We start from the raw sequence: 72,089 nt of genomic DNA, 5'->3' as shown, positions 1-72,089 counted from the left end.
TCTCTTTTATGACCTCGCCATTTCTTGTTCCTCTACTCACTTCTGATTCATTGTTAAGACTGCCTATTCCCAATTTCATACAAATGTCCGAATAACTATCACCCAAGTCCTCTCTGATCTCCACTGTTTCTCTGTTTCCTAGTATACAGATTTTGAAAATCATCATCCTCATCTTCAAATCCCTTTGCTCCACCCTACTTGTGCAATATTTTCCAGCCCTACGTCTCCGTGCACACCCTCTGTTTTCAGTCTACTATTCGTCCCCTTCCTTCCAATTCATTATCAGAGGCAGACCCATTGGAATTCTCTTCATCAAATGTTTTCACTTCACTGTCTGTGTCCCCACCTTCAAAAGCCTCCCCAAAACTTACAACTTTGACCCTATTTTTGGCTACCTCCCCTAACTTCTACTTCCTGTTCAATGACAACTGCTCCTCATATAAAGTGCCTTGGAACATTTTGTTAAATGAAAGATGTTATATAAATATAAGCTGCTTATATGAAGTGCGTATTGGTGACATAGGAGCCATGGGAGGAACATCATGTGCACTCAGAGGAAATTAAGTTGAAGTCATACATACCCTTAAATGCAATTAACAAGCATCCACTATTATCTTTTATCCATTAATACTGATTGCCATGGAATGCTCTCAAATAAGATATAATAGTAGTAAATCATAGTTAAAGGCTTTAGATTCTGGAAGGCTCCCTTTGTACTCGTGCTCGCCAATATTATACTGTGATAATGCTATTTTGCAGGTGGGATTATTTTGATGCTTTGTTCTGTAGCTTTCTAATTTGATCTTCGTTTCTGGGGCAGATGCACCAATTAATTTGTGCTGATTTCTGATGGTAGCAAAGTTCAAGGTGCGCATTGGAGAATGATTGTCATATGGCTTGAGGGGAAATAGAACAATCTAGAGGGAGTTAGAATTTTATTCTGCTTTGTCCTAGGAGATTCACACAGACAGAAGAGGCTGAGTAGACTATTCTACATACACTGCCAATTCTGACACTGTAATTTACATATCATTAAGAATTCACTACAGACCTAGAACATAATTTACTTAATGTAATGTATGATAATTAATTCTAATGATATTGAAATGAGCCCCAGTTTCTTGCACCAGTTCAAACTCACAACTGTAGCTAGAGAAGATAAAAATAACTGACAATCCCAGTGCTTATACCATTACACCAATGAAGTAATCACAGTGACTCATCTTTAAACCCATTGCTACTAAATTTTCATAAAGAGGAAAAGGTCACAATTAATCTATTCCAGTATTTGACAAAGAAATGGCTAATTATCATTGTGTCCTTTTATGTCTGATACCACAGAAGATTAAAATACTGAACACACTCAAATTACAATGAAAACACTCCTTGCGCAGTAAGTCATCTTTTGCGTACACTTTAAAGACATGTTTAACAAGACATATCTGTTTCTGTATATAGAAAATATTATTTACATATCATATTAACACTCCAATGGTACATTAAAAAAATTCCAAAGTTTGTCAGAAAAAATAGCCTAAATCACTAAATGAGTAGATAATCCTTCAATTTTCCTATTTGTCATGTCAGCATAAAACAAGTGCTGCAAAGATCTTTTTACACCATTCAAGATTGTACATAAATGTTACTTAATGTAGAAAGCAGCAGTTTTTTAAAAATGTTGTTTTCCAGTTAGCATCAAGGGTACTCAAATATATTTTGAAGACATTTAAATGCATTCTGTCAAAAAAAATCAATCTCTGCAAGAAGTGATTGACAATCACATTGAAGGTGGAACAGCCTTTTTCTGTTGACCTACATAGACTGATTTTAATATTATAAAAAGGTACTATATATAGTATCCTGTGAATCCAACAGACATTCTGCAGCAATTGGAGCACCTCAGACAATTTAAAACCTGCGTGTGACATATCCATAATGAGTTTGAAAACATTGACATATTGCAGTGATAATACTGAACAAAATACTGATAGATAAAATATATTTCTCCCTCAAAATCCAACAAACAAAACCAAGCCTTTGCATAAGTTAAAGCATCTTATTAAACATATGATAGAGATTTCATTATATTATAGTATAGAAATGCAGTTTTAGTAGGCTAGCAGTAATAGATTACTGACTAGGATTATTGGACCAAGCTTCTGTATCTAACGAAAAATATTTTTTCTTTATAAACAGTATTCGCTTTGGATAAGGTAAAAACCCAAATGAACTGAAAGCTACACACTCCAAGATGGAAGATCTGACTGGCAAAGTTGATGAAGAATGCTTAACATGCTCGTACTCCATTAGAAAGAACTTGCATTATTATATAGCACCTTTCATGACCTCAGGACGTCCCAAAGTGCTTTACAGCAAATGAAGTACTTCTGAAGTGTAGTCACTGTTGTAATGTAGGGAAACACAGCAGTCAATGTGCACACATTAAGGTCCCACAAACAGCAATGAGATAAATGATCAGAAATGAGTGGAGAAACAAGACACGGTGAGGTCATAAAAGAGAGGCAGCCAAGCTGATCACGCAACGCTTCTGGAAGGCAAATTAATGAAAGAGCAGCTCCTTCTCAACCAAGCAATCCGTAAGAAAGAACTTGCATTTATATAGCGCCTTTCATGACCTCAAAATGTCCCAAAGTGTTTCATAGCCAATGAAGTACTTTTAAAATGTAGTCACTGTTGTAATGTAGGGAAATGCAGCAGCTAATTTGCGCTCAAACAGCAATGAGATAAATTACCAGATAATCTGTTTTAGTGATGTTAGTTGAGAGATAAATGTTGGCCAAGGCCCCGGGAGAACTCTCCTGCTCTTCTTTGAAAAGTGACATTGGATCTTTTATGTCCACCTGAGAGGCTGGACAGGGCCTCAGTTTAACGTCTCATCCGAAATCTAGTACCTCTGACAGTGGAGCGCTCCCTCAGTACTGCACTAAAGTGTCAGTCTAGATTATGTGCTCAAGTGTTTGAAGTGGGACGAACCCACTACCTTCTAACTCAGAGGCGAGGGTACTACTGCTGAGTCATGCTAGCACCCTTAAGGCAAGTAAAGATGGTTGTCAGTGGGAACGCATTATGAACGTGGCGTGATACCACCCCACCATCTTAACCCCCTGCCTGCACCGTTCCCACAAGGTTGGGGGGGGTTTCAAATCTACCCCATAGTTACACTGTAATTGGTGAAGTTTTCTAGCATTTAAGGCTATGTAAAGTAAATGGAACATGCAAGTAAATTGAAATATATTGGAAGCCTGCATTTAGATCCAAGAGATTTGGCATTCACACATCCCTGGCTGTTGTATGTCAATTATCACATCTTATAAGTGATGCAATCATGCACAAGTGAAACCATGCATCTCTTATGGCTTTCTGGGAAAAAAATATGAGGTTATATTTTCGAGTCACCACAGCCACTGGTGCAGTGATGGAATAGGCACTAGACAATCAGAAAACCTGGCTCAGTGCCCTATCAGATCTATGAGACTTTAGCACTGTGGGTGATCTGATGAAAGATCTCATAATCCAGCCTGAAGTCGTCTTACTAAAGTGAGACATATCTTCATTTAAGTACTATAATGTAATTAAAGTGAAAACAACAACTACTTGCATTCATATAGCATCTTTAAGACAGAAAAATGTCCCACGGCATAATTAAACAAAAATGGACACCAAGCCAAAGAAGGAGCTATCAGAAGGGGTGACCAAAAGTTTGGTCAAAGAATTGGTTTTAAGGAGGGTCTCAAAGGAGGAGAGGGAGGTGAACATAAACCCAATTTACAATTTGCTTAGGTCAGGATTATGCTGGGAACTCCCTTCAGTCCATCTGGAGTGAGCCTAAAAGAAGCTCCATGGGTGATACAGCTCCTATGGGGCAAAGGCTTTTTAGTCATTTTTTTTATTTTTCAGTTAGATAATGAAGATTTATTATTCATTTTTGTCCGCACTTTTGTGAAAAAGTTTTCATTTTATAAATCAAAAGCAAAATACTGCCGATGCTGGAAATAAAGCAGATGCTGGTAATGGTTCTGTTGTTGCCATTTACAGCTCCTCTAGACTGATCTTCTGTTTCTTTACTTGGCCCATTACCATCCTCCTTTTGCCTTACATCATCATCTATTGTGACATTTAATGAGTCCTGGCCTCCACCCTATCAGAAACCCTCGCTTTTGTTCTTTCCTCCCCTCCTCCTCCGCCCCACCACCCCCCTCTTTCCTTGGCTCTGTACTTGCTTATAAACTGTTAAGTCTTTAACTTCTTCCAGTTCTGATGAAAGGTCATCGATCTGAAATGTTATCGCCACCTCCACGGAAGCAGACTGCAGCTCAGGAGGCATTAAGGACACAATGGAGTGCAGCATGCCTTTTGGTTTCTAGACCAAGGTGAATACTGTGTCTCAGGGTTTTCAGGATTTGATAGCTGCCATTAGACCAGCCATGCCCCAATCATTGCAGCCACAGACCCAGGGCCCAGTGGAATGGTGAAAACTGGAGTCTATCTCCCTTATACTGCCGACTTTCAACACAGCAGCACATAGCAAGTCTCCAGCCTTCCCATCGAAGCACCACACCAACAGAATGTGGGAGGTAACAACAAGCTTGCCAGGAGCAACATGGCATGAACTTAAGGCTACTTCAGTCCCATAACTCTTCTGTACAGCATGAGGAGCCAACCTGATCCTCGTCCTCAGGTGGCACGTAAAAGAAACTCTAGAATAAGTGATATAAAGGCACCCAAGGAAAACATGGTGCTTGAAAGAGTAGGGTGATTGTGTGCATTTTGCAATTTTTGGAATAAATAGACTGTGCACTGACATGATGCTTTGTTATTCAAAGAGGTAACAGTTCAGTTAAAAATCATTCTAACTACCTAATATGTCACAAGTAAAGTGCCTTAATTTGGTTCTTTAACTATCATCCCATCGGCATTAATTGCGGGTTGGAGCCGGCTTTCGAACCCGCTCTGCATTTCTACAATTTTCGCAGCCCCCCCCCGCCCCCAAAATTTACGTTTTAAATCGAGCCCATTAATCAAGTAATGATTATTGGCAAGGTCACATCGGGGCAAAGAGGACTGATATGTTGTCATATTGTCAGGAATGTAGAAATTGCAGGAAATGTATCAAAATGTGTCTAAATTTAAAAAGGCCCTCAGAATAAAAGTTATGTAAGGGGTCAACATAAATTCCTGGCATCAAAAGACCTAAAGTTGGCCAAAATAAGTGATTTCTATAGACTCTTCAGGATGAAGGAGCCAAGGCAGCATCAGAGGATTCCAATTCTGGGCAGTATAAACTCAAAATAAGAAATAATATCATATCAGTATTCAAAAAATTAAATTAATGTAAATCCTGAATTCAACGATGCATAATAAAATCTTTCAAATCACATGTGCATAACTGTTTGTTGTGCTTTAAGAAAATAAATTATTTATTGGTTCTCAGGGGGGAAATTTCTGAGTTTGCATTGCCAAAGGGCAGCTTCACTTCCAAGTTGCTCATAAGGGGTAATAACAGGCACACTGTTAAGGATTTTCTATCCGTAATGTCTTTTGCAATTATTACTGTAAAAATCTGCTGTTTATGCATAGCCCAAGTTTAATTAAAAAAGACATTTCTTTCACATCTATACTGATGAATCTTCCACATAAAGTTGCTCAAAGTAACATCTAAAACCTATCACTATCTTACCATCCACAAACATATTGTGGATGACTGCATTGACATCATAGCTTTGACGGAAACTTGGCTCATGGTTGCTGACACCACCTTGCCACTTACTGAAGCCTCTCCACCTGGCTATACTTTCCACCATCTGCCATGTCCAAACTGCCATGGTGGTGATGTGGCCATTATCACCAAATCCCCCTACTCCTCTGGTACCTTCTTCTCCTTCAAGAACCTCACCTTGTTCCACCCCTCACCTTTCCTTTTACATCTTTGTTCTATGCTGCCCTCCCCCACCGACCCCAAGCCCCACTTCAAGTTTCTCATCGAGATAGCCTTCCTCCTTTTCTCCCTCAGCCTCTGCATTGAGCATTTCCTCATACTTGGTGCATTCTTCGGGCAGAAATCGGGTTTTCTGCTTTCTCTGGCCCCATGTATTTTTGGGCCTGAGTGTCTTTCAGCACGGACAAAGGGACGCATCAATTACAGTTGAGAAGTGCTGGCAATTTATGACACACGCCCAGCAACAGTGGAAATGGCACTGACTAGACATATCAGGCCAAACTGAAATGTGCATTACACCATACAATCTAGTTTCATCTAGCCTCGAAGCGATATGACAGTATTCCATTAGAATGTGCAATTTGGCTGGGTGCAGCAAACGAAGCAAGTTGGCTGTGTAAGTAGTTAATCTCTCAAGCACATTGATCAGCACCTGTGTTCCTTGCAGCTGAGCAATGATGCATTTAGAACTTCCTCAAATACTCTGAATGATATTTTGCAAGACTGTGGCTGATGCACCATTACATCCATAGTGAGATTCTACAGAGGATCCTTTGAGTGGTTAGTTCTTCCAAAGTTCCACAGAGTTCACTGCAAACTCTGTAGATAGAGAAAAAAAGCTTGTAGTTTTAGAAAAAGAGCCACAATATGCTACATTATTCAAATATCGGCCCAGATTCTTCTGGGGACTTGCACCATTGTAATGATGCATCTACGTCAAACGGACATTTAAGGGTTGCGAATGAAAGAGGAAATCACGGAGTAAGTGACTTATGCCATTAATTATGCCACTCCATATTTTCCTGGGACTTTTGCACCACTCCGTTGTTACTCTCACCAATAACAGAAGGTAATTATCATAACTCCGCCCCCCCCCATTGAAATCAATAGCGATCGGTATTTTCCAGCATTTAAGAAAGTTTTCATGCCGTTGCCACTTGGACTTAAAAATAATAGCGCTGGTGGCCTAGATATTGGGTTTATAATGCATTCACTGAAATCAGGCTTTCACTTTGAAATGATGGTGAAAATAGTTTTGAGCTCCTAAAGAATTTGTTTCCTTTCAGAGTACAAATAACAATGATCTCTTAGCCAAAGACATAGCAAAGAAAGATGTTTCAGCAAAATACTTGAAGCTCAAGCATTGAGATTAAAATAAACATCCATAAAACACCAGAGGGTCAGCTTCACCAACTGGAGAACATTCATCAACCCTTTTAGAGTTCAAATCAAAACTAGCTTCAGAGAACATCATTTAATGGCCGTTCTGCTATTTTTTTAAAATTGAGATTTTAATGGGCCTTATAGCTCAAATGAATCACAAAATTACTCAGTGAAAATAAAACCAAATAGAATAAATGCAGCACGAGCAAGCATCAACATTCTGTCTTTTATAATTTTTTTATAATTTTCAAAAATGAAGCAGCTTAATGAAAATTACAATCCAAAGTAGCTTTTCTAAAAAAATAATGAACCTGGCGATCAATTTGTTCAACTTCCAATGTAAACCTGTAGGTTCTGGTTCTGCTTCAATATAATTCTGCAAACATGATTTTTTTAAGAGCAATTGAGTCCATATGAAGGAAAGTGAAGATGGCCATTATCGGTTCTCTTCCATAAAACTAAATCCCTTTATTAGCCATTGGCTGCGCCGCTTCTGATTTGCCACTATCCTCACTGTGGCAGATTCAAATCAGTTTTCTAGTAAAAGTTGGCATCAATTTGCCACTGGAGGATCGGGGCACACAACTTATGGCGTTCATCGGCAAAACGCCCATGCAGGAAAAACATTCTTTTATTTAGTTCTTCATTAAATTTGTAAATAAATATATGGTATTGCACAAAATTGCTTGATAATTTTTTATATTTATGCTAAATTTGAAGGTGATGTAACAAACTGCGCTTTATGCATCTTAAACTATATATTTTATTTGCCTATGAGATTTGATATGGTCGCTTAATTAAATGCTTTCATTTTGTCACTTCTTTTTCCAGCGCTTTTTTGTCTCCTCCATACCACGTCACAGGATAAATATAGATGATGAAAGCCATCACAGCATCCAACAATTTCTTAAATGATTTCAGGGTTTTGGCATCCACAACCCTGGAAGTCCAATCCATATGTTGATCATTCTTCGTGTGAAGAAGAACTTCTGGCGTCAATCCTAAACTTACTTTCACTATATTGAACTTGCACCCCTTTGTCTTGTTGTTGAAGTGCTGCAGATTTACATTTTCTATATAATGTTTATTATCATATATATCACTATAAAGCATCTTCTCAAACATCTGCTTTCGAGGCTGAAGAGCAAAAGTTTTACAAGTCTTTCTTCATGATTCCTCTATTTGCAATTCATTTTCAGGTTTAAAGCAAGTTGTCTGTTCACACTCCTTGGCACAACATCTACAATTTCTGCAATTTTCTTTCATACGTAGTCCTCTTTGTACCCTCCAGGTCCTACTTTCATTCGTGTATTCATGTAGAAGGTGGATTGCTTTTGCTAATTGAAACATAATTTTCTCCAAGGAAATGTTAAATTGCAAATTTTTCCCAAATTTCTATTCAGAACATTACAATTTAACACAAATAGATTTGCAATGTTAAAAACATTCATTAGTTTTGCTTCATGGTGCATCATGATAATGCATCAATCAGATTAGTACACTCATTTTACATTAGGAATACAGCTGCATTTAAATGAAAACATATTGTCTTACATCTGTCAGTGGAAAGAAAACCTGGCCCAACTGTGACTTACAGTGTGAGTAGTATATGGGGTTTGAAATATTAGAACATCCAGAGTTACTCAAGGTAATCAAATACAGCTCCTAATATTAGTGTTTGAGTTGAAACAATTATGGTCATGCTAAACTTAAGTTGAAATGCACAGAGTGGCACCATAAATGTTAAGAGTACCTGTATATTTAGAATCTAATTTTCTGCCCATTGGTAATTGGAAATAAAATTTATTGACACTCCCAGTAACAGGATGAGGAAAGGAGAGAGGAATGGGACTAAGTGGATAGCCTTTTCAGAGAGCCGGCACAGGTGCAATCAAATGGCTTCCTTTCATGCTGTAAAATTCTGTGATTCTAATAGCCATCCAAACAGAGCTTGATGTAATTATGTGACAGAGTGTATTTTATTGTACATTACCACTAATGGCAGATGCACGTTCAGATACCCAGGAGAAAAACTAATGGATAATAAATTAATGTTGGTATAATATTATGCAGGGTAAAAAAGAAAATGGATTTTTATGATTAACAGGACAAGAGCTATCTTCAATGGCCAATTTATTTTTTAAACAGTAACCTTTAATTTAAAAACAATGTGTGGCTCTCCAATGCATCTCTCATACTGCTCTGAAAATTGTAGCTTCAGGATATAGAATCATAGAATGATTACAGCACAGAAGGAGGCCATTTGACCCATCGAGCCCATGCCGGCTCATTGCAAGAGAAATCCAGTTAGTCCCATTCCCCTGCTCTTTCCAGTAGCCCTGCAAATTTTTTCCCTTCAAGTGTTTATCCAATTCCTTTTTGAAAGCCATGATTGAATCTGCTTGCACCACCCTTTAAGGCAATGCATTCCAGATCATAACTACTCGCTGTGTAAAAACGTTTTTTCTCATGTCACCTTTGGTTCTTTTGCCAATCGCCTTAAATCTGTGTTCTCTGGTTCTCGACTCTTCGGCCGATGGGAACAGTTTCTCTTTATTTACTTTATCTAAATCCTTCATGGTTTTGAACACTTCTATCAAATTTCCTCTCAACCTTCTCTGCTCTAAGGAGAACAACCCCAGCTTCTCCAGTCTATCCACGTAACTGAAGTCCCTCATCCCTGGAACCATTCTAGTAAATCTTTTCTGCACTCTCTCCAAGGCCTTCACATCCTTCCTAAAATGTGGTGCCCAGAATTAGACACAATGGGCCCGATATTAGGAGGGAGACGGGTTGCCAGTGGGGGGTTGACTGGGCGCGTGGGTAACACGGCCAGTGAAATCGGTGTGCTCCGCACGCGATCGCAGCCAAATTGAAGGTACTTACGCGTTCTTCCGGGTTTCCCGTTCCAGACCTGCGCAGTGGGCGCACTGCACAACCGCATCACAGGCTGTCAGCAGGAGGACCCCTTTTTAAAGGGGCAGTCCTCCAATGCTCCTCCTGCAGCAAAAAAACATATTGTCAGCAAGGAGCAGGCCAGAGGCAAGGTTCTCTGACTCATCACTCCAGGTGCTGCTCAATGGGGTGAGGAGGAGGAGGGAAACGTTTTTCCCATTGGATGGGAGGAAGTGGCCTGCCTCTGCCACCAAGAAGGCCTGGCTCGAGGTGGCAGAGGAGGTCACCAGCAGCAGCAATGTCGACCAAACCTGGGTCCAGTGCAGGAAGTGCTTTAATGACCTAACCAGGTCAGCCAAAGTGAGCATACTTATGCATTCTCCCACACTCCGTCTTCCACATCACCTCCACCACCACACAACTCCTTCTGCACTGCCACCACAACGCTCTCGCATCACTCCTCACATCCATTCAACCATCATCCTCTCCTTGCCTGGACATACTCACCGCCCCAGTTCCCATTCGAACACTACCATGCAACTCAATCCTCATACAATCTCATGGCTATGTCTCACACGCACCTTCCCATGCATCTCCCTCACGCTCACCCCCACCAACACCAATGCATGCAGTGGGTCACTATGCGACCATCACTCAATCACACCTCTCTGTGTTTTGTCTTGATAGAAGAGATGCCAGAATGCCCGGGTGAGGGCAAGGACCGGAGGGGGCCCATCACACCAGGTGATCCGAATGGATGCAGAGCAGCAGGCACTAGAAATAAGCAGCACACGGGCGTGCCTATCCGTGGCGGATGCCGAGACTGGAAGTGCACAAGTGAATGATCTTAACATCACTTGGCATCTGCAACACCTCAACATCGGTCCACATGCTAAATATTGCTTTCTGTTCTCATGCAGGGCTATCAGCGACTGCCATGACTGTGGAGGGCGATTTCTCAGAGGACCTGCCGGCCTCTAAGGGGGCATCGTCACATCTGAGCCAGCCATCCACCAGCGCAGATACACACACCTCGGTGGGTCCCCGTCCTCACTTAGTTGGGGTTGCACATGGTGAATCATTACGCACATGTGAGCACGAGCAGACCCTGGTGGCAGGGGCAGCTGTGGAAAGTCCGCGTTGAGCACTCTTCTCCAGGCTCTGCTCAGCTGGTCCCAGATGCTGAACCTTGGGGGCCAGCCATGAAAAGGAGAGTCATCGAGGGGCAGCAGCACATTGCCGACGTACTGGAACAGTTGCCACGCGCACTCTCCACAATCGTGCAGAGGATGGAGGAGTCCAACTCCTGCACGAGTGGAATGGTGGCACAGGTACAGGAGGGGATCTCCGAGATAGTGTCACAGGGACGTGAAGGCATCTCTGAGATAGTGTCGCGGGTAGGTGCGGGAATGTCTGCGATGGAGGGAAGGATAGCCTCCATCGAACTTCAAGCACGGCTCAACAATGAATCCATTCAGGCCCTGACAACTGCCGTTTGGATTCAGGGTGAGCAACATTCTGTCGCCTTAAACAGGCTGACAGATACCTTACAACTTGCCTTCCATGGCTTCACACAAGTCCTCCAAACTGTCATCCAGCAGGGTGGAAGGAGTGATGTGGGCCTAGCCCAGGAGAGGGATGATGGCGAAAGGGAACATGGAAGTGGGGACGCCACTCAAAGCGCTCCCACGTCTCACCCGTTGCCCCCCTCTCAACCAGTACCCGCAATGCTGCCTCCTCTCCAGATGGCCAATTCTGCCTCTGCACAGGTGCAGGTGGAGCAATCTTTGGAGGGGCCCTCAAGGGCACCGAAACCCAGAGAGCGTCCGCGCAAAGCATCTTGTCGGTCAGGGCATGGACAAGAGCAACCTGCCACTACCTCGGCTGAAGCCACAGGGGTAGCACCACATAGGGGTTCCCGTAAACGTAAGGTTAAGGTTTTGTGAGCATAAAGGGCATGCACAAGAGTGTATGACGGAATGTCATGTTTTTCATTTAGATTTGTTTCTTTTGCCAACCACATTAAATTTTGTTATCACCACTACTGCCACGTCTTTGCGAATCTTGTCTGGTTTGTGCAATAATGCTCTTTCCTGAGGATCACCATGATGACCCACACCCGATGCCACCTATTGGGTCACTGCAGAGTAGGTGTAGGTGTATTTGCAGGACTCTTTTGTGCAGACAACTGAGAGGCGCTGGCGATGTCCCCGGTGGCACCCTGGAAGGATCCAGAGGAGAAGAAGTTGAGGGCAGTGGTGACTTTGACAGCGACAGGTAAGAAGATGGTGCTCGGGCCAGGCGGGAGCAGCTTGGCATCAAGGAGGCTGCAGATATCCACGACTACATGTCGAGTGACTCTGAGCCTCCGTGTGCACTGCTCCTCAGAGAGGTCCAGGAAGCTAAGCCTCGATCTGTAGACCCTGTGGCGAGGGTAGTGTCTTCTGCGACGCATCTCTCTCTGTGGTTGCCCTCCCTCCTGCTGTGCAGGTGGATGTGTCACAGCACTGTGTTGTGGAGCTCCACGTGTCTGAGGCGGACGGCGTGGCCAGCGAGGCTGGTGATGCTCTTCGTCCTCTGATGAGGTCATGACTGCAGCTATGGCGGCCCCCATCCGGAAGATGTACGTTTGAGGGGGTCCGCAAGGTAGGTAAATGTGTCCGCACACGGGGTTGAGGTTGCAAGTTGGTGAATTTTATTGTTAGGAGGAGAGTGGTGCAGGCCAAACTTTGTCCAAAGTGAGAGAGTGGCCTCCTGCAATGAGGGAGGGTCTCCCCTGCCACCTGTCAAATGGACCGTTGCAGCTGCCACAGGCTGGTGGCTGCAACACGTCCATTTCAACTGGGAGTGTTTCCCCCAGCACGGGTAACACGCTCTGTTGAGATGAAAATCCTACCCCTCCTAAAATATCATGTCAATCAGGTCTGCAAACGACCTGAACTATATAAATAATTGCTTTAAGTAGGTCATGCCTGACAAACCTGATTGAATTTTTTGAAGCGGTGACTAAAGTAGTGGACAGGGGAATGTCAATGGATGTTATTTATATGGACTTCCAGAAGGCATTTGACAAAGTCCCACATAAGAGACTGTTAGCTAAGATAGAAGCCCATGGAATCGAGGGAAAAGTAAGGACTTGGTTAGGAAGTTGGCTGAGCGAAAGGCGACAGAGTAGGGATAATGGGTAGGTACTCACATTGACAGGATGTGACTAGTGGAGTCACACAGGGATCTGTCTTGGGGCCTCAATTATTCACAATATTTATTAATGACTTAGATGAAGGCATAGAAAGTCTCATATCTAAGTTTGCCGATGACACAAAGATTGGTGGCATTGTAAGCAGTGTAAATGAAAACATAAAATTATAAAGCGATATTGATAGATTAGGTGAATGAGCAAAACTGTGGCAAATGGAATTCAATGTAGACAAATGTGAGGTCATCCACTTTGGATCAAAAAAGGATAGAACAAGGTACTTTCTAAATGGTAAAAAGTTTAAAACAATGGATATCCAAAGGGACCTAGGGGTTCAGGTTCATGGATCATTGAAGTGTCATGAACAGGTGCAGAAAATAATCAAGAAGGCTAATGGAATGTTGGCCTTTATATCTAGAGGACTGGAGTAGAAGGGGGCAGAAGTTATGCTGCAGCTATACAAAACCCTGATTAGACCGCACCTGCAGTACTGTGAGCAGTTCTGGGCACCGCACCTTCGGAAGGACATATTGGCTTTGGAGGGAGTGCAGCGTATGTTTACTAAAATGATACCCGGACTTCAAGGGTTAAGTTACGAGGAGAGATTACACAAATTGGGGTTGTATTCTCTGGAGTTTCGAAGGTTAAGGGGTGATCTGATCGAAGTTTATAAGATATTCAGGGGAACAGATAGGGTGGATAGAGAGAAACTATTTCCGCTGGTTGGGGATTCTAGGAGTAGGTGGCACAGTTTAAAAATTAGAGCCAGGCCTTTCAGGAGCGAGATTAGAAAACATTTCTACACACAAAGGGTGGTAGAAGTTTGGAAATCTCTTCCGCAAACGACAATTGATACTAGCTCAATTGCTAAATTTAAATGTGAGATAGATAGCTTTTTGGCAGCCAAAGGTATTAAGGGATATGGGCCAAAGGCTGGTATATGGAATTAGATCACAGATCAGCCATGATCTTAACAAATGGCGGAGCAGGAACGAGGGGCTGAATGGCCTACTCCTGTTCCTATGTTCCTATCCCGCTGGCTTTAATTACCGGTGGGAGTCCCGCATGCGGGGGCTGCGCGCGCATCTAAGCGCGTCATTGGGGAACCTGGAAGTGGGCGGGTTGGAGCCAGGCTCCGGACCCGCCCCGGGAATCCCCAATTTTAGGAGCCCCCTGCCACGAATGCACCCGCTCAGCTATCCGAAAATTGACCCCAATCGTCCAGTTGTGGCCGAACAAGCGTTTTATAAAGGTTCAATATAAGTTCCTTGCTTTTATACTCTAGACCTCTATTTATAAAGCCCAGGATCCCGTATGCTTTTTTAACTGCTTTCTCAACCTGTCCTGCCACTTTCAAAGATTTTTGCACATATACCCCCAGGTGTCTCTGTTCCTGCACCCCCTTTAGAATTGTACCATTTAGTTTATATTGCCTCTCCTCGTTCTTCCTGCCAAAATGTATCACTTCGCAATTCTCTGTGTTAAGTTTAATCTGCCATGTGTCCACCCATTTCATCAGTCTGTCTATGTCCTCTTGAAGTCTATTACTATCCTCCTCACTGTTTACTACACTTCCAAGTTTTGTGTTTCCTGCAAATTTTGAAATTATGCCCTGTGCATCCAAGTCCAAGTCATTAATATATATCAAAAAAAGCAATGGTCCTACTGAGTAGAATGGGCCTATACTCTCTGGAGTTTAGAAGAATGAGAAATGATCGCATTGAAACATACAAGATTCTGAGGGGGCTTGACAGGGTAGATATCCCCTGGCTGGAGAGTCTAGAACTAGGGGCATAGTCTCAGGATAAGGGGCTGGCCATTTAAGACTGAGATGAAGAGGAATTTCTTCACTCAGAGGGTTGTGGATGCTGAGCCGTTGAATATGTTCAAGGCTGAGACAGATAGATTTTTGGACTCTAGGGGAATCATGGGATATGGGGATCGGGCAGGAAGGTGAAGTTGAAATCAAAGATCAGCCATGAACTCATTGAATGGCAGAGCAGGCTCGAGGGGCTGTATGGCCTACTCCTGCTCCTATTTCTTATGTTCTTATGTACTTATGCACCAACCCTGGAGAACACCACTGTATACCTTCCTCCAGTCCAAAAAATAACTGTTCACCACTAGTCTCTGTTTCCTGTCACTTAGCCAATTTCGTATCCATGCTGCCACTGCTGCTTTTATTCCATAGGCTTTAATTTTGCTGACAAATGTCTAGGATATGTCTAGAATAATAGCTGTATTACCATCTTACAGTGGTTTATTTTCTTCTATTTGCTAATTTTAGCAAGTCTACTGTGCTTTATGCTACTTTTTCACTAAAATAAGCAAATTGAGGAAACTATAACCCACACTATTTGTCCCATCCTGTACCACTGCTGGACCAAATATTAAATTCAGTATTCTGGGGAAGGTAAAGTAGTATAAAATACTTTCACCTTTCTTTGTTGGGTTCAAATCTAGCCCAGGTTGAATGAAAACATCTAGTGAATGATGGCCTAATTGGAATTATATGCTGAAGTATGAATGTGATTCCAAATACTCCAGTCGGGCAGTTTGCAACTTTCTGGTGGAGGTGTTTCTGTTCAGTCCCATGGTCTGGTGGGAGGTGGGGTGGCAGGCAACGTTATGTTATAATGCATCCATGTTAAATGATTTCTGGTAATGTAAAGGGAGACTGGCAGGTGACCTGGTCGCAGTGAAAGTGGTCCAGTTGTTCAAAATGCAAAGTGCAAATCAAATCTTAGCCAAAAAGAACTATAATCAGGTTCTTCCAAATATATTGGAATTAGTTTGACTTCGTGCTCATTCAGAATAAGTTTAATTTGAGGGTGAGCTTTCTTTTCTTATGATACTTTCTCCTCTATTTTTCCTTTTTCTTGCCACTTTCCATTCAGCTACCATCACTAAGTGAAAAGGTGAGCTTATCTTGATGCTGCTCTAAAATCAGGGGCTAAGAATTGTACAAGAGCATCTTGAATTGATTCTCCCTCTTAAGTGGTGAAGTGCCTGCTTCCACTCTGCCTTCCCATGGTTCCATGACTGAGGTCGGTAATTCAGTATATGGAAGTTCATGGGCGTGAACCCATGCCCTATCACTCTATGACAAACAGCATTTAGGGTGCCACTGCTGTCCCCTAATATTTCTAATTTATTTTTACTATATTAAATATAAGTATATTAAGGGTAAGAGGATGACTAGGGAAAAAATAGGGCCCATTAGGGACAAAAATGGCAATCTGTGTGTGGAGCCGGCAGATGTAGGAGGGGTTCTAAATGAATTTTTTGCATCTGTTTTCACTATGGAGAAGGACGATGTAGACATAGAAATACGGCAGGGGGACTGTGATATACTCGAACATATTAACATCGAGCGGGAGGAGGTATTGGCGGTTTGAGCAGGCCTAAAAATGGATAAATCCCCAGGCCCAGACGAAATGTATCCCAGGCTACTGTGTGAGGCAAAGGAGGAGATTGCGGGGGCTCTGACACATATATTCAGAACCTCTCTGGCCACAGGGGATGTGCCAGAGGACTGGAGAACCGCTAATGTAGTACCATTATTCAAGAAGGGGAGTAGGGAAAAACCGGGGAACTACAGGCCAGTGAGCCTAACATCAGTGGTAGGAAAATTATTGGAAAAAATTCTGAAGGACAAAATTAGTCTCCACTTGGAGAAGCAAGGATTAATCAGGGATAGTCAACATGGCTTTGTCAAGGGAAGATCATGTCTGACTAATTTGATTGAATTTATTGAGGGGGTGACTAGGCGTGTGGATGTGGGTAACGCAGTGGATGTGGTATACATGGATTTCAGTAAGGCCTTCGATAAAGTCCCCCACAGGAGACTGGTCAAGAAGGTACGAGCCCATGGAATCCAGGGTGCCTTGGCACTTTGGATACAAAACTGGCTTAGTGGCAGAAGGCAGAGGGTGATGGTCGAAGGTTGTTTTTGTGACTGGAAGCCTGTGGCCAGTGGGGTACCACAGGGATCGGTGCTGGGTCCCTTGCTGTTTGTGGTCTACATTAATGACTTGGATATGAATGTAAAAGGTATGATCAGTAAGTTCGCTGATGATACAAAGATTGGTAGGGTGGTAAATAGCGAGGAGGATAGCCTCAGTCTGCAGGACGATATAGATGGGTTGGTCAGATGGGCGGAACAGTGGCAAATGGAATTTAACCCGGAAAAGTGCGAGGTGATGCACTTTGGAGGGACTAACAAGGCAAGGGAATACACAATGAATGGGAGGACCCTAGGCAAGACAGAGGGTCAGAGGGATCTTGGTGTGCAAGTTCACAGATCCCTGAAGGCGGCAGAACAGGTAGGTAAGGTGGTAAAGAAGGCATATGGGATACTTGCCTTTATTAGCCGAGGCATAGAATATAAGAGCAAGGAGGTTATGATGGAGCTGTATAAAACACTGGTTAGGCCACAGCTGGAGTACTGTGTGCAGTTCTGGTCGCCACACTACAGGAAGGATGTGATCGCTTTGGAGAGGGTGCAGAGGAGATTCACCAGGATGTTACCAGGGCTGGAGCGCTTCAGCTATGAAGAGAGACTGGGAAGATTGGGTTTGTTTTCCTTGGAGCAGAGGAGGCTGAGGGGGGACATGATTGAGGTGTACAAAATTATGAGGGGCACAGATAGGATGGATACTAAGGAGCTTTTTCCCTTCGTTCAGGGTTCTATAACAAGGGGACATAGATTCAAGGTAAAAGGCGGGAGGTTTAGAGGGGATTTGAGAAAGAACTTTTTCACCCAGAGGGTGGTTGGAGTCTGGAACTCACTGTCTGAAAGGGTTGTGGAGGCAGGAACCCTCACAACATTCAAGAAGCATTTGGGTGAGCACTTGAAATGCCATAGCATACAAGGCTACGGACCAAATGCTGGAATATGGGATTAGAGTAGACAGGGCTGATGGTCGGCGCGGACACGATGGGCCGAAGGGCCTCTATCCGTGCTGTATAACTCTATGACTCTATGACTCTAAATATAGGGCCATAAATTGGGCATTGTTCCAATACATAGAACAATAAACTGGGTATCTTTCCAATCTTAATAACTGTATCCAGTAAAGTATAATGGACTCTGGGCTTATATGCTGGAAGGAATGTTGGACATGACATTTAAATTTAAGAACCCAATGAGAGAAAAAAAACTCCCAAACCAATCCAAGAACATGACCTTCATTTTACCAGAGGTAAGCTCCAGTATGACTATTTGATTTCCTGAAAAATAAAGTTGGATCAGAAAAGTTCTTATCAATTTAAAACCCATTTAAAACTTAATATACTCTATGGAATAAAAGCTTGCAGCACTAGAACATATTGCATTGATGGAAAATTAGTTTTAATCATGGCGCTGCAAGGGTAACGTGGAAATAGTTACTATTAGATTTGCTATTGGGCATTTGATGTTCTGTTTGGAATATAAAATCCACTTGATCGCAAAAGCCAATAAGGAGCACAGCTCTTGGAGTAGAATGGATAGAGGAAAAGCTAACATATGCAGAACTAAGATAAAAAAATTAATACAATACTCTCTTACATTTAAAATAGATGGCAGAAAGAAGTTAAAGCTTTGATAATGGAGTATACCAGTCAAAAATAAAATGGTCCAGTGAGGATCTGGCCACACAAGATAACTGAGAGTTTTTGTGACTGTCTGTCATACTGGAGATCATCATTTCATTCAATTCTATTTTTAAAATATGCAATAAAATATTGACATTTGGATCAAGAATGTGCAATATATTTTAACACAAATGTATATGAAACATAAGGTGAAGCATAAACACGCAATATTATTAAATAAGAAAATGTTAATTTCCATTTAATTGGCAATTGACTGGTTATCTTGTGTTGAATGAGTGCCATAATAAATCAACAATGTGGAATTAAATTTAGTACAAAAGTAATGCAATGTTGATTTTGTGCTACTTTCATGTTCAAGACATGATAAGACTAAGTTCAGTCTCTGTGTGATGTGTGTGAAGAAAATAAGGAATGATCAGATATCTTTACCTGCCTTTGCATGATGTGATAATCAAGGAAGATTTGATGCTTCACATTTCAGATTTTAACCAATGTTTTTTACAATGCTAAAACATTGCAAAATAAATCTGCAATACACAAGTATAGAATTACAACCAGATTTGATGAAATGCATAAGAGAACAGATCATGTGACTTGGATTGTAACAACTTCAGAGCTAAAACCTGCTCCTGATTTTCATTGATTAAAAAAAGTTTTTTTTTTAATTGAATCCAGAGGTTTCTCCTACATTAGTACAGTAGTACATGGAAACAAATCATTCATTTGCCAAGTATTTGCTACTTCATAGCTATTAGGTTTAAAATACAGGCTACAAAGACAAACTGAGATACATTAACATTAACTTGAAAAACAATGTCCTGATGGTTCAGTCTCTGGAGTTGAATGGCTAATTTAACAAGCTGGGCTAGTTCCAGTTCTCAGTGAGGCCTGTTCCTTCAAGTCACATTTGCCCTTACCTGCTTTCTTTTTCCAATAATCTTCACTTCCTGTAATTCCATATAACTGCAAGTTTGTACTTTTGCTTCTTTGCATAAGATTTCAATTTTGTCCTTTCATCATTTATTGGTAAGTAAAAAAACACATCATGATCTCGATTTTGATTTCAGGTGGGTTTTGGGCAAGTGGATAGCGAAGTGAGTTGGAAACTCACCTACTACTGCAGAAATGAGGGTTGGGCTATTTTAACTCCCGGGCCTCATTAACATGTCACCAAAAGTTGGTGGGAAGCATTGAAAAATTGCGCGCCGACACAAGATATGTGATGGGATTGAGTTCCGGAGTGTCTTGCAGGGGTCTCACGATCAGGATGGGCGGGACAGCCTAAGCTTTCCTTGTGGAGCCGCCGGAACATTCCTGCTCCTCTTGGTCCTATAAAGGAAAGAAAAAAACTTACCAAAAGAGGCCTCTTCAGGGACTGATCCTCTCGTGTCCTGGTTCAATCTGGCGGGAAAGCTACAGTGGCTTCCCCTCTCAGCCCTGACTTAAAATTGCAATCGGGTTCTGATGACATCATCGCAATAATGGTGTGATCCTCGCGGCTTTCCGGCAGGTAAGTAACCTGGGCAATTTTAATTGCCCACTCACCTTATTTCTGTCAGATGGATAAGGTTGAAATCGCCCCCCCCTTTTTCTAATACACCATTATATTATCAACACAAATGCAAGGGTATGAACACAACCATATTTTCTATTGTACCATGACAAAAACTGTTGAGTTAAGAAATACATGGAATATATCCAGTTCTTTTGCACTGCTACCCTGACAGATCAGTAGGGGAAGACAGTACTGCGCCCTTTCAGGCCTCCTTAAAAAAAAGTTCAAAAGTTTGACTTTAGAATTTGAAATGCAGCGGAAGTAAGTAGCACTGACTGATCGAATATTGTGTGGTTCTGCTTTCAATTTTTTGGAATGGACAGGCTGATTTAGAATGACTAAGTCTTAGAAAAATGATGAACATTAAATAGCACTCACTGTGGATAAGATAATGAGTTAATTGGGTCTAATTGTGCCACTTCAAACAAATGTTTGGAGACAAAGCCAAAGGAACAAACAGAAATCTGAAAAAAAGAGAAAAGTGACATTCCCTAATGTAATATGGTAGGTTATGTGTTTCCTGTTGTGCAGAGTTTCTTTCGATTGGTGTTTGTTTGACCATGCCTGGTAATGTAATAGAAATACCCATGCTGCTGTTGAAGTTGAGAGCATTAATTTGGAGGGTGTAAGGACTGTGTCTGATGGTAGCAGGGACTGTTGGTGCAGGGAGGGAGGGATGATTCAACTAAAGCGTTCCTCGATAATCTGCTGCCATACAACTCTGGCAGTTGGCAGCATTGATGGCCTTGCTCTGCAAAATAACCCTGAGGAAGTCTCTAGATTCATATGTAGTTTGCATGAAGAAACCTACAATGATTCTGGTAACTCTCTCAGGGCTATATTGCAGGACTCTGCCAGGCCTATCCAAGCAGCAAAACCTCTGTTTCAGGATGCTCAATCACAGGTCTGGTGGAGGTATGCCTCTGAATACAGTGCTCCTCCGCATCTGTGGTCAGGTTCCTGACAGTAAAAACAACTCTAAATACATACACAAAGCAGTGATGTAACAATAATTCTTGAAACTTCTATGATTCTTCAAGGCTTTATGTTGTATGCATGATTCTTAAAACTTAGCTTTGTGAAGTTTTTGTTATAAAGGATTAATTTTAACAGTCAGAACTGTGGATCAGCAGACTCTGTGAATTTCTGTTAGCTTTGGAGTGCAGAAAGCTTAGATAATTTCAATCCCCTGCAGCTCTGCAGTTCCTTGACTCACAAAAGTTCCCACACAGCAGTTTAATGGTGCTGTGAAGGCTGTCACTTGCCTGATTTCTGGCATTGTTACCATCAATATTGCTAACATCTTTTCTGCAGGAGTCCCTGCTGGTACAGTAACTTGCCCAGGGTGTCCAAGGTGATTACGAAAAGATATATAGCTTTTAGGTCCACACTGTCTGCAAGTCGAAAACCAATTCTACATTCCTTCTCCACACAGGAGCACTTGTAGCATTTACATATAATTTAAACTGAATATTTTCCAAGTTGCGGAAGTTCTAAAACAGATGTAACTGTGCTGAAAGTAGCACACTCGTGGTTAACTGCAAAGAAAGAAAAATCTTGCATTTATATAGCATCTTTCATGTCCTAAATGCATTCCAAAACACTTAACAGCAAATAAGTACTTCGAAGTGTAGTAAAATTGTAATGCTGGAAAACATGGCAGCCAATTTGCTAACAGCAAAGTCTCACAAATAGCAATGAGATAAGTGACAAGATAGTTTGTGTTAGTGGCATTTGTTGAGGGATAAATGTTGACCATAAGAACATAGGAACAGGAATAGGCCATTTTGCCCCTCGAGCCTGTTCCACCATTCAATGAGATCATGGCTGATCTGTGACCTAACTCCATATACCCGCCTTAGCCCCATATCCCTTAATACCTTTGGTTAACAAAAATCTATCAATCTCAGATTTAAAATTAACAATTGAGCTAGCATCAACTACCATTTGCGAAAGAGAGTTCCAAACTTTTACCACCTTTTAAGAACATAAGAAATAGGAGCAGGAGTAGGCCATCCGTCCCCTCAAGCCTGCTCCGCCATTCAACAAGATCATGGCTGGTCTTCTACCTCAACGCCATTTTCCTGCACTATCCCCACATCCCTTGATGCCTTTAATATCTAGAAATCTATCGATCTCTGTTTTGAATGTACTCAATGACTTAACCTCCACAGTCCTCTGGGGTAGAGAATTCCAAAGATTCACCACCGTGTAGAAGTGTCTCTTAACTTTACTCCTGAAAGTCTAGCTCTAATTTTTAGGCTATGTCCCCTATTCCTAGACTTTCCAACCAGCGGAAATAGTTTCTATCTATCTACCCCATCAGTTCCCCTTAGTATCTTGAAAACTTCGATCAAATCACCCTTAATCTTCTAAATTCCAGGGAATACAACCCTAGTTTGTATAATCCCTCCTCGTAATTTAACCCTTGGAGTCCAGGTATCATTCCAGTAAATCTCCCTCCAAGGCCAATATATCCTTCCTAAGGTGTGGTGCCCAGAACTGCACATGATACTCCAGGTGTAGCCTAACCAAGGCTTTGTATAGCTGTAGCATAACTTCTACCCCCTTGTATTCTGATCCTCTAGATGTAATGGCCAGCATTCCGTTAGCCTTTTTGATTATTTTCTGTACCTGTCCATAACATTTTAATGATCTATGTACATGGACCCCAAGTCTCTTTAGACCTCCACTGTTTCGAGTTTTTCACCATTTAGAAAATACTCTGATCTATCCTTTTTAGGTCCGAAGTGGATGGCCTCACACTTGCCTACATTGAAATCCATTTGCCACAGTTTTGCCCATTCACTTAATCTATTAATACCTTTCTTTTAATTTATGCTTCCATCTACACTGCTTACAATGCTACCTATCTCTGTGTCATCGGCAAACTTGGATATGTGGTATGCAAATCTCTATCCCATCATCTAAGTCGTTAATAAATACAGTGAATAGTTGAGGCTCCAACACAGATCCCTGTGGGACACCAATGTGAGTACCTGCCCATTATCCCTACTCTCTGTCTCCTGCCGCTCAGCCAATTTCCGAACCAGGTCAATAATTTGCCCTCAATTCTATGAACTTCAGCTTTAGCTAATAGTCTCTTATGAGGAACTTTATCAAATGCCTTCTGGAAGTCCATATAAACAACATCCATTGACATTCCCCTGTCCACTACTTTAGCATCTCTTCAAAAAATTCAATCAGGTTCATCAGACATGACCTACCCTTTACAAATCCATGCTGGCTCTCTCTAATCAGCTGAAAATTTTCAAGATGTTCAGACACTCTATACTTAATAATAGAATCTAGTAATTTCCCGACAACAGATGTTAGGCCAACTGGTCTATAATTCCCTGGTTTCCCCCTCTCCCCCTTTCTTAAACAGCAGAGTGATGTGCAATTTTCCAATCTAAAGGAATGGTTCTTGAATCAAGATAACTTTGGAAGATTATAATTAGGACATCTGCAATGTTCTCATCTACTTCCTTTAAAATCCTGGGTGGAAACCATCTGGTCCTGGGGATTTGTCACTCTTTACTGCCATTATTTTCTTCATTACTGTTAATTTGCTTACGTTAATTATGATGTGTCCCTGTCCCTGATTCAAAATTAGTTTCCTTGGGGTGTCCAGCATGCTATCCTCTTCCTCAACTGTAAATACCGACACAAAGTAAGTATTTAACATGTCTCCCATTTCCTTATTTTTATTTACAATATCACCATTATCAGTTTTTAAGGGGCCCACATTGCTCTTGACCATCCTCTTTTTCCTAATATAATTGTAAAACATTTTTGTGTTGATTTTGATATCCCTTGCAAATTTCTTTTCATACTCCCTTTTTGTAGCTCATACTATCTGCTTTGTCACCTTTTGTTGTTCTTTGTATCTCTCCCAGTCGCCAGGATCTGTGTTATTTTTGGCATTTTTGTATGCTTTTTCTTTTAGTTTTATGTTGTCCCTTACCTCTTTTGTCGTCCATGGCTGTTTTTTTTGGCAAGTGGAGTTCTTGTCCCTTAGGGGTATAAACTGGTTCTGCATCATGTTAAATTCTTTTTTGAACACCTCCCACTGATCTTCTGGCATTTTACCCATTAAGAGATATGCCCAGTTTACCGTGCACACACTTTGTTTCATCCCTCTCCTCTCTTTTGTCTATTTGTTTAGACCAGTTCATCAAAAGAACTTCCCTGCTCATCTTCAAATAGTGCCAAGGGAACTTGTATGTCCAGCTGAACATGCAGACAGGGTCTCAGTTTAACATCTCATTCATAAAACTGCAGCAAATTTAACATGCAAAAAGTAATTGTATTTGTATTACAAACTTTGGTATATGCTTCAAATATCTGGACTGTAAAATATAAGATAAGATCAAAATTTCAATCCTTGTAAAACATAAATAAATAGACAAAAGAGAGGAGTTTTGCAGGCTTTAAGCCTGATTATTAAAATTCAGTTTACTGTATGGCAGTGCCAAATGTAGAATTGATCCCTGTTGATATTTTGTTATTATTGGCGACACAACAAAATGTAAACACTGCCACAAGATCTATAGGCTTGTCGTTTACTGATTGCCAAGGCTGGTATTACCCAGCTTCCACAGAACAAGTTACCTTTAATGCAGACTATTATAAAGAATAGCTTACAATTGAATTATACTTCCAAAGAATAAGTTGACTTTGAATTGTTGGGCTCGATTTTCGCACCCCCAAGCGGGTGCGTTCGTGGCCGGCTCCAACCCACCCACTTCCGGGTTCCCCAGTGATGCGCTGACATGCGCGCGCAGCCCCCGCATGTGAGACTCCCGCCGGCTATTAAAGCCGGCGGGGTGCCACTTGAAGTAATTAACCAGGTACTTCAGGTTGTTTACAGACCTGATAGACCTGATATTTTAGGAGGGGTGGGATTTTCAGATCAACTGGGACTGTTTCCCGTACTGGGGGAAACACTCCCAGTTGAAATGGATGTGTTGTAGCCATCAGCTTGTGGCAGCTGCAAAGGTCCATTTGACAGGTGTGGGGAGGGAGACTCTCACTCATTGCAGGAGGCCACTCTCTCACTTTGGACAAAGTTTGGCCTGCACCACCCTCCTCCTAACAATAAAATTCACCAACTTGCACACTTACCCCGGTGTCCAGACACATTTACCTACCTTGCGGACCCCCTCAAACGTACCTCTTCCGGATGGGGGCCGCCATAGCTGCAGTCATGACCTCATCAGAGGACGAACAGCATCACCGGCCACGCCGTCCACCTCTGACACGTGGAGCCCCACAACACAGTACTGTGACACATCCACCTGCACAGCAGGAGGGAGGGCAACCGCAGAGAGAGATGCGTCGCAGAAGGCACTACCCTTGCCACAGCGTCTACAGACCGAGGCTCAGCTTCCTGGACCTCTCTGAGCACCAGTGCACACGGAGGCTTAGAGTCACTCGACATGTAGTCGTGGACATCTGCAGCCTCCTTCATGCCGAGCTGCTCCCGGCTGACCCGAGCACCATCTTCTTACCTGTCGTTCTCAAAGTCACCACTGCCCTCAACAACTTCTCCTCTGCATCCTTCCAGGGTGCCACCGGGGACATCGTCGACGTCTCTCAGTTGTCTGCACAAAAGAGCCCTGCAAATACACCTGCACCCACTCTGCAGTGACACAATGGGTGGCATCAGATGTGGGTCTTCATAGTGATCCTCAGGAAAGGGCATTATTGCACAAACCAGACAAGATTCGCAAAGACGTGGCGGTAGTGGTGACAATATAATATGTTATGTGAGTTGCTCAGAAATTAAATATAAGTAAAAACCATGACAAACCCTCAAACACCCTTGTGCATCCCCTTCATGCTCACGACACGTTTGCCTTACGCTTCCTACTGTACATATGTGATACATGCCCTGTGGCTGCAGCACAGGTAGTGGCAGGTTGAGAGAGGCTGACCATGAAAGAGATGCATGAGAGGGTGAGCATGAGATAGAGCCATGAAATTGTATGAGGATTGGGTTGAGTGGTAGTGGTGGGATGAGTACTGGTGAGGTGAGTAAGTGCAGGTAAGATGACGATGAGCTTTGAGTGGGTGTGAGGAGTGATGTGATAGAGTAGTGTTGGCAGTGCAGAAGGAGATGTGGGGTGGGGACGGTGATGTGGCAGACCGAGTGCAGGGGAATGAGTAAGTGTACTCACTTCGGCTGACAAACTTAGGTCATTGAAGCGCCTCCTGCACTGTATGCAGGTGCGCGATATGTTGGTGGTGCAGGTGACGTCCTCTGCCACCTCGAGCCAGGCCTTCTTGGTGGCAGAGGTAGGCCGCTTCCTCCAGCCCACCAGGGGGAAGATCTCTGTCCTCCCCCTCCTCCTCACCCCATCCAATAAGACCTGGAGTGAGGCATCATTAAACCTGGGAGCAGCCTTCCCCCTGGGCTGCTCCATGCTGTAATTTTTCCTATTTTCTGCAGTTTCAGTCAGTGGAGGACTGTCCCTTTAAATAGGGCTCCTCCAGCTGACAGCCTACGCTGCGCATGCGCAGTCCGCCCTCTGCGCATCTTTCCAGCGCGAAACCCGGAAGCCCAGGTAAGTGGCTTCAATTAGCCTGCGATTGCGTGTGGAGCACCCCGATTTCACTGGGCGTGTTACCCACGCAACGTTCCAACCATTTAAAATAAATTGTTGACTACATGAAGTTTGAAGATAACTACTGTTGTGCTATAAGAAATCTGACTTCATAAGCATTACCAGTCGGAACATATACACAAACTAAAATATCCTGGGGGGAAATGCATCTTGCTTATTCCCTTTGGTTGGTAGGTTTTGCTTTATTTCAAAAAAAACTTTATTGCGTTTGATGAGTATATAAAAAGACTTTGGAATTTGTACATGGCTGATTTCATTTAAATACTCCTTAGTTTTTGTACTTACAAAGCAATGTAAATGTTCTGAATGAACTTAACTAAAATTGAAATCAAGAAAAGGTCAGCGTTTCTTCCACAATGGAAAATGAAACATGAAATGGATTTATAGTAAGAATCACGAAAAGATCATTGATTATGCCAACTAATTACACTATAGGAATGCTTAACATGTTGGTGCAATATTCCTTTGTCTACCAATTCTATGCAATAAATAAATAAGTTGATGCCATCAATAAAATAATAAACTAATATCCAGACAGTTTCATTTTAAGGCCTGTGCATTTGCCCATTTTATTCTTTATACAGAGAAGGATATAATTTGTGAATTATATCTGTTTAGCTATTGGGGCCAAAAACCTGTGACCCTTCCAGTCCACTCTCACCATAACTCCAGTAGATGCATGCCAGCAGAACTGGAATTTAGGCCAGAACTCAGATATGCCAGTTCCTGGCCTTGTGACAGCTGAACTTCCACCGTCCCCTACAAGGCCAATGGTTTAAGGATCAGGGACTCCAAGCAGCCCCATTGCTTAGATGGTGATGACAGGATCAACAGTTAGCCCACCCAGTGAGAAGGGTACATGTCGGTCTCATCTGGCGTCCAGGTTGGGATTGTGGCCTGGATCACTAAAGAATCAAGGTGCCCATTTTTTTAAATTTAAAGAAAGAACTTGCATTTATATACTGCCTTTCACCACCTTGGGACATCCCAAAGCGCTTTACAGCCAATGATGTACTTTTGAGATGTAGTCACGGTGGTAATGTAGGAAACGTGCCAGCCAGTTCAAACAACAGTGAGATAAATGACCAGATCATCTGTTTTAGTGGTTGAGGGATAAATATTGGCCAGGATACTGGGAAAACATCCCCGCTGTTCTTCAAATAATGCCATGGGATCCTGTACATCCACCTGAGAACGCAGATGGAGTCTCGGTTTCATGTCTCATCTGAAAGATGGCACTTCCGACAGTGCAGCACTCAGTACTGCTCAGAAGTGTCAGCCTAGATTACGTGCTCAAGTATCTGGATTGGGTCTTGAACCCACAACCTTCTGACTCAGGCGAGAGAGCTACCACTGAGCCAAGGCTGAAACTGCACTGAGAAAGTACCGGCCTTAGCCGCAGCGGTAGTGGGGCCCATTTGGGGGTCTAGGCCTGAGTCTTGACCTGGACCTCTGAAGACTCAAGCTACGAGACCACAAATTCGCCGCCAACATGCCCTGGTTGCAAGGCTTCTGGGGCCCTTTAAAAAGGTGAGCTTCCCCCACACCTGCTATTGTGATTGCCGAAAATACACCTCTTGTTGTGCAGGTGCCCACCAGGACAATGTAAATTGGGAAACCTCCCCTTGATCCCGCATACCTTATCATGGACAGCAACAGAGATTCCCGGCAGGCAGATCCCAACATTGGTGGCACACGGGAATTCAGAGCCTTTGAGTCTTATTTAGAACACCAGAAAAAGTAAACTTTGTGCCAATAAATCAAAGGAAAAAAATAACCTTTTACACAAAATAGGTTAGAAATTAGAAACTATACTGTTTCATATTAATGCCTTTATGGTTTAAAACTTCTGTTAAAATAACAGAATGAGGAATCTGACACAAAAGCATTCATACAATAATGTTTTACAGCGTCATTTCCAGGCTAGTATTTTAGTGTCAGCACTGCAAGGTGTTGCAAACTGAAGATATGCATCAGTTCAATTATTTAAATTTAATCAATGAATTTTTTTGGTGCTGTTGTTTTGAGCAAAGTCAGTGTAAGTACATTATGCTAACAGGAATCAAATGTCTTTATAAAGTCTCCGAATTTAAATGAAATGCTACATAAAATCAACATTTGCATTGATGCACAATGTTTGATTTCAAATCCAGAATTGAGGCTATCCATGTTATTCTGCATATTCATTCCTCTCTATGTCTTTTTACGTGCACAGAATTTAAAAAAATTAATTTTCAAAATTCAATTTTTGCATAGTTGGGGGATTCTTTATTTCAAGCGATGCCTAGCTGTTGCTTTGAACCATGAATTTAACCAAAGCCCTCTTTACTTGTAACACACACTAAGTAATCTGATCTGATAGCAGGCCCATGGTTTAAATGAAAAATAGTATATTTGGGATGGCATAGTAGTTGTTGTTCATGTTCCAGCATACTGTGCCATGAAGCAGTACAAAAGCTGTTCGAGCCCAGTGAGCTCCCAATCTAAATAATCATCAAGAACAGGTGCAGAGTGGGAGTTGGATACTTCCCTGCAGGAAGAAAAAGAACACTAGAGAGAGTTGTCTGGAACTCTGGCTGCTTTCCCATGTTCCCTCGCAATTTGTTATAGTGCAGCATTGGCAAAGACTAGGGAACAGCTTCCCTGCCCATAGTTCCTAATGGTATAATATGCATGACGTACAGAAATCTAAAGAGGGCCATGGGAGAACATAAATAATTTGTTCTCATGCTACAAAAAAGTTTCTGAAAGATTTTCTTTCAAATCTTAATACAATCTATATTGCTAGAAAGGAGTTTCTCAGTGAAGTCCTGCTTTCTGAGATCTGATTGGCCCATGTTAAACACATGGCCATTGATCTGATTGGTCCATGCTGTTAGCAGAAGTCATTCTGATCTCAGACTTGCAATTGGCTCCCAACGCAGCAACAGATTAAACAAGCACATTGGCTTCTATCACTAGCCTTGGGCTCTATTCCTGGCCTCTTCCTTATTTCCCTAAATACCTGCTTTGACATCTGCTAACTTTTTTTAGGCCTTTTTTTGGATTCACACCTAGAGTACTGCATGAAATTATTTTTTAAAAAACAGGAAAATTAAAATATTAGTTTGCAAAGAATACCAAGTGCACATCCATAAAGAATCCAGGGGTCGAAAAAGCTGCTTGGTAAGCTGGGAAGAGCCTGGGGTGAGAGAGTCCAGCAGCCCAAGACTGAAGAGGGAGTGCATAATCACTGGGATGGGTGAAAAATAGAGCAGACTAAACAGAAAAAGTCCAGGAAGCAAGTAAAACGAAAAACAGTGCTGGCTAGGATAAGAATGAACACCAGAAAGTGGACATACAGACGAATTTACATGTGAGATGCTTTGTACCAGGCTGTCTTAGTGGGGTAGAACTCATGTGAGCATCATGGCAACTCCATTCCTACAGCAGACTAGATGGTGAGTGGGTATAGTCACAAGGACCCCAAATTGGAGTGCCAAAATCACTGATGTTGGGAATTGGGTCTACCTCTCTTTAATAGCAGGAGAACTGAAGCTTTAAATAGTGGGAGACAACAATATGGGGCTGTGGAAGTCTAAAGAAAGTCTCCTTAATGACAATAGCACAAATGTCTCTTGCAGTCAGCAGCATGTTTATTTCTGCATCCTCATTAAACTGCTGCTGCTCTTCTGGCTGATCCCCCACTACCTTTGAGTACCTTCCTGCTCCAAGCACTCCACGATGAGACCTCTTTGTAGGGCAAAATGGCACACCAAACACAATCCTAGAGACCTTCCTTTGCTGGACTACATTGTAGGGAAACCCAGACCGATTTGAGCATTTAAAAATGCCTTCGACATGCCAATGGTATGCTGTACTATCATTCTGATAGCTGCATGGATCTTATTGTACCATGAACAAATTGTGCCCTGGATTGGCACACATGTATTTTCAGGATGGCTGCCCTGATCTGCCAGGAGCTGCCCTGAGACTTCCCATTCAGGGGAAAAAAGTGCTGGCACTTTGGATTGATTAAAAATGAACACATCATAGCATCTGCCAGGGAAGCATTCACTTGGATGATGCAGTGCTGTTGGTCACAAAATGGCAATTCAGCCCCTCGAGCCTGTTCCACCGTTCAATTAGATCATGGCTGATCTGTACCTCAACTACATTTACCCACCTTTGATCCCTATTCTGTGATATACTTACCTAATAAAAATCTATTGATCTTAAACTTGAAATTTACAATTGACCCAGCATCCACGGCCTTTTGGGGGAGGGAATTGCACATTTCCACTACGAAAAAATGCGTGGCCAAATATAACAAATCTCCACCACATTTCCCATCCCCACTCACCCAAATACTGCCCAAAAATCAGATGTTAGGCAGATTCAGGCCAATGTGACCCAGGGAAGGGCAGATAGTTCAGAAGAGGAAAGCAGGAGGTGCTTTAGCCCTGATTGTTGATCTAGAGGACTAGAATACAAGGGGATACGCTAGAGCTATACAAAGCCCTGGTTAGACTATACCTGGAGTACTGTGTTCAATTCTGGGCCCGAGGAAGGATATATTGGCCTTGGAGGGAGTGCAGCGTAGATTTACTAGAATGATAACTGGACTCCAAGGGTAAATAACGAGGAGAGATTACACAAACTAGGGTTCCCTGGAATTTAGAAGATTGAGGGGTGATTTGATCAAAGTTTTCAAGATATTAAGGGGAACTGATAGGGTAGATAGAGAGAAACTATTTCCGCTGGTTGGGGAGTCTAGGACTAGGAGACCTAGCCTAAAAATTACAGCCAGGACTTTAAGGAGTGAAGTTAGAAAATACTTCTACAAGCAAACGGTGGTAGAAGTTTCGAACTCTCTTTCACAAATGACAGTTGATGCTAGCTCAATTGTTAATTTTAAATCTGAGATTGTTAGATTTTTGTTAACCAAAGATATTAAGGGATATGGGGCTAAGGTGGGTATATGGAGTTAGGTCACAGATCAGCCATGATCTCACTGTATGGCAGAACAGGCTCGAGGGGCTAAATGGCCTACTCCTGTTCCTATGATCTCTTTAAGAGGTCCTGGTTTTAGAGATCAAAATCAAGAGTCAGTAAAGGAATCCACCTTGTACGAAAAGAATTCATTTCTATTAAGTTTCGTTTTATATTAAGTTCTGTGGTTAAATCTTAGAAATAAAAGACTGGAAAAGCAGCTGACAATATGTCTGTACAAAGGTTAACTATAGCCTTCTTCGAGGCCTGCTTGCACATGTGAATATTTAGATTCACTTTTTCACTCCAAACTAGATACTCAATATTGTTGTTTTGGTAACATGGGTCCTTTTATGTCTTGCTAATCCTAAAACACCAATGTTTTTCTATACAACTCAATACCAGATGAATAGGGACAAATATTTTGCAGGTCTAGATATCTTCATAGAGACTTAGTACTGGAAATATGGGTGAAAGATAATGGATGCAAAGGCCTATTGGTTAATGCAGCCTAGGAACAGTATGAATGGAGTGAGATCATTCCTAACATTAGTTCTGTACCCAAGTGCAATGGATGACATGGCTACGGCAAATGTTGGAAAATCAGGTGGGTCGAAGTGCTTGACTGTAAAGGAACCCACTTAATTTTCTTTCCATTTAAATTAACGGAGGCAAATCAGGCAGGTTTGTTGACAGGAGTGCGCTCTGACCTGTCTAATATTTGCTGCGCCCAGGTGATCCAGCTCATCTGGGCACAGAACCAGGAATATCTTCCCTTTATTTTTTATCTACAAACAACACTATGAGACATCACTAATAAATTAAATTAAAGGGGGAAGGTTGTGAATGTCTTTAATCTACATCAAAACTGCTTGCAATATTTATCATTAAATCGACCACCCAGAATTTAAATTTTTTTGCTTCATTTCATAAACTTTCTGGAATTTTCTGCTTGCATTGATAGAGCTCTAATTGATGTTATTACAGTGAAGGTGATGTGTAATGTTAAACCTTTGAACAAAGTTGCTCCCCGGTTCAATACAGCTTGGAAAACATAAATATGAAGATATAAAACAGTTGATCCATACTTTAGGCTTTTACTATTCTTTTGTAGTCTATTGTGTAATTTTCCAATAAAGTTTCTGTGGTTTCTGGAACTAACACTAAGCTCTTTAATATAGCTCCAGATCACTTAACTAAATCAAACCTCCCAAGTGTTCTATCTTAGTACAGCATGATTTGGCAAGATGTAGTTGGAGAAATTCAACTTGCTGGTTTCTGACACAAGATGGGCGTTGGCGCACCTGAAGACACAGCCTGAAAACATCAGCCCGAGATATGTTTGAAATTGGGCCTTAGCTTCATTTGCACGAAGCATCCCGATGAAGCTCGCCGGTCAGGGACAGCAATTTCGGCTGGCTCCAACTCCGAGCCAGCCTGAAAGGTAATCCTGGGAGGAGGAGAAGCGTAGGGGATCACGACCCGAAATTCATCCCTCCAACCTTAATTTTCCTGCAAAACAAGGTTGAATTTCTCCCCCGTAAAGTGTTGGGAGCTGACACTGCAAAGATGTGCACCTGATGCTCATCAGGCACAAGTGAGTTGAGGCTTGCTATGCACCCATTGTAAATGTTACACCATAATCAGCTGAAAAGATGCCTGTAGTGCAGAAGGCTGTACATCAAGCACATACTCAGTGAGGCCTTGAAAATTACTTTAATGACTTGATGGCCCCATAATACATTCCCAGTGCCAGTACAGCATTGCAGTTGTTCTGCATCCATTTCAAATGGGTGCTGGTGGTAGGCCCTGCAGTCGGCTATGTTTGGCTCTCCTTCTTAAAGGGGAACCTGCTTGGTAGCTGCATTTTGACCCATCCATTTCTCTACCTTTTCGCAATTCATTTTCTCCCCTCAAAACTGATACTACTCACATCTTAATGCTGCAACCCCTTCCCATTTGTTGGTGTTTGCTAAGGTAACTGCAATTGTACAGAGCTCAAATAACATCTATGGATATCCCTCTAGCCTTCCCTCTCTATCTTCAGGTTCTGGAGGGGAAAGAGGAACATCAGTCAAGGTGTGCAAGGCAGGTGCCTTTACATTTAGAAGTTCAGGACTGAGAGGGGATGAAGTTCAATTTCGGCGAGAGTTCAAAATGTGGAGTAATGAGTTGGCGCCCATTATGCATCCCACCTGATTTTCCTTTCCATTGACTTCAATATATATTCAGTATAACAAGCAGCCGATTTGCTACAATAAGTTCTGCGCTCTCGCCAAATATAATCCCCAGTCTCTCTTATTCTGTCACCTATGTATACAGGCCAAAGCATTTGTACTTGCACACATATGGGAGATCTGCATGCTTAGACTACAATTTATCAGGGCGGCCTTGACAGAACTGGGCAGCCTCCGACAGCAAGACCTTGAAACCATTTCAAGGACAGGGACAGTTCTGTCTGTAACTATGTAGGGGAGTGCTGCCTTGAAATCTTATGTCATTAGGTCATTCCAAATAACTCCCAAGCTGCAGAGCATCTGTCATTCAGATGGCACATGCATTGTTTGTTCAAGCTTGGGGTTTCATTATTTTCTCTTTAGATGACTGCTAGGAGGTCAGGCCTATATACTATAGCACTACCTCATGATCCTATCAGAGGGAGTCTAGCTATGCAGTTTGGTTTAGGTATCCCAGGTATTACAGTTTTCTGTACCATATAGAAGTTTACTTTGCAAAGGACCATTGCCATGGACCATGAGAAGATGAGAACTGGCCTCAACTAGTAATAGAAAGGACCAATGATCTGGAGCCAGAAGAGATGTCAGTTCAACCAACAGTTCATTCACAAATTGTACTTAAGTGCCTGTACCACCCAAAGCACAATAGCCATCTGCATAAGTGCCCAATGCCCTGGCAAAAGCAAAGCATCCCACCTTTTCCCTCAGCCTTATTTCAAGAGCCATGAATATGTTCTATTAGGAACATAGGAACAACAGTAGATCATTTAGTCCCTTCAGCCTGTTCCACCATTCAATGTTTGGAAGTGAAAAAGGAAGATAATATGGAAAAGATTGGAGGTACCATAGAAGATATTTGTTCCTTACATGTAGTTACCCATTTAACAGGGATTAGAGACCAAGGTCTTACTTAGATTTGTCTGCATGTCACTGCCTCAGAAGGCTGTGCTTCCCCCAGATGCAATTGAGAGATATGGAAGCTGCTGGCTGAAAACCTGTAGCCCACTTCCACCAGAAGAATAACAGTATTTGTACCAGTCAAAGTCGTGGCTGCCTTGAATTTCTTAGCAACTGGATCCTTCCAGTTAGTATCCGGTGACATTTGGCACATTAGTCAGACAGCAGTTCATCATTATATAAAGAACAAAAGCAAAATACTGCAGATGCTGTAAATCTGAAATAAAAACTACATAAAGGTTACTGATGTTCTGCTAAGGTAGGCAAGGCAGTTCATTTCCATCTCAATGGGATGACACAGAGAGCCATCCAATTCTAGAGACTGGTAGGGTTCTAACAGGTACAAGGAAACGTTGACAGAATGCACGTGGGACTCAAACCCCATCAATTTTATGAACAGGAAAGGCTTTCATTCAATTAATGTATAGCTGATGTGCGATGCCAATCACCTAATCATTTAATATGCTGCAGCACCATTCTATTTCCCTCCCTCCCAATGATGGTAACCTCATGAGGAGTGGTATTACCGGCCCTAAACCAGCCCACATACATAATTAGGGCGTAGGAGGTAAAACTAATTAGTTGGTGGTGGGGTCATACGAGCGGGCAGGTCCCATCATGCCACTAACCCTCCCATCAGAGGAAAATCCGGGCCTAAATGTTAACAACTATTGAACTAAGGGGATCATCACAGCTGACTCTGATATTCATAAATGTGCATTTCCAGTAGAGGTCGCTGGGAAGTGATCAGAAGCATAAGTCTGGCCTTTTAAAACTGAAATATCCCTGCCCCCCCCCCCGAAGCTCTTAGCAATGCTGAATGTCAGAGCCAAACATAAGTATTCTATCATTTGCATTTATCCATAATGGGTAATATGAAATAATATCCAAGTAAAAATACTGAGCCAATTCTTTTAAAAAGAAGTTGCATACATAACTGGTTGGTGTTTCTGATTGGTATAGACTAAGTTAAATAAATACTTCAAGGGACAAAATTGTTTTTGTACAGCATAATGCTACTAGGTAGGCATTTGAATAGTCTAAACGTGTAATTATTGCATGGAAAGGACGAAAGACCATTGGTACCTAGATATGTAGGTGTATTTACAATGCTTGCAACTCTTTTTTGTGATCAAAAAAAGTCCAGGTAACATCCATTGTCTTATGTGAAACCCCTTCTGACCACAAAGATTTTATCATTTGGAAGGAGGCGGTGACACCTTTTCTACTAGTGCTATTGTTTGTTGAAAGAAAGATTGAGAGTGAATTATCTCAACTGTCAACTGGAAGCACCGATTTCTCTTAGATGAGTTTATTTTGTGTTGATTGTCCAGAAACTTTTTATTCATGTGGAATTTTTATTGAATGTGCTACCTCTGGGTATTTGACTATTTTTTGATTGACTATTTTGATCAGCTCTATTCATTTCACTTCTAGGTCAAGCGCTATGTTGACAAAAAAATGATCTATCATTCCATCTAATAATTTTTTTTGTGCTGCCCTGTAAGTGTGGCTGAAATCTCATGTGTAAAGTTTCTAATTAATTCAGTGTAAACTCATAAGTGAGCTTTCTTGTTGGTTGATCCAGCTTGTCTTATGTTGGAAGATTTTGATTAGTTCAGTATAGACTCATGTCTGAGCTCTCTACTGGTTGACACATCAGTATTTTTGACAGTTTCTCAAACAACCAATTAGATTTCCTCATATTAGTTCAGAGTTCCACCAGCCTCAACCATCACCATCATCTTGCCACCTTCCATCAGCCTTCCCTAATTCCTGTATTTTCTAAGAGATCAACCTCACTCCCTGTGCTTCCTTGTGCAAGTCGCACTTTCCCTCCTGGGTCTCCCTCTATCCATGGACTTTGGATTTGCCTGACATTTGTTCCCTGGGCCTCCCACTGGGAGCTTTGGACTTTCTTGCCATTTGCTCCTATGCCTTCTGTTCATGATTGCTCTTTTCCTCACCCAGTCTCAGCCCAGCCCTCCCATTCACTCCTGGGCATAGCCAGTATATATTTGAAATGTGTAGAGCTGAGTCTTGAAAGACAGAACTTGCATTTATATAGCAACTTTCACGACCTCAGGACATCCCAAAGCACTTTACAGCCAATTAAGCACTTTTGAAGTGTTGTAATGTCGGGAAACGTGGCAGCTAATTTGCGCACAGCAAGGTTTTACAAAGAGCATTGAGATAATGACCAGATAATCTGTTTTAGTGATGTTGGTTGAGAGATAAATATTGGCCAGGACACCGGGAGAACTCCCCTGATCTTCTTCAAATAGTGCCACTTTTACGTCCACCTGAGAGGGCAGACAGAGACTGAGTTTAACATCTCATCCAAAAGACGGCATCTTTGACAGTGCAGCACTCCCTCAGTACTCCCTCAGTACTGGGAACCTTTAAGAGCAGTATTCTGGATGTGCTCCGAAACGGATCAGAAACATGGCAGTCCAGCAAAGCCACCCAAAAGAATTTCAACAATCTCCAATGTAAATATCTGCGACAGCTCTTTAACATCAGATGGTTTAACGAAGTGACGAATAATAGTGTACTTCAGAGAGCGCTGATGCTGCCATTGACTATAACAGTCTGGGAGAGAAGATGGACCTGCATTAGTCATATTCTGAGAATGCCTGTCACAAGGATCCTTAAGCAAACATGGAATTGAAAGCCACAAGGGACAAGGTCTAGAGGAACTCTACGCAACACAATAACGACAGATGCAGCTGTAATGTACTTGCAACAATAGAAGTTGGAGACAAAAGCCCAAGGCAGAATTAGATGGCGTCAATTGGTTACTGCCTTATGCGCCTCAATGGCACAGGAAGAATGATGATGATGATGATATTCTAGTTTAGGGTATCCGTCTGCAATTAATAAAATATATTATTTTACATTTTTTCCCCTAAAAAAAGGCAGCTGCAAAAAGAGACAAAACCAAATAAGGAGCTGTAAAATTTTCAATTTTCATTCAGTACCTATTGCATTGGTGTAAAGGAATAGATATTCATTGTATCACTTTTAACCCTGTTTCATTGAGAGCAGTAAATACAGAGGGCGCTAAATTGGGCTGTGTAGCACCCGTTGTTTCAGCGCTAGGCTGCCTCTCGAACATCCAAGATGGCGTCTTGGCTGCACACACACGTTTCCAGTGCGATATGTGCCAAACGCCATCTTGGTATAGGAGTTAGCGCATGCGTAAATACCGAACGCAGGAAGCATGTAAAGTAGGGAGAAAATGCGTACAGGATGCAACGCTGATTTAAAGTGATAGACACCATTTTCGACCTTAATGCTCAACTCAACCCAGTCTTAACCACGCACATCTGAACGTGTCTTAGAAACATGTCTCTGCCTGGCAGACCCCCGACCAGTGCTATTTAAAGGGACCATGCAGGATTTACAGGTTAGTTGCTGGATTATTGCTTCTGGCTGCTGGTGGAATAGGAAGTGTTCTCTGAAGCTCCCTATACTTATAGCAGGTCAAGCTGCGAGGAGGCACAGGGAACTGAGCAGGAGGCCGTATCCAATGAGGGCCTTCCAGGACAAATTCTCTTACCTCAACATGACCGAGGAGGACCGATTCTTGAGGTTCACCAAGGAAGCAGTGACCGAGATCTGTCAAACTGGTGCGGCCACAACTACAGCCTCAGAGCAGCATTGCCTGTGGCTGTGATGGTCACCATGGCCCTGAATTTCTACGGCTCAGGAGCATTTCAGGCCTCTGCTGGCGACATGTGCAACATCTCACAGTATGCAGTGCACTGCTGCATAAGGGAGGTCACAGACACACTGTACGAGATGAGGAACAGGTTCATCACCTTCCCTCTTGACAGAGACAAGCAGAACGAGCGAGCACAGGGGTTTGTTCGCATTGCTGGCTTCCCCATGGTGTAGGGTGCCATTGACTGCACGTACGTTGTCCTACGTGCTTTGCATATCAACTCGGCCGTCTTAGTCAACCAAAAGGGCTTCTACCCCCTGAACGTGCAGCTGGGGTGCGACCACACGCATGGAATCATGGCGGTCGATGCCCGCTACCCTGGGACCAGTCACAACGTCTTCGTCATGCGGCAGTCCAAAGTGCCAGCTATCTTTCACCCACCTTGGCAAGTCAAAGGCTGGCCACTGGGCGACAAAGGCCATCCCCTCATGCCATGGCTCATGACACTGGTCAGGAACCCACGCACACGTGCACAGCAGGCCTATAATGAGACCCATGCTGCCACATGCAACGTTGTGGAGCACACCATAGGCCTCCTCAAACAACGCTTCCGCTGCCTGGACCAGTCTGGAGGAGCCCTGCAGTACTCCACTGAGCGGGTGGGCAGATTCGTGGTGGTCTGCTGCATGCTGCACAACCTCACTATCATGAGGGACCAGCCTTTGCCACCAATGATCGGAGAAGACCCTGAGCCAGAGGTGGAGGAGGTGGAGGCTGAGGAGGAAGAGGAGGAGGAAGAGGCTGAGGAGGAATAGTGGGAGGAGCGAAAGAGGAAGTGGAGGTAGACCTAAGGATGCAACAGGGAACACACACCTTGTCTGCAAGGGCTCTGCGTGCTCGCCTGATCCGTGCCCACTATCAATCATGTCAACTACATCCCTCAACTCACCAACAGTCCTACACTCCCCACCTTTCCGCTCCCACAAGACAATCAAATCGCCCTCTATCAGATTACACATTGCTTTCCCCCTCAGCTCATCGCACAAATAAAAATCACCACCAAATACAAATTCAAAGTCACATTTATCAATGAATAAATGAAATTATGGAAACAGAGCTGAACTATTAACCCTTGTGCATTGCCTCAATGCTTGTTGTTTGTGTGCCTTTACCTATCCTAATGCTCCTAAGAGGTGCATCCCCAGTGGTTGAAGCATGGGTGGTGGGAGGCTGCTGGCCTTCAATGGAGAAGGGTGCAGATGGCCGTGGAGGGCGACCTCGAGCAGCTCTGGGTCGGGAGGGCCCGGCTTTAGACTGCACGATCTCGGCCTAGGCTGCAGCAGTGTGGCTTGGCTAGCCGATAGACAACAACAAGGGCACTGGCGGAGTGGCAGGGGTGGGAGCAGGAATGCTGTCGTCCTGAGAGAGGACAGCAGGTCCGACTGCCATGGCGCCACTGCCATGCTCCCCGGGCAGCGTCTCAGCAATCCTGGTGATCAGCTGGAGAACGGATTGCTGGACTGCTGTGAAGCCCTGGAAGCCCTCTTCAACAGCGTTCCCCGAAGCCATGATAGCAGCAGTCTGAGCTTCCATTGCAGCAACTGTAGCTTGCAGACCTTTGATGACATCGGTTTATGCTGCAATGGAAGCCGCAACATCGGCCATCAGGCGCTGCATCATGGTGGGTTTCACAGGTGTGCCAATGGAGCGGACCACCCGTTCCATGTTGGAAAGGATGGGCTCCAAGCTCCGCGCAAAGCCCTGTGCCATGTTGGAGCTGGACTCCTCCATGCCCCTTGTCACTGTGCGCAGGCTTTCTGGCAGGCTTTCCAGTGCCCCAAGCATTTGGTGGTGTACGCCCATCTGTTGTCTTCTGTAGCCTGGCCTGTCAAAGTCCTCATCTGACTCCTCTGCAGCAGAACCAGTCTTTCCAAGCTCAGACCATGGATTCTTCACTCACTCCTAACCCCAGGCTTCAGCCAATGCTCTATTCCAGGCCCCATGCCCCAGGATCGTACTTGCTCCCAGCCTGGGCTCTCTGCTTCAGGCCCCCAGAGAAATCCTAGAAATTACTTTTGGCAATATCACTGGATGAATATGTGTTCGTATAACCTTCCTTTGCCTGCTATTTTAACATAGCCTTTAACCAGTTTATTTTAAATATATTAATACCTCCACAAAAGTACCGGACAATGGAATGTCACATGAATGTGTTAAGCATTCATCCACTGATATCACCAACAGTGATTTCTAGGCTATAGAGATGACAAAAAGAGGACTTCTGGGAGAGATATACAGAGATAAAATAATGGAGATAGAAATAGAAGGCAAACAAAAAGAAAAAGAGGCATACAAGCAGACAATTATAAGAGGAGAGATAGAATTTTTTCTTCTTGAGCATGTCCATAAAAGGTATTTTTAATGTACAATTCCAACAATGAATAGATCAAATTGAGGCATTTGCCAAATGCCTTGTTCAATTCTACAGTGTATCACAGGCTAGCTGCATTGCCCTGTACAGTCATACTATGTTCTGTCTGTGCATAAAATGGATGCTGAATAGCTGAATATCTTACATATCTTACATATGCCATTTTTCTGTTTGCTTTGCAGAATAAGTATTTGTTTTTTTCTCCTCTGTAACATTAAAAACTAGCTTATACACAGGCAAGGCATATATGAGACATTGAAGGCACTTGTTTTAATTACATAGGATGGAGTATACTGCATTGACTTTCGTGTATTGGTATGCTATGTCTTTTACTTCTTCATCTATTGAATTGATATTATTTGTACAGATTTCTTGTATAAACAGTGTTATCCACATGTAGCACTTTGCACATGACTGTCTGCCTTGCAGGCTGATTAATGTTAAAATGCTTTGAAATTTCTCTGTAAGTATATAAGAACTACAAATGAAGTTAACAGTCTAGTGCAGGTTACCGAGAAGAAACAAAAGGTGACAATGATCAAATATATGCTTGAATGTCAGCAAAGCTGAGGCCAGTCTCAAAAGGTTACTTTTTAATGTTAGTAAGAACAATACTTCCTCTTTTATCTTACCAAACCCTTCCAAAATACTAACTCAGTGACTGCAAGTGCAAGTCCCCCAGGCATACACCGATCAAATGATCTAAAACCTTAATACCAGCTGACAAGACTGACAAATAACAAAGCTGTCAGGATAGATGTTAACAAACAATCCTGCAGCTCATCTTGCACTTCTTGTTTCTCTACTACAGTTACTGGGAAGAAGTACTTTTCCGAATATTTATCTTTATAATATTACTTTCAAGCATGAAAAATTAATCCCGATATAGATATTTAGATATTGACATCATACAACTAACAATCTTGCAACAACTTTTTGAAATTTTTTGGCCAAAAGATGGATTATTCCTGCACCAGTAGCACCATTTTCATCTTATTTAAAATAATGATTTCTTGTAACAGTATCTGCAGAGCAGTAGCAGAAACAGACAGTAATCCTGCTGTTAGTAATATAAGTTCCACACAGCAGTTTTTATAGAATATATAGTCCAGAGAAAATGTTCAATTAGAAATGTAATTCCACATAACTACTTTTAAATGTGCTTCTATTTAACAGATCTCAACCATGCATAAATGTTCATTTTGTGGGAGTGACTTTCCTACATAGCTCATAGTTCATTCCACTGAACAAAATCTATTTGAATTATCACTTAGCAGTCATTAGCCATTTACAGGCTTTCAAATAATGCTTCGCAAAGGCATGAACACATTAAACACTTGGACGCAATTCCTTTATCTGCTATTTTAGCCCTCATATGCTAATCTTCATACAGCATAATTTCAAGGGTTTCCGGATAAACTAAAACATTCACATTTAAATAATTTGAATATAAGAACAGAATAAGTTCTGTAAAGATATCTAAATAAGGTAAGATGATTCAGCTCAAGCAGTTTGCACTATTATTTAGATACATAGGGCTTGAAATTTTACTCGGACCAGGGCACATCTCTGATGTAACTGTCAGAAGGGGACTGGAAAATGGGCAAAACCCAGCTCCACCAGGATTCCGTCAGTGGAGAGAACGCTGGGAATTTCCAGTGGGAAGGGAGGGTGGATGTTCTGCCTGACCTCCCTCCACATAAAGGGACTATGTCAGGGTAGTTCCCGATACACCAACTGAGAAACCCAATGGAACCCATGCCTGCTCTTGTACATTTGGTTATGGGCCTAGTAAAGGCCCTAAAATGCTTCAGGGTGGGGAATTGATTCCAGGGAGGATCAATTACCTTGCAGGATTGGCCTTAAAGCTCCTTTAGGACCTAAAGAATTCTGCTGCTCTATTTCTGTGAGGTCCTTCCTGGCCTCCTGTGCAGCGTCAGTGTGGCATGGAACCACTCTGACATTCCAGGCCTTGGGACAGAATCAATGTCCTGAAAGTCAGCTGACTTAGGTCCTGCTCCACCACACTTACAATGGCGGAGCGTGCCATTGTAATTTCGGACCCTTGGCATTTAAGATTTGCGCAGGCCTATAAAGACCATTTTCATCTCTCTCCTGTCTTGACATCAAGTTTACATCCTTTTGTTCCTGTTGAAATATTGTGAACATCAGGAATCCCAGCACCAGTATCTAGGGAACTCTGCTGGCCTCAGCTACTCAACTAGATGTATTACCTTTGAAAACTACCCTCTGCTTCCTGGTATATAGCAAGCTCAATGTCAAATGTATTACTTCCTCCTTAATTCCATTAGCTTTTATTTTAGCAATTCATCCCATAACAGAAACTCTAACAAATACTTTCTGAAAGTCAAAGCATATACAATAAACCACATTATCTTGTGGCCCACTTATATTAAAGTTTTCATCTCATAGCAACACTAAAGTTGCAGTATAACTCCAGAATCAGGTCTAACTTTACTCTGATGGGAAGCAATGTGAGACTCCCCAGGGTTTGACACTGCATGGAGCACAATTCAGGTGCAGTATCAAACTTGGTTTAAAAAGTGCTTGGGGGTTCTGGAGTTGATGTAAGTGTTTAGATAGTGCAGACATGTCCATCAGTGCTCTCTAAACATTTAAAATTTAACAGGTGGGAGAGGAACTTCATGCATGCATACGATCACACATGCGCAGAGCTCTCTCCAGGCCAGTCTAAACAGAGTAAATAAAAAAGCAAAGAACTGTAAATTCTGTAAATCTGAAACACTAACAAAAATTGCTGAAAATACACAGCAACTGTAGAGAGAAAAAAAACAGATTAATGTTTTGTGCAGAACCCCACAAGCTCGCCTGCCCGAATCCTACTCCCATTTAAAATTCCCCCATAGATTAATTTTCCTTTTCTTTTCCTTTATATATGTAATGCTCATTCGATTATGAACTCAGCTACATTTGTTTCACAAGTTAATAAACAAAGAATCTCACAATAGCACAGTTTAATCTGAAGTGAAGTCATCTTTCTTCGCTCTTCTTTCAGTGTTTGGTGGTCATTTCCCCTCAGGCAAGGGCCTGATCTTCCTTCAGAGAATCTGGAGCTTGGCTCCTCTGCAATTGGATGGTTAGCTCTATTTATGTTCCATTTGTTTATTACAAAGTTCTGCCAACCAAGACAGTCTTATCGTTCTTCCTTAGAGGAGACGTTTAAGTTCCAATTAGTAGTTTCAACAATGAAACTCAGCTCACCTCAGACATTTGCAGGTGGTCTATACCTCTTCCTTGTTAGCCCTTCTCAAGATTGCTTTAATTGAATTTACAGCTTTGTCAGTATTAATTAGGTTTTATTCAAGGTTATTTTTTAAAGGCTTTTTGTTTCATTGGGGTTGCCAGTTTCACAGATTCTTTTCTGACAGTGCAAAGAGTACAAACACTCATTCTTGTAGTTCATAACTAGCTTTATGTAATAAAATTGTACTAAGCAAATACAAAATACATCCACGTTAGGTGATACGAAACATGATACAAAATACATTTATATGTCACAACATTACCAAACACCAGCTGCACAAGAACTGCAGTTGTTCAAGGAGAAGCGCCACTTTCACAGAGCAACCAGGGGTGAGCAGTAAACATTGTCCGTGTCACAAGAACAGAAATTATAAAAAGTATATTTAATTCGCAGCCTTCCCAGTATACTTCAAAAACATTTGTGCTTAAGGTTAATACCGCCATTAAAATAATGCAGAGAGAAATTTCATAGAAACAAATTAAAAAGTGTTTGTTGGATCGTGTAATATCCTAGTACTCAAGTGTCCCAAACATTAATATTTTCCAGCACCTACACTCACAACTGAATACTGTATGAAGTAAGGCTTTTATTTTAACCTTTTTTCAACATACTGACCCCGAATTTCCCAAGGGTTGTCCGGATCTCCTTCTGTAGCTCTGGTGGAAGATCTGCGGGACCCCTGACTGAAAACGGCCATTTATGCTGTTTCTCCAGTGGTTCGGTTGATCTCCTGCCGAAGCTGCAGCAGGAGATCAGGAGAACGTCCATAGAAATTCAGGGTCACTGGGCAGGATTTTAAAAAGGAAAAACGGGTGGGTTGGGGGTAAGTGGGGCAATCAAAATTGATGTTTTTGGGAGCAGGCAGATATCCTGGCTGGAACCCGGCCATTTTTGAATGAGGCTCAGGCAAATCTGTGTGTGTGCGCACATCAGTCACGAGGAAGTCCCTCCCCCACTTAAATCCGGTGGGCTGATAATTAAAGGGACAATGTACCTCATTAAGGTACTTAAGGTACTTTATATCTTGTGTATTGGACGCTTAAAATTATTTTAACATTGCCTGGGCGGCTTTCCCACAGGTTCCCATTCACGCTTGGTGAAAGCAGGCGGGGAGGGCTGGATCAGTGAAAAATACACTAAATAAATAAAATAAAATTACGTTTTCCATTGTAAAAAAAGTTAATAAACATACCTTAAAAACGATGTCACCTGAATCCTCCCCCAATCTGATCCTGATGTCCGATGTCTCCCGTCTAATTCCAATGTCCGATGTCTCCCCTCTAATCCCAATGTCCGATGTTTCCCTTCTGATCCCGATGTCAGATGTGTCCCCTCTGATCTTTTTCCACATCTTCCAACCCCCCATCTCTATCCCAACGGCTGATGAGGTCTCTCTCTCTCTTTCTCCGCCCCCCCCCCCCACCCCCCGCCCCGGCACCCAGTCTCTCGGATGTGTAGCTCCTGTCGGCAGACAGCCTATCAATCAGGCTGGCTGCCAGGCCCGAAACCCGGAAGAGGCTTTGATTGGCCTCATTAAGGTCGCTACTTCCCTTCCAGGTTTCACATCCGCAAATCTCCAAACCCCCTACCCCCCCACACCTCGGCACTCTTCCCGCCGGCATGATAAAATCATTCCCAATTGTGTCAAGAAGCAGTTCCACACTAAATCCATAAATCTGCATCCTTCTTATGGAATTCCACTTTAATTCAAGCTCATTAAAATTGCTTATACTTGTTGGCCGACCTTTCCTTCATGTGCTACTATGGCATGGAAAGGCATGGATGTTAGGGAACTTGGGGAAATAAATAGTGATATCTTGAGGAGTGGATATATTACAGAGAGGGAGGCGCTGGAAGTCTTAACGCGCATCAAGGTAGATAAATCTCCGGGACCTGATGAAATGTATCCCAGGACGTTATGGGAGGTTAGGGAGGAAATTGCGGGTCCCCTAGCAGAGATATTTGAATCATCGACAGCTACAGGTGAGGTGCCTGAAGATTGGAGGGTAGCAAATGTTGTGCCGTTGTTTAAGAAGGGAGGCAGGGAAAAGCCTGGGAACTACAGACCAGCGAGCCTGACATCTGTAGTGGGTAAGTTGTTAGAGGGTATTCTGAGAGACAGGATCTACAGGCATTTGGAGAGGCAGGGACTGATTAGGAACAGTCAGCATGGTTTTGTGAGAGGAAAATCATGTCTCACGAATTTGATTGAGTTTTTTGAAGGGGTAACCAAGAAGATAGATGAGGGCTGTGCAGTAGACGTGGTCTACATGGACTTTAGCAAAGCCTTTGACAAGGTTCCGCATGGTAGGTTGTTACATAAGGTTACATCTCACGGGATCCAAGGTGAGGTAGCCAATTGGATACAAAATTGGCTTGACGACAGAAGACAGAGGGTGGTTGTAGAGGGTTGTGTTTCAAACTGGAGGCCTGTGACCAGCGGTGTGCCTCAGGGATCGGTGCTGGGTCCGCTGTTATTTGTTATTTATATTAATGATTTGGATGAGAATTTAGGAGGCATGGTTAGTAAGTTTGCAGATGACACCAAGATTGGTGGCATTGTGGACAGTGAAGAAGGTTATCTAGGATTGCAACGGGATCTTGATAAATTGGGCCAGTGGGCCGATGAATGGCAGATGGAGTTTAATTTAGATAAATGTAAGGTGATGCATTTTGGTAGATCGAATCGGGCCAGGACCTACTCCGTTAATGGTAGGGCGTTGGGGAGAGTTATAGAACAAAGAGATCTAGGAGTACAGGTTCATAGCTCCTTGAAAGTGGAGTCACAGGTGGATAGGGTGGTGAAGAAGGCATTCAGCATGCTTGGTTTCATTGGTCAGAACATTGAATACAGGAGTTGGGATGTCTTGTTGAAGTTGTACAAGACATTAGTAAGGCCACACTTGGAATACTGTGTACAGTTCTGGTCACCCTATTATAGAAAGGATATTATTAAACTAGAAAGAGTGCAGAAAAGATTTACTAGGATGCTGCCGGGACTTGATGGTTTGACTCATAGGGAGAGGTTAGATAGACTGGGACTTTTTTCCCTGGAGAGTAGGAGGTTAAGGGGTGATCTTATAGAAGTCTATAAAATAATGAGGGGCATAGATAAGGTAGATAGTCAAAATCTTTTCCCAAAGGTAGGGGAGTCTATAACGAGGGGGCATAGATTTAAGGTGAGAGGGGAGAGATACAAAAGGGTCCAGAGGGGCAATTTTTTCACTCAAATGATGGTGAGTGTCTGGAACGAGCTGCCAGAGGCAGTAGTAGAGGCAGGTACAATTTTGTCTTTTAAAAAGTATTTGGACAGTTACATGGGTAAGATGGGTATAGAGGGATATGGGCCAAGTGCAGGCAATTGGGACTAGCTTAGTGGTATAAACTGGGCGACATGGACATGTTAGGCCGAAGGGCCTGTTTCCATGTTGTAAACTTCTATGATTCTATAATTCACTGTATAAGTTAACACCAGCTTCTTTTTGACTATATTATCTATAGTAATTAACAACTATTAATTTCCTTCTCATCAGCTGAGAAATATGACTTCCATCTGAAACGGGCGTGAAGTCAACAGAACAGATGCTCCACCCACCCGTTCGTGCTGGTGTAAGGCCCGAGCTAATTTCTTTATTTAAATACCACCTGAAGCTGCATGAAATCGTCTGGCTCCTACTCTGAGCCAACTGATAGATCATATTTGGGAGTGAGAGAGGTGATCCCGGGGGGGGGATCTCAAATGGGCTGGCAGCGGCCACTCCTAATTCTCCTGGGCCCACAAGAATAAAAACTCAAATTTTGATGGGCCGTCAGTGGTCGCTTCAAGGGCCACTGATTAGGCCGCTCAACGACTGGTACAACTAGGTGAAGTGTGCTCAATGCACGCTCGACCCATTAGAACATGAATTTTGCAATCAGGGTCCTACAACTGGCATAGGACCCCGTTTGCATATTTAAGTAGTCTTACGGCAGTCGGGCTGCTCACAATTGACATGCCTGCTTGAATATTGCATCTGACGGGCATTAGATGTCAAAGGGATGGCCAAGGTGCTCCTCTTGCCCCCGCCACCAACCACCCCCACACCACCACCACCCCGCCCCGGGGTTTTCAAATGTTGGTCACCCGTTCTTGGAGCACAAAATAGGTGGCTTTAAGTTAAATTTCTCCCCCATGGTGTCACAAATTTCCACCCAAATTGACTCAAATGACCTCTTTCCCTGTGGTTAAATAAGCTTTTCCCATTTACTGTTATCTCAGTCCTTCCTGGCAATGATGCCCTGTCCCAAATGTGTTTTTCTAGGTTTGTAACATTTTAAATCTTTCGATCTGAAATTATTGTTCATCCTCAGGCTTTAACTATGCCACAATTTATTTGATTATATTGAGCTTCTCATGCCATACACAGCTTTTAAGCTCCTGAATATTATTTTTCATGATATTAAGGTGATATCCTAGTTTATCAATAATGTAATAGAAACATAGAAAATAGGAGCAGGAGTAGGCCATTCGGCCCTTCAAGCCTGCTCTGCCATTCAATATGATCATGACTGATCCTCTATCGCAATACCATATTCCTGCTCTCTCCCCATACCCCTTGATGCCTTTTGTGTCTAGAAATCTATCCAGCTCCTTCTTAAATATATTCAGTGACTTGGCCTCCAAGCCTTCTGTGGTAGAGAATTCCACAGGTTCACCACCCTCTGAGTGCCCAAATTTCTCCTCATCTCAATCCTAGATGTCCTACCCAGATCCTGAGAATGTGACCCCTCGTTCTGGACTCCCCAGCCAGGGGAAACACCCTCCCTGCATCCAGTCTGTCTAGCCCTGTCAGAATTTTATACGTTTCAATGAGATCCCCTCTCATTCTTCTAAACTCTAGTGAATACAGGCCTAGTCGGCCCAATCTCTCCTCATACGACAGTCCTGCCATCCCAGAAATCAGTCTGGTGAACCTTCGCTGCACTCCCTCTATGGCAGGTATATTCTTTCTTGGGTAAGGAGACCAAAACTGCACACAATACTCCAGGTGTGGTCTCACCAAGGCCCTGTATAACTGCAGTAATTTTTTTTTTATTCGTTCATGGGATGTGGGCATCGCTGGCGAGGCCAACATTTATTGCCCAACCCTAATTGCCTTTGAGAAGGTGGTGGTGAGCCGCCTTCTTGAACCGCTGCAGTCCATGTGGTGAAAGTTCTCCCACAGTACTGTTAGGAAGGGAGTTCCAGGGTTTTGATCCAGCGACGATGAAGGAATGGCGATATATTTTCAAGTCGGGATGGTGAGTGACTTGGAGGGGAACGTGCAGGTGGTGTTGTTCCCATGTGTCTGCTGGCCTTGTCCTTCTAGGTGGTAGGGGTTGCGGGTTTGGGAGGTGCTGTCGGAGAAGCCTTGGCGAGTTGCTGCAGTGCATCCTGTGGATGGTACACGCTGCAGCCACAGTGCGCCGGTGGTGAAGGGAGTGACTGTTTAGGGTGGTGGATGGGGTGCCAATCAAGCGGGCTGCTTTGTCCTGGATGGTGTCAAGCTTCTTGAGTGTTGTTGGAGCTGCAATGTAGTAAGACATCCTTACAAGACACAAGTAAGACATCCTTGCTCCTGTACTCAAATCCTCTTGCAATGAAGGCCAACATACCATTTGCCTCCCTAACTGCTTGCTGCACCTGTATGTTTGCTTTCAGTGACTGGTGTGCAAGGACACCCAGGTCCCTTTGTACATCAACATTTCCCAATCTATCACCATTTAAATAATACTCTGCCTTTCTGTTTTTCCTTCCGAAGTGGAAAACTTCACATTTATCCACGTTATACTGCATCTGCCATGTATTGCCCACTCACTCAACTTGTCTAAATTGCCTTGAAGCCTCTTTGCATTCTCCTCACAACTCAGAATCCCATCTAGGCTTGTGTCGTCAGCAAACATGGAAATATCACATTTGGTTCTCTCATCCAAATCATTGATATACATTGTGACTAGCCGGGGCCCAAGCACTGATCCCTGCGGTACCCCACTAGTCACTGCCTGCCACCCCGAAAAAGACCCATTTATTCCTACTCTCTGTTTCCTGTCTGTTAACCAATTTTCAATCCATGCCAGTTTATTACCGCCAATCCCATGTGCTTTAATTTTGCACATTAATCTCTTAAGTGAGACTTTATCAAAGGCCTTCTGAAAATCCAAATACACCACATCAACTGGTTCTCCATCATCTATTCTATCAGTTACATCCTCAAAAAACTCCAGTAGGTTTGTTAAACACAATTTCCCTTTCATAAATCCCATGTTGACTTTGTCTAATCCCGTTGATATTTTTGAAGTGTCCTGTTATCACATCCTTTATAATAGACTCTAGCATTTTCCCTACTACTGATGTTAGGCTAACCGGTCTGTAGTTCCCTGTTTTCTCTCTCCCTCCTTTTTTAAATAGTGGGGTTACATTTGCCACCCTCCAATCTGCAGGAGCTGTTCCATAATCTATAGAATTTTGGAAGATGACAACCAATGCATCCACTATTTCCATGGCTACCTCTTTTAGTACTCTGGGATGCAGATTATCAGGCCCTGGGGATTTATCGGCTTTCAGTCCCATTAATTTTTCCAGCATTTTTTTTTACTAATACTAATTTCCTTTAATTTCTCCTTCTCGCTAGACCCTTGATTCCCTCGCATTTCTGGGGAGCAATTTGTGTCCTCTTCCGTGAAAACAGAACCAAAGTATTTGTTTAATTGCTCTGCCCTTTCCTTGTTCCCCATTATAAATTCTCCCGTTTCTGAATGTAAGGGACTTACATTTGTCTTCACTAATCTTTTTCTTTTTACAAAATTGTAGAAGCTTTTACAGTCCACTTTTATGTTCCTTGCAAGTTTACTCTCATACTCTATTTTTCCCCTCTTAATCAATCTCTTGGTCCTTTTTTGCTGAATTCTAAACTGCTCTCAATCCTCAGGCTTGCTACTTTTTCTGGCAACTTTATATGACTCCTCTTTGGATCTAATACTATCCTTAATTTCTTTTGTTCGGCCGCTTTTCCTTTTATGTTTTTGCGCCAGAAAGGAATGCAGAACTGTTGCAATTCATGCATTCGTTCCTTAAATTTTAGCCATTGCCTATCCACCATCATGCCTTTTAATGAAGCTCCCCAATCTATCATAGCCAACTCACTCCTCATACCTTCGTAGTTTCCTTTATTTAGATTTAGGACCCTGGTTTCGGATTGGACTACTTCACTTTCCACCTTAATAAAGAATTCTATCATGTTATGGTCACCCTTCCCTAAAGGATCCCGCACAACAAGATTATTAATTAACCCCTTCTCATTGCACAATACCCAATCTAGGCTAGCCGGTTCCCTAGTTGGCTCCTCAACATACTGGTCTAAAAAACTATCTCGTACACACTTCAGGAATTCATGCTCCACAGTATTACTGCTAATTTGGTTTGACCAGTCTATATGTAGATTAAAGTCACCCATGATTACTGTAATACCTTTGTTACATGCATCTCTAATTTCCTGTTTGATCCCATCCCCTACATTACCATTACTGTTTGGAGGTCTATAGACAACTCCCACAAGTGGGGGTAATGATTTCTATGACAAGTGCTTATGTGTTCAATTTTGCCTTCTGATTTCCTTACTTTGCCAACCAATTTGGGATTAGCAGTACTGTTGGTTCTACCTTTTGGGAATTCTGTTTGAATCTAACCACACTGACGGGATGAAACTGCAGCGGTTCAACAATATCCAGTTGTTTTTAGAAAACAGATTACCCCTTTCTGCAACTGTATGGCAGCATTCAATTGGTTCTTGTCTACTCTTTTCATATGTTTGACTTGGTTGTATACATGGTGATGTATTGTGTGAGAAGATTCCAAAAATAGGTTGATGCAAAATGCTTAAGTGTGCATTTCCTGTGAGCTTCAGGCTTTAAAACAAAACAATTTTCTATTACCATTGCAAGATATTACTTTTGTTGCCAAAAAGATCATTATCAACATTAAAAATAGAAACATTATGACTCAGTGAATAAATCCCACTCCAGGGACTCGAGCAAAAGATCTAGGCTGACACTTGAGTGCACTACTGAAGGGGTGCTGCACCGTCGGAAATGCCATCTTTCGGATGAGACATTAAACCGAGGTCCTGTCTGCCCTCTTAGGTGGACGTAAAAGATCCCATGGCATTATTTCAAAGAAGAGAAAGGGACTTCTCCCCATCGTCCTGGCCAATATTTATCCCTCTACCAATACCACTAAAACAGATTATCTGGTCATTATCTCATTGCTGTTTGTTGGACTTTGCTGTGCACAAATTGGCTGCTGCATTTCCCACTTTACAACAATAACTACACTTCAAAAGTACTTCATTAGCTGTAAGGTGCATTGGGATGTCCTGAGGTCATGAAAGGTACCATATAAATGCAAGTTCTTTCTTTCTTAAATGCACTTTGTGGTATAGTACTAAGCTACACAGATCATGTCTGCAATCCCCATTTCTGCTGTTCATCGGCAGCTCTCATAACAGCTTTTCTGGCTTTGGCTGAATGCACCCCATAAAATATAGTGAGTTGTCTCTTCTGTGCATTTGTGACATTTCAGCCCATATGCAGAAGAGGCAAGTCGCTATGCTTCATGCAGCGAGATTAACCAGAGCCAGAAAAGCTATTTTAGGAGCTGCTGCACGAACAGCATGAACGGGGGCTGGAAAAGCTGATGTCTACTCCAAAAACAGATGGTTGAAAAATATGGACTGGGAAGATACAGGCTAAGTCCTTTGTCTGTGCTTAATTAACTGATCTAAACCAAGATGGTGAAAAACATTACAACTAGTCTCAATATTCCCAGAGAGGAAGCATCCAAAAATCAATTGTTTCTTTTTCCTGGTTGTTATCCAGTGTCCCCTGTTGTGTAGATATTAGGCAAAAGCAAGATCAGATTTGGTGAAGTAGCCTGCTAACACTCACTGTCTAGGCTCAAAGTTGGGCAAGATTCAGAGCTGAGAAGTTTTTGGATTGAGCGCCACCAAGTGACAAGATAAAATAGGAAAAAAAATAAAACTAGCTTCTTCTGTATTTTAGAATTACCAAATGTTGCAAGTTTGAATCCCAATTGGAAATAAAGATGAATACTTGTCCCTAGTGCATTAATACTTAATGTACCATCATGTGGAGTGCTTTCTCCAAAGCATCACCTCCACTGAGCTCTCATATGGGGATTGGTAGTTATGAAGATATATCGGTTGCTAATAGCAAAGTCTTACATAGAATTACACAACAATTATAACACGGAAACAGACCATTCTGGTGTTTGTTCTCCACATAAACAGCAGTCCTAATCCTGCATGCCCACTCTGTTCCCATATTCCTTTAATCGCCTTTCCTTCAACCACCTATCTAACCTATTCTTAAATGTTAATTAGGTCTCTGCTTCAATCATTACCAGCCAAAAAAAAATTCTCCTGCTCTCTGTCCTAAATCTCTTCAATTCAATCTTAGAATCATAGAATGGTACAGCACAGAAGGAGGCCATTCGGCCCATCATGCCTGTGCCGGCTCTTTGAAAGAATTATCCAATTAGTCCAAATCCCCTGCTCTTTCCCGATAGCCCTGCAATTTTTCCCCTTCAAGTATTTACCCAATTCCCTTTTAAAAGTTACCACTGAATCTGCTTCCACCATCCTTTAAGGCAGTGCATTCCAGATCATTACAACTCGCTGCGTAAAAAAATAATATCCTTATGTCGCTTCTGGTTCTTTTGCCAATTATCTTAAATCTGTGTCCTCTGGTTACCGACCTTTCTTCCACTGGAAACAGTTTCTCCTTATTTGCTCAATCAAAATCCTTCATAATTTTGAACACCTCTATCAAATATCCCATTAATCTTCTCTGCACCAAGGAGAACAAACCCAGCTTCTCTAGTCTCTCCACACAACTGAAGTCCTGCATCCCCGGTAACAGTCTAGTAAATCTCCTCTGTGACCTCACCAAGGCCATGACATCCTTCCTAAAGTGTGGTGCCCAGAATTAGCCACAATATTCTAGCTGTGGCATAACCAGTGTTGTATAAATGTTTAGCATAACTTCCTTGCTTTTATACTCTATGCCTCTATTTATAAAGCCAAGAATCCAATATGCCTTTTTACCAGCCTTCTCAACTTGTCCTCCCACCTTCAAAGATTTGTGTACATACACCCCCAGATCTCTCTATTCCTGCACTCACTTTAAAATTGCACCATTTAGTTTATATTGCTTCTCCTCATTCTTCCTACCAAAATTAATCACTTCACGCTTCACTGCATTAAATTTCGTCTGCCATGTGTCTGCTCATTTCATCAGTCTATCCATATGCTCCTGAAGTTTGTTATTATCCTTCACATTGTTTACTACATTTCAGAGTTTCATGTCATCTGCAAACTTTGAAATTATGCCCTCTCTACCTAAATCCAGGTAATTAATATACATAACAAAAAAGCAGTGGTCCTAATACCAACCATTGTAATACCACTGTATACTTCCCTCCAGTCTAAAAAACAACCGTTCACCATTACTCTTTGCTTTCTGTCCCTTAGCCAATTCGTATCCATGCAGCCACTGTCCCTTTAATCCTATGGGCTTCAATTTTGCTAACAAGTTTATTATGTGTTACTTTATCAAGCACATTTTGAAAGTCCATATAGACAACATCAACCGCACTATCCTCATCAACCCTCTCCGATACTTCATCAAAGAACTCAATCAAGTTCGTCAAACATGATTTGCCTTTAACAAACCTGTGCTGACTTTGATTTATTAAACAATATTTTTCCAAGTGCCAATTAATTTTGTCCTGGATTATTGTCTCTAAAAGTTTCCCCACCACTGCTGTTAGACTGACTGGCCTGTAATTGCCCCGTTTATCCCTCTCCCCTTTTTTGAACAGGGGTGTAACATTTGTAATTATCCAGTCCTCTGGCACCACTCCCATATTTAAGGAGGATTGGAAGATTGTGGCCAGAGCCACCGCAATTTCCACCCTTACTTCCCTCAGCAACCTAGGATGCATCCCATCCAGAACAGGTGACTTTTCTACTTTGAGTGCTCCCAAAGTACCTCCCCTTTATCTATCTTTATCCCATCCAATTTCTCGACTACCTCTTCCTTTACTGTGACATTGGCTTTAGTATAGACAAATGCAAAGTACTCATTTAGTACCTCAGCCATGCCCTCTGCCTCCGCATGAAAATCACCTCTTTCGTCCCTAATCGATCCCACCCTTCCTTTGATTACCCTTTCACTATTTATATGTTTATAAAAGACTTTTGGGTTCCCTTTTCTGTTACCCACTAATCTATTCTCATATACTCTCTTTGCCCCTCTTATTTCCTTTATCAGTTCTCCTCTGTACCTTCTGTATTCAGCTTGGTTCTCTAACGTAGTATCAACTTTACATTTGTCATAAGCCTCCTTTCTCTGTTTCATTTTAATCTCTATATCTTTAGTTATCCAGCGATCTCTAGCTTTGGATGCCCTTCCTTTCCCCCTCATTGGAATGTGTCTAGTCTGTACCCGAACTATTTCCCCTTTGAAGGCCTCCCATCGTTCATTTACTGTTTTACCTGCCAGTCTTTGATTCCAATCCACCTGGACCAGATGCCCTTTCAACTCACTGAAATTAGCGCTCCTCCAGCTGAGTATTTTCACATTTGATTTTTCCTTAATCTTCTCCATAATTACTCTAAACCTAATGATATTGTGATCATTGTTTCCCAAATGCTCCCCACTGAAACATGTTCCACTTGCGCCACTTCTTCCCCAGAACTAGATCCAGCACTGATTCCTTCCTCATTGGGCTGGAACACACAGATCAAGAAAGTTCTCTTGTATACATTTCAGAAACTCCTCCCCCTCTTTGCCCTTTACATTGTTATTTTCCCAGTCTATATTTGGATAATTGAAATCCCCCATTATCACTACTCTAAAGTAGTCTTTCTGTAATTTGCCTGCAAATTTGCTTCTCTGTCTCCTTCCCACTATTTGGTGGCCTATAGTATACACTCAGCAGTGTAATAGCTCCTCGATTGTTCTTTAATTCTAACAACAGATTCTGTCTTTGAACCCTTAAGTACATCATCCATTCCCAGGACTGTAAAAGTATCTTTGATCAATACTGCCATCCCCCTCCTTTTTTAATCTGCCCTATCTTTCCTGAATACCTTGTAGCCAGGAATATTAAGTTTCCAATCCTCCCCTTGTTCGAGCCAGATCTTCATTATTGCCACTATATAATCCCATGTGGCAACTTGTGCCTGCAGCTCACCAACCTTATTTACCACGCTCCATGCATTTACGCACATGCACTCCAAATCCATCTTAGTCTGCCTCGCATTTCCCCCTTTCTGATCCCTCCTATTTTTGAACTATTCTTTAATCTAATGCTGTTTGTCTCTCCCAGTCCTTTGGGAGTTTTAACCCCCCAGAAAGGGTGGGTTGGGGTGGGTGTGTAGTTAAAATAATCGATTTTTGGAGCGCGACCGCAACCCGGCTCCAATGCGCCCACTTCCAGGTTTAACGTAGGAGTGTTTGGATGCATCCGAGAGTAGTCTGTTCATCGCAGTTGGGGCCTTAATTAATTCAGGCGGGTGGGTTGTTACAGCATCAATTAATAGGACGTTAATTGGGACTTTATAAATTGAATGTTCCTGTCCTTTAAATTTAACACCTCCAGTGCAGGTTTCCTGGGGCTCGTGAATCTCGCCAGTGAAAAGGAGGTGAGAAGGGTCGTATCATCAGGTGAGTGCCTTTATTGCACTGCTTGTGGGCCCGGAGGAGCAGGAGTGTTTTCTTCAGGCCCAACAAGCTTACCTGCCATGATTGGAACACCACGATCAGCCGCCATCCCCCGATGACTGAGACCTCCCCGATGTCCGAGACACCCCCCCAACAATGTTCGAGACCCACCTGATGGTCGAGACCCCCCCTCCGATGGTTGAGACGACTCCCGATGGCCAAGAACCCCCTCCCGATGTCCGAGACGATCCCGATGCCTGAGACCCACGCCTCCCGATGTCCGACTTCTCACCGCCCCAACAATGGCCGACTTCTCACCTCACCCACCCCCACGATCGGCCCCCACATCCAACCTCCAAAGGTTCTGATCTCTCCGCAACGCCCCCATCCAACCCCCAAAGATTCCAATCTCTCCCCGACCTCCCCCATACAAACCCTGAGGACTCTGATCTCTCCCCGGCTGCTTTCCCATCAGAGAGGGGGCCAGCCTGTCAATCTGACTGGCTACCGGACGAGAAATCTGGAAGTAAAATTTTTATCCTTCAATTAAGTTGCGATCACAGATTCCGACCCGCTGACTTCACTTCCGGGTTTTGCGTCCGATAAGCTTGCCCCCGCTCTCTTCCCGGCTCCAAGTTAAAATCCAGGCCCTTGTCTCTCCTCGCTAATGCTTCATCTTGGAGCCCCTCTCCCTGCCAAATTTGTTTGAACCCTCTCCAGCAGCACTACTTAACCACCCTGCGAGGACATTGTTCCCAGCCTTATTGAGGTGCAACCCGTCTGCCTTGTACAGGTCCCTCCTGCCCTAGAACTATGCCAATGCCCCAGGAATCTGAAGGCCTCCCTCCTGCACCATCTCTCCAGCCACACGTTAACCTGTCTTACCATGCTGTTCCTATACTGACCAGCACATGGCACAGGGAGTAATCCAGAGATTACCACCTTTGAGGTCCTCCTCTTTAACTTCCTCTCCAGCTCCTAAAACTCTGTCTTCAACCCTTTTCCTTCCTATGTCTTTGGTTCCAACATGTTCCCCTCCCCCTCCGCAAAATGTTCTGCACCCTCACAGTGATATCCTCTACCCTGGCACCAGGGAGGCAACACACCACGCAGGGCTCATGTCGGCAGTTGTATCCCCCTGATTATCAAATCCCCTATGACCACTGCATTTCTACACTTTGCTGTGCCTTTCTGTGCAGTCATTTGCCCCACAGTGCCGCGGATGTGCTCTAGACTACAATCCCCCGAGATGTCGACACCCGCACCGGTATTTAATACTGAAAACCACTCCTGAAGGATTCCTGCACTGCCTGCCTCTTCTTACCCTGCTGGATGGCCACTTACTATCCCACTGAACTGTCCGTGGTTCCGGGATAACTACCTCCTGGAACGTGCAATCCAGAAAATTCTCAGCCTCCCATATGCCTGCAGTGACTCCAGCCGCTCCTCAAGTTCAGAAACCCTGAGCTCGAGCTCGAGATCGAGCAGCTGGATGCATTTCCTGCACACGTGGTTATCCAGGACACATGAAGCATCCTGGAGTTTCCACATGGCACAGGAATTGCAGACAATGGGTCTTAGCTGTCCCATAATTTTACTTAAAAGTCTGTTTACTTATGTTTTATATATATATATATATACATGTATCTAATGTTATATATATTTTTTAGTTTAGTACTCCCTTAACTCTTATTTATTAATTATTTATTTGGCACTTGGAAAAGTATGGGCTAATAAATGAAAGTCAGCACGGATTTGTTAAAGGAAAATCATGTTTGACTAACTTAAGAACATAAGAAATAGGAGCAGGAGTAGGCCAATCGGCCCCTCGAGCCTGCTCCGCCATTCAATAAGATCACGGCTGATCTGATCCTAACCTCAAATCTAAATTCATGTCCAATTTCCTGCCCACTCCCCGTAACCCCTAATTCCCTTTACTTCTAGGAAACTGTCTATTTCTGTTTTAAATTTATTGAATGATGTAGCTTCCACAGCTTCCTGGGGCAGCAAATTCCACAGACCTACTACCCTCTGTGTGAAGAAGTTTCTCCTCATCTCAGTTTTGAAAGAGCAGCCCCTTATTCTAAGATTATGCCCCCTAGTTCTAGTTTCACCCATCCTTGGGAACATCCTCACCGCATCCACCCGATCAAGCCCCTTCACAATCTTATATGTTTCAATAAGATCGCCTCTCATTCTTCTGAACTCCAATGAGTAGAGTCCCAATCTACTCAACCTCTCCTCATATGTCCGCCCCCTCATCCCCGGGATTAACCGAGTGAACCTTCTTTGTACTGCCTCGAGAGCAAGTATGTCTTTTCTTAAGTATGGAGACCAAAACTGTATGCAGTATTCCAGGTGTGGGCTCACCAATACCTTATATAACTGCAGCAATACCTCCCTGTTTTTATATTCTATCCCCCTAGCAATAAACGCCAACATTCCGTTGGCCTTCTTGATCACCTGCTGCACCTGCATACTAACTTTTTGATTTTCTTGCACTAGGACCCCCAGATCCCTTTGTACTGCAGTACTTTCCAGTTTCTTGCCATTAAGATAATAACTTGCTCTCTGATTTTTCCTGCCAAAGTGATGAAGTAACGGAGAAGGCTGATGAGGATAGTGCAGTTAATGTTGGGTATACGGACTTTCAAAAGGTAATTTGATAAAGTACCACATAATAGACTTGTTAGCAAAATTAAAGCCCATTGGATTAAAGGGACAGTTGCAGTGGGGATACAAAATTGGCTAAGGGACAGAAAGCAGAGAGTAGTGGTGAACGGTTGTTTTTCAGACTGGAGGGAAGTATACAGTAGTGTTCCCTAGGGATCAGTATTAGGACCACTGTTCTTTTTGATATATATTAATGACCTGGACTTGGGTATAGAGGGTATAATTTCAAAGTTTGCAGATGACACAAAACTTGGAAATATAGTTAACAATGTGGAGGATAGTAACAGACTTCAGGAGGACATAGACAGTCTGGTGAAATGGGCAGACACATGGCAGACGAAATGTAACTCAGAGAAGTGTGAAGTGATGCATTTTGGTAGGAAGAATGAGGAGATACAATATAAACTAAATGATACAATTTTAAAGTGGATGCAGGAACAGAGAGACCTGGGGGTGCACGTACACCAAACCTTTGAAGATGGCAGGACAAGTTGAGAAGGCTGTTAAAAAAACATATGGAATCCTGGGCTTTATTAATAGAGGTATAGAGTACAAAAGCAAGAAAGCTATGCTAAATCTTTATAAAACACTGGTTAGGCCTCAGCTAGAGTATTGTGTTCAATTTTGGATACCACACTTTAGGAAGGATGTCAAGGCCTTAGAGAGGGTGCAGAAGAGATTTACCAGAATGGTTCCAGGGATGAGGGACTTCAGTTATGTGGAGAGATTGGAGAAGATGCAGGGAGGATGTTCCCGATGGCTGGGGAGTCCAGAACCAGGGGTCACAGTCTCAGGATACGGAGTATGCCATTTAGAACCGAGATGAGGAGAAATTTCTTCACTCAGAGGGTGGTGAACCTGTGAAGTTCTCTACCACAGAAGGCAATGGAGGCCAAGTCATTAGATGTATTCAAGAAGGAAATAGATATATTTCTTAATGCTAAAAGGATCAAGGGATATGGGGAAAAAGCGGGAACAGGGTACTGAGTTAAATGATCAGCCATGATCATTTTGAATGGCGGAGCAGGCCCGAAGGGCCGAATAGCCTACCCTTGCTCCTATTTTCTATGTTTCTATGTAAGTTGGGGTTGTTCTATTTAGAACAGAGAAGTTTAAGGGGAGATTTGATCGAGGTGTTCAAGGTCATGAACAGTTTTGATGGAGTAAATAAGGAGAAATTGTTTCCAGTGTCGGAAGGGTCGGTAACCAGAGGACACGGATTTAAGGTGGTTGGATTTAAGGAGCCAGAGGCAGCATGAGGAAACACTTTTTTATGCAGCAAATTGTAATGATCTGGAATGCACTGCCTGAAAGGGTGGTGGAAGCAGATTCAATAGTAACTTTCAAAAGGGAATTAGAAAAAAATTAGAGGGCTATGGGAAAGAGTAGGGGAATGGGACTAATTGGATAGCTCTTTCAAAGAGCCGGCACAGGCATGATGGGCCTCTTCCTGTGCTGTACCTACTATGATACTATGATATTTATGTGTAATTAAATTCTATTTACTTAGAATGCTCTGCTCTCCCTTCTTACTCTTTTGCTGTTGTCCCTAGGTTTAAGTTACTTAGAACCTCCTTCCTCCTTTGCACCTAATTCCCACCCTCACCAAATTCCCATCTTCACTCTGTTTAGCAACTCACTCCATTTAGCGATTCATTCAGCTCTGTCCTCACCAAGCTCTGTGCCAAGCTCTGATATCTTATAGCTATGTCTTCTGATTCCAGATCCCACAATCGCTGGAAATAGTCTGTTTCTATCGGCCCTGTCCTATCCCTTCATAATTTTAAACAACTCTATCAAATCACTCATTCATGTCCTCTGTTCTAACAAAAACAGCCTCAATTTTTCAAATCATTCTTCGTATTTGTATTTCCTCATACCAGGCAGCATCCTAATGAAACTGCGCTGTGCTCTCTTATACTGTCTATTGTTTCCATATCCTTCCCACATTGTGGAGCCTTCCTATAGTTGTAGCCACTGTTGTAATGTAGGGAAACACAGCAGCCAAATTGCGCACAGCAAAGTCCCACAAACAGCAATGAGATAAATGACCAGTTCTGTTTTGATGGCGTTGGTTGAGGGATAAATGTTGGCCAGGACACTGGGAGAACTCCTCTGTTCTTTGAATAGTGCCATCAGATTTTTTATGTACACCTGAGAGGGCAGACAGGGCTTTGGTCTCATCCTGGAAAGGTAAGTGAAGAGGGGGTATCTCAGGCAATCACGGGAAACCCGGGGATGGACAGCCCCGAGGAAAGCTATAAAAAGTAAAATAATTTTACCTTTTTGGCCCTCTTGTAGGCCTGCTGATCCTCAGGACCAGGTTTCCCTGTCAAGGCCAGCACTAAGCGCTGACCTCGTTGCTGCAGGTTAAAATGTAGTCGGAGTCTGAATGACGTTATCAGATCCCGGGGAAGCTGCAAAATCAGGCGCACTCCACGCCATTTTAACAGTCCGGATCTGATAATGCCCTATTCATGTCTGGTGTGGGCGGTTAAAATTAGGGTTTATATTCTCATCTCCCTTACACGTTTTATTCTCATGCTTACTTTTTTTTTCCATACCCCATGTGTCTCCTTTTCTTCCTTTTTAAAAAATATTGCTTTCTTTTTACACTGTCTCACCAAAAAAAGTTCCCCATCTAAACTTGATCATCCACTAACCGCTGCAGTAACTGATTCTTGCCATGGATTGTGATTTATATCTTCCTCACTAAAATATTAGCCAGCATTGAGCAGAAGCCAAACAACTGGATGCAGTTCTCAGTTTCAGTATGATTAACGTCATATGATAAAGTAAGTACTAAAATAAGAGAATAAAACTTACTCGGGATATTTTAACATTCTTGGCATGGAGCTTTGCCAGCTCCAGCAAATATTGAGAAGTTGCATGTATACTCCCCACGCTCTTCCAGATGGAAAGTCATGGCCACCATACCACCAAATTCCCTCCTTGCAGGTGAAACTCCATGCTGAGAGTGCAAATTAGTAAAATTACTTATACTGTTTTGTAAGTCTTCTTAGAAAGATTTTTTGGGGGGCACAGGCTAGTACTTTTGGGGGTTCCCAACACCCCTTGACTTACTGTATGCTGCATTTTGCATTCCTGGGGCCCCTAGTGGTGCGGACACCTGCCAGCCCCATGCAAGTAGAGTGAGCTCTTACTGACCCAGCATACTCTGGCAAGGTTAGTGGCAGAAGTTACGAGTGGGCATGAGCCCAGTGTAACTGCTGGGATAACAACCTCAAGCTATTGAGCAAATGCCAATAGTGGATTGGCAACAGTGTTACATGGCATTTTAGAACCATAGTACATTGTGGGGAAGCAAGGCATGTTTATTAGTTAATATTATTATACAGAGACAAGTTGTACCAAGTGGGGGAGACTTTTAACTTGCACCCAAAATGGGCGTGAAGTGGACAGGGCTTGCAACCTTGCGTTGCTTGCCCGATGATATCAACGCAAGGCACAAACCCTTTTCAGGTTTGTGCCTCATTCAAATTTGATGAGTGTGCTGTCAGTGCGAATTGCGCTGGTAATTGGACATCTCACCGATTTGGGGGCAGGGCCCAACCTCAGTTCCTGGTGGCCTGCCCCTCTTAAAGAGGATGCACAGTGCTTATTGTGGAGATCAACTGAAAGCTGTTTGTGTACTGGAAGGTAAAAAATGTCGACTTGGGGAGTGCCCAGATTCTCTACTAATGCCCTGGAGGTTTTAGTGGAGGAAGTGAGGAGAAGGAAGAATATCTTATTTCCATCACATAGGAGAAGAGGACCTCGGCACACTGTCAGGGAAGGATGGTCTAAGGTGGCTGAGCATGTAAATGCCAGAAGTTTAGCCACTTGTACCTGGAAGCAATGCACAAGGACGTTCAATGACCTGACGCAGGCTGCTACGGTAAGACTCCCATTTACAGTCTTGTCATTGCCAGCACAGCCCTGAACTACTTTACTGTAGCAGCATTAATGAAAATGTTGACCTCCCCCACTTCACATTCCTGTCATCCAATTATTGCAACACCCTCCTCCTGCTGCCACTGCCATTGATCTCACAATTAATGCCCTTTCTTGCACACATTTGATGGTTCTTCATAATACCAGACAAACTATTCTACCCTCACACACAGATACACAGGTATTCAGAACTCTTCAGCATGCCCCTATCACACTCCCTATGCTCTTGCAGGATAAACTAGCACGCAATGCCAGGGAGAGAATCGATACAGGAGGAGGGACCCCATCACTTTACATGCAGTCATCCATCCAGAGGGTGAGGCAGAAGAAAACGTGCCACAGGGTGCTTGGCCCAACAACCATCCATTTCTCTTATCCTTCTTACTCAATCTACATCACAGCATGGTGCTTCACTGAGCAAGCAGTCTATTGGAACAATATACCATTGCCTCTAGCTACTAACCAGTTTCTCTATTCCCTCTTTCCAGGTCCCGATAAAATCTCAAGCCCACTAACTATAATGATGTGGAGATGCCGGTGATGGACTGGGGTTGACAATTGTAAACAATTTTACAACACCAAGTTATAGTCCAGCAATTTTATTTTAAATTCACAAGCTTTCGGAGATTTCCTCCTTCCTCAGGCAAATGTTTCAAGAGCTCCTTGAAGCCTACGCATTTATACATATAGAACAATACATGGTGTTTACAGACTGTCCCTGCAACTGCCCGTTGCCAAGGCAATCACCGTGTTCAGACAGAGAGGTGTCACCTGCAGAACCCCCGAATACACATTCAACAAAAAAACAAACAGGGAAAAAAAACAGAGAAAAAAAACAGAGAGAGGCAGAAACATCCGGAAGGCAGAGAGAGCCAGCAAATGACCCATTATATTAAAAACAGATAACATTTGTTCGCTGGTGGGGTAACGTGTAGCGTGACATGAACCCAAGATCCCGGTTGAGGCCGTCCTCATGGGTGCGGAACTTGGCTATCAATTTCTGCTCGACGATTTTGCGTTGTCGTGTGTCTCGAAGGCCGCCTTGGAGTACGCTTACCCGAAGGTCGGTGGATGAATGTCCATGACTGCTGAAGTGTTCCCCGACTGGGAGGCAACCCTCCTGTTTGGCGATTGTTGCGCGGTGTCCGTTCATCCGTTGTCGCAGCGTCTGCATGGTCTCGCCAATGTACCATGCTCTGGGGCATCCTTTCCTGCAACGTATGAGGTAGACAACGTTGGCCGAGTCACAGGAGTATGAACCATGCACCTGGTGGGTGGTGTCCTCTCGTGTGATGGTGGTATCTGTGTCGATGATCTGGCATGTCTTGCAGAGGTTACCGTGGCAGGGTTGTGTGGCGTCGTGGACGCTGTTCTCTTGAAAGCTAGGTAGTTTGCTGCGAACGATGGTCTGTTTGAGGTTGGGTGGCTGTTTAAAGGCGAGTAGTGGAGGTGTGGGGATGGCCATAGCGAGGTGTTTGTCCTCATTGATGACATGTTGAAGGCTGCGGAGAACATGGCGTAGTTTCTCCGCTCCGGGGAAGTACTGGACGACAAAGGGTACTCTGTTGGTTGCGTCCCGTGTTAGTCTCCTGAGGAGGTCTATGCGATTTTTTGCTGTGGCCCGTCGGAACTGTCGATCGATGAGTCGAGCGTCATATCCCGTTCTTACTAGGGCGTCTTTCAGCGTCTGTAGGTGTCCATCGCGTTCCTCCTCGTCTGAGCAGACCCTGTGTATTCGCAGGGCCTGTCCATAGGGGATGGCCTCTTTGACGTGGTTAGGGTGGAAGCTGGAAAAGTGGAGCATCGTGAGGTTGTCCGTGGGCTTGCGGTAGAGTGAGGTGCTGAGGTGCCCGTCTTTGATGGAGATTCGTGTGTCCAAGAAAGAAACTGATTCTGAGGAGTAGTCCATGGTGAGCTTGATGGTGGGATGGAACTTGTTGATGTTATCGTGTAGTCTCTTTAGTGATTCCTTGCCGTGGGTCCATAGAAAGAAAATGTCGTCGATGTATCTGGTGTATAGTGTTGGTTGGAGGTCTTGTGCAGTGAAGAAGTCCTGCTCGAACTTGTGCATGAAAATGTTGGCGTATTGGGGTGCGAATTTGGTCCCCATGGCTGTTCCGTGTGTTTGGGTAAAGAACTGGTTATCGAAGGTGAAGACATTGTGATCCAGGATGAAGCGGATGAGTTGTAGGATGGCTTCCGGAGATTGGCTGTTGTTGGTGTTGAGTATTGATGCTGTCGCAGCGATGCCGTCATCGTGGGGGATACTGGTGTATAGTGCCGAGACGTCCATCGTGGTGAGAAGTGTTCCTGGTTCAACTGGTCCGTGGGTACTGAGTTTTTGTAGGAAGTCTGTAGTGTCGCGACAGAAGCTGGGGGTTCCCTGTACGATGGGTTTCAGGATGCCCTCGATGTATCCAGAGAGGTTCTCACACAGGGTTCCGTTGCCTGATACGATGGGACGTCCGGGTGTGTTGGCTTTGTGTATCTTTGGGAGGCAGTAGAAGACTCCCACGCGGGGATTACGTGGGATGAGAATGCGTAGGATGCTTTGAAGGTCTGGATCGAAGGTCTTGATCAGTTTGTTGAGCTGGTGGGTGTGTTCTTTGGTCGGATCTGTGGGTAACCGTCTGTAGTGTTCCTGGTTGTCCAGTTGTCGGTATGCTTCTTTGCAATAGTCTGTTCTGTTCTGTATGACTATGGCTCCTCCTTTGTCCGCTGGTTTGATGACGATGTTGCGGTTGGTCTTGAGAGCGTTGATGGCGTTGCGTTGTGCTCGGGTGACATTCTGGACTGTCTTCTGAGTGCGGCTGATGAATCTGGCATTGACGCATTTCCTGACAGCTTGAGCATACATGTCCAGCTGAGGGCAGCGACCCTCCGGAGGAGTCCAGTTTGACTCTTTCCTCTTCGGTTGCTGTACCGCGGATCCCTCTGTCTGCTGTTCCGGATCGTTGATTGTCTCATTGGGTTCGCTGCTGAAATCTTGGGGTTTGTGGTAGAATTCCCGGAGCCTCATTCTCCTGATGAATTCCTCTGTGTCCGCCGCGAGACTAGTGGGGTCCATTTTGGTAGTGGGGCAGAAATTGAGCCCTCGGCTGAGAACTTCGATTTCGTCTGGTTGAAGGGTGTGGTCGGATAAATTGACAATAGACTTCCCTGTGGTTGCAACCGTGGTACCAGGGGAAGCTTGGTCGTTGCTGGTGGTGATGCCGAGTTTCTCAAGCTTCCTGCTCTTGGTTTTCATGTAGGCAGCGTAGTTCCGTTGCCTCGTCTGTTTGGCGGTATAACGTAGCTGGTCTGCTGTGTCCTGAGTACAGGTTGAGAGTATGGACTCTATCTTGGTTTCGAGGTTGTGGCGTCTGTTGTAGAGTTGGTGTATGAGATGGTTGCGGAGTGTGCGAGAGGTACGGCGGCAGAGTCTCTCAGCGTAATCCGAGTTGTATGTGGACTTGAGTGGGTTCGTGATCTGGAGTCCTTTCGGGATCTTGTCTGCTTTCTTGCAGCTCTGTAAAAACTTGATGTCTGTGTCTAAATGCGCGATCTTCTTGGATATCCTTTCCACTGTGAGGCCTTCGAGACACACGACAACGCAAAATCGTCGAGCAGAAATTGATAGCCAAGTTCCGCACCCATGAGGACGGCCTCAACCGGGATCTTGGGTTCATGTCACGCTACACGTTACCCCACCAGCGAACAAATGTTATCTGTTTTTAATATAATGGGTCATTTGCTGGCTCTCTCTGCCTTCCGGATGTTTCTGCCTCTCTCTGTTTTTTTTCTCTGTTTTTTTTCCCTGTTTGTTTTTTTGTTGAATGTGTATTCGGGGGTTCTGCAGGTGACACCTCTCTGTCTGAACACGGTGATTGCCTTGGCAACGGGCAGTTGCAGGGACAGTCTGTAAACACCATGTATTGTTCTATATGTATAAATGCGTAGGCTTCAAGGAGCTCTTGAAACATTTGCCTGAGGAAGGAGGAAATCTCCGAAAGCTTGTGAATTTAAAATAAAATTGCTGGACTATAACTTGGTGTTGTAAAATTGTTTACAACCACTAACTATAGAGGAAGAGGTGGAGGAAGAAGAATCTGCAACTCAAGATGTGCCATCATGCACTCTTACACTTGCAAGCGTCAGCTCAGAAATTGGCACTCCACTACCTTTAGATAGTGCCTTAGAGGGGTCAGCACTGGGTGATGCACAAGGGTGCAGGAGCAACGGCAGGAGGAGAAAACGGCTCAGGTCACAGCTCATCGGAGGGTGAGCTTGCATTCTAACCCTGCTGTAGAGGGTAGAAATTATGATTTCAAGGATCCTGCTTTCAAAAGATGAGTATTAGCTGCATACCAGGAATTGTCAGTTGTAGTGGACTGCCTGTCAGGGGCGATATGCAATATTTGAAGAGTATGGAGCAGTCTGCTTCCAACATGTGTGCAGCATTCACGCATGGCATCGAGTCACTGTAGTCTACCATACAACATATGGTGACTTTTATGCACATTGCAGTTGGGCCCGCCACTCAGGAGTCTCTAGCACCAGTGGTAGCATCTCTCAGAGATAGCGACTCTAGCCCTCTCCATTTCCTACAGCTTATTAGGCTTAAAGCATGGATAAGGGCTTCCAAGATATCACAGCAATCCTGCCATCTGTCTGCCACAGATTAGCGGGTGTGCTGTGGCGGCAAATAGCAGTGGCACCCTGGGAGAGGTGTCACGCTGTCCTCTTTCAGAATAACAGCATGCCTGCTCCGCCATCACCCCATCATCCATTGCCAGTCCTGGTGCCGCAATGCCAGTTGGGCCAGACAACCCCGGCGGCAGCCGAGGTGCCACAGTCTGTATCCGGGCCTTCTCAGGCCCGAGCTTCTCGAGGTTCCTAGCCACAGCCATCTAAAATTCCCTCATTAGAGGCCCAGCAGTCTTTTATATCCAAAGCTAAAGACGCTTGGGGAGCACCTCCCAGGAGCACTAGAATGGGTAGAAGAGCATTTAGGACAAGCATTAGGGGATTGCAACAGGGTGAACAGCATGATGCACAGCATGTTGTTGCATCCCAGCGGGAGGTTCAGTGAGTGAAATTGCTTCCTATTCATGTAGACGCCAGGCCCTTCTGGCGAACGCAGACCTGCAAAGCTGTTTGGATAATGTCACCTGCTGCAGCCTAGAATGACCCAGCGGCATTATAGTTCAGAGCCTCAGTGACTTTAACAGCCATGTGTGAAGATGTACGTGACCTTGTGCTGGGCTGCAGTAGGTGACACAGTTCTGTGCCAGTCACACTGGTAAAATGGAACCTCCTCACACACTGCTCCTCAGTGAATTGCAGATAAGAAATTCTGGGCCTTTTCACTTGTGTGGGGTAAGGCCTCCTGCGAGCCTCTCATCTTTTGTCTCTTATCCCTGGACTCTAGCTCGTTCTTCCTCCTCCTCCTCTTCTTCCAGCCACAATGGCATTCCAAGCACCAAGCCCATTGTTTCGGCGCTACACGGCCTCTCCGACATCTAAGATGGCGTCTTGGATGCGCATGCACACTTCCTGTGTGACGTGCGCCAGACGCCACCTTGGTGTAGGAGTTTGCGCAGGCGCAGATAACGAACGCTGGAATCATGTAACGTAGGGAGAAAATAGCTTCAAGCAGTGTGCAACGCTGATTTAAAGTAATAGACACCATTTTGGGACTTGACACTCAACTCAACGCACAGTCTTAACCCTGACCATCTGAACGTGTCTTAGAGTGCCCAGAAGACCCCCCCCAACCCCCGCACCGGCGCTATTTAAAGGGACCATGCAGGATTTACAGGTTAGTGGCTGGATTATTGCTTCTGGCTGCCGAGACATTTGTAACTGTTTTTGGAGGTCTCCTAGACTTCAATACTAGGACTAGGGGTTATAGCCTAACATTTAGAGCCAGGACGTGCAGGAGCGAAGTTAGGAAATGCTTCTACACGCAAAGGATGGGAGACGTTTGGAACACTCTTCTACAGACGGCAGCTGATGCTAGCTCACTTGTGAATGTTAAATCTGAGATTGATAGATTTCTGTGAACCAAGGGTATTAAGGGATATGGGGCTAAGACGGGTATATGGAGTTAGGTCACAGGTCCACCATGATCTCATTGAATGGTGGAACAGGTTCGAGGGGCTAAATGCCACGGCCACTTGCTGCCTCTTGATATGCGCCACCTTCTCCTGCAAGAAAGCGGGACGTGTGTCTGGGTGATGTACCTGTCATGGTTGAATAGTTGCCAGTGTGTGTGGCCTGTGAGTTGTAGGTGGGCGGCTTGAAACAGTGGTAATGTGTAAGGGTGAGAGGAAGCATCTGATTGGAAGAGTTGAGTACTGATGGAAAGATTTTATTAGTATGGGGGGGGGAATGCGTGGTGCAGTTGGTAGGAGACGCCACTTGACAGTTGACCTCACTCACCTTGACAACTCATGTCAAAGCATTGAACTTCTTCCTGCACTGCATCCATGTTCACGATGCTGTGCGCCTGGCATTGACTTCGTCCCCCGCTGCCTCCCACGGCCTTTTTAGTATATGTCTGGAGGGCCTCTTGCACCCCCACCCCCCCACCTTGCGGATATAGGATGTCCCTCCTTCTGTCCACCTCTTGCACCAAGGTCTCTAGTGCATCAGCAGAGAATCTTGGTGCATGCACTCTCGCAGGCCTGGTACCAACTCAGATCAGCAGATTGGTGAAGTCTGGCGTGCAGATTGGAGGATGTGGGATTTAGTAGTGCGCAACCTTTATTCAATGTTTTAACATAACTCATCAATGTGTAAACATAGGGATGGGATCTGCATCTGTGTTTCATGTGTGCGATGTCAGATCTCTGTTCAGTAGACTATTATTTTCAGCAAATAACAGGTACCAGCTACCTGTAAGAGATTTCTAAGAAACATCCTCCCTTTAAGAGATGGAGCTCCCTCTGATGGTGGAAAGTGCAAATTGCATTGATTCCACGTGCAAGACCTGGAAAGGAATGCTGATTGCAGGTAAGTGTTCCCTTGAGTCCAAACTTGCGTCTTGCCTACCCAGGGTCCGTCGGGTGCGGGGTGTGCTACCATCGCCCAGAACAGACCCTTATCCAATTTTTCCCCCATTGAATCAATCACAAGTTTGCCAGAGGATTCTGGTCAAAAATCCTTTGCTAATTCACTAAATTACTTTCACAAACAATTACTGTCAGTTCCAGCGGCCAAAACTCTCAAAAACAGCACAACAGCAGTCTAAATAAATTACCTGAAAGAAGCCAATGATCACTTTAAATATCGCTAGAAATGGCGTCATTCAAGCTGTTCCTGCCATGATTTCTGTAATTGATTTAGAATTGGTGAATAGGATGCCAGAGCTGTTGAAAAGGGCATTTGGGTCCTAAAGCAAGTGCAGGATCCTAATTAACATGCTTAAATAGGTGTCTAAAAGAAGCCCTGATTCAAAATGTTGACGGGTGAATTGTGTGTGCAAAACGGGTGTTCAAGTTCACGTTCTGATTTTAAGTGCCTTAGTGCTCGTTTTTTTAAGGTGAAAGGGGTGTTCTAAAATTGAAAGTCCCCTCCCAGTGAGTCTGATCATAAACGTTGCTCTGAATGTTCATTTGCTGTGAAATAAAACAGTTTAATGATTCATATTGAGCTTTGTCTTACTCCACCTTCAGAATGATTTAAGAAGCGTATGTGCGAAAGACATGAATATCTAATTCAGATCACTCCTGAGTTATGTTATTATGTCATTGTAAATTGTGCAGAATGGTCACACACTTAAACAAAAGATGCTTAGAATGTTACTGGAATGACTAGCGCTGCTGTACCCGAGGGAATATCTAAGGCAAGACACTAGATTTGTAACAGTACTTACAAGGCAACAAAAGAGAGTCCTTCATTTTAAATCCATTGTTAAGAAATTGTAAAGTTTGTGTAAAGTCACACAGGCAAAATTATAGGGGCAATATACATCTTGACTGCCTGGGTGGTAATCTGACGGAATGGATGAAAATTGGATGGAATTAACGGGATGAAAATTGGCCGGTTCTATAATGGATGGATGATCTGCTATGCCAGATCACTGCCCAGGCAGTGAAGGATACTGAAGATTTTGACTTTCTCCTTTAGATCTTAAAACATGAAGTTGTTTTGACCCACTTCCTGTGATAAACAA

Source organism: Heptranchias perlo, chromosome 2, assembly GCF_035084215.1.
Source record: "Heptranchias perlo isolate sHepPer1 chromosome 2, sHepPer1.hap1, whole genome shotgun sequence".
Taxonomy (NCBI): domain Eukaryota; kingdom Metazoa; phylum Chordata; class Chondrichthyes; order Hexanchiformes; family Hexanchidae; genus Heptranchias; species Heptranchias perlo.
This window is presented reverse-complemented; position numbering follows the sequence as displayed.